The sequence below is a fragment of the Numenius arquata genome, chromosome 3, assembly GCF_964106895.1.
Source record: "Numenius arquata chromosome 3, bNumArq3.hap1.1, whole genome shotgun sequence".
NCBI classification, from domain to species: Eukaryota; Metazoa; Chordata; class Aves; order Charadriiformes; family Scolopacidae; genus Numenius; species Numenius arquata.
The window spans coordinates 14376163-14437110 of record NC_133578.1 but is presented as its reverse complement, the minus strand read 5'-3'; the positions used below and the strand labels follow the sequence as shown (position 1 = coordinate 14437110).

The 60948-nt window shown below is 42.1% G+C and overlaps 1 protein-coding gene across 1 annotated transcript; it reads left to right on the top strand.

The window, feature by feature from the left end:
* Positions 1-1849: 1849 nt before the first annotated feature.
* EPB41L5 (erythrocyte membrane protein band 4.1 like 5) lies at positions 1850-56800 on the top strand. The gene is made up of 25 exons (XM_074144917.1): positions 1850-2029; positions 13083-13187; positions 18353-18395; positions 19520-19598; positions 22123-22167; positions 22490-22542; positions 25306-25426; positions 25854-25941; positions 26576-26664; positions 28129-28198; positions 28909-29078; positions 30203-30309; positions 30995-31022; positions 33442-33484; positions 34612-34727; positions 45126-45292; positions 45828-45922; positions 51177-51305; positions 51886-51947; positions 52608-52718; positions 53284-53377; positions 54578-54655; positions 55333-55374; positions 55778-55914; positions 56743-56800. The coding sequence occupies exons 1-25, from the start codon at positions 1850-1852 to the stop codon at positions 56798-56800; spliced, it is 2310 nt and encodes a 769-aa protein (XP_074001018.1).
* The last annotated feature ends 4148 nt before the right edge of the window (positions 56801-60948 follow it).

Genomic DNA, 60948 nt, shown 5'->3' with positions numbered 1-60948 from the left:
TCCTCTAAACTCGACTGGTTTCGGAGCGCGTTTGCCCGAGGCGCCTCCTTCCCGCTGCCCAGCTGCGGGCCCAGCGCGGCAGCTGGGGCGGAACCGCTGAGGGAAACCTTCCCTCCCCGACAGCCAAAAACACAGAAATTTTGCGGAATAATTCCAAACCCGCCCCCCCCCCCCCCCCGCAAGGCGCAAATCCAAGCGCCGCTTCGTTACCGGCTTCCCCGCTCCCCCCTGTTGTTGTCCCCCCCCCCCGCCCTCGCGCCGGTCCCTTGCCGCCAGGCCCCCCGCGCTGCCCCCCCCCTCCCGAGCACGTGGGCCGCGCCGCCCCCCCGCGGCGCCCCTCCGCTGGGCGAAACCACCTGGCTCGGGGCGGGGGCGCCCCTGCTCCACCGGGTCCCGCCCCTTTAAAGGGGCGTCGTCCCCGCGCCGCGGCCCAAAGGACGGCGCTCTCTTTACCGCCCGCCCGCCGCTTCCCTTCCCTGCCGCCCTTCTCCTCTACCTCCCCGCCTACGCCCAGCGGCAGAGAGCCGCGGCGGAAGCCGCCAGGTGAGTGAGGGAGGACGGGAGGAAACGGACGTCGGGCCGTTGCCCGTTTAAGGGCCTCCCACATCGCTCCGCCATGTTCGCAGGCCCGCCCCCTCCCGGGGGGCTCCCTTACCGCCCAGGGCCTTGAGGAGCCGCCGCGGGGACGCGCTCCCGCCGCCCCCGGCTCCGCCGCTACCGCCGCCGCTCGGCCCGCGGGGCCGCCCCTCAGGTGAGCGGCGCAGGGGAGCCCGCGGCCACTGCCGAGGGTCGGGGGAGGGGGGTGGGGAGGCGGGAGGCGGCACGGCGCGACCCCTGAGGTGAGGTGAGGCGGGGCGGGAGCGGGGCCGCGGCTGAGGCGGACACCGGGAGCGGGGCCTTATGTAAGGGCCGGGGCATCCCGGGAAGGGGGGGACTGGAGCGGGGCGGGGGCCGTTCCTTGCCCGGCAAGGAACGGCCCCCGCCCCGCTCCAGTCCCCCCCGGTGAGTCGCTCCGGGTTGCGATCCGAGGCTACCGGGGCTGGGACTCGTCGCCCCGGCTCCCGGAGGCCTCCTTCCCCTGCCGGGCCGTGGTGGCGGAGAGAGGGGAACCGGCGTGCCCCAAAAGCGCTCTCTGCTTTTCTGCGCAAAGCCTGTCCCCGAGAGGTACCCGGGTGTGTCGGGGGAGGTCTGGGGCGGGAAGGGCCCCTCGTAAGTGAATTTCTGGGTCGGATATAAGGATGTCGGTGGATATAAGGAATTTCTTGGGTCAGCCGAGAAAGCAGCCGGTGGTTGGTAGTTCTTAGTCGCTTTCCAGCTTCGAGAGAACATCACCCTCTCGCTGAGGCGTGCTGTAGCTTTTGTGTTACTGAAAGATTGCAGTGAGTTGAATGAGTTCTGCACAGCCGCTGTTTTTTTTTCTTTCCTAACGTACTTTCAGGTTGTCCCAAAAATCACCCTAGCTACCATCGAAGACTTGAGCTAAGATTTTTTTTTTTAAGTAGTCTAAGAGTCTGGGTATTTAAATCCAAAGAAGCGAAGCAGCTTCTTGAATCTCTAACAGTTCTTTATCAAAGTGTGGCATTTTCTAAGAGCTTTTTTTCCGTGAAAAACTAGAATCATAGAATGGTTGGGAGGGACCTTAAAGATCATCTAGTTCCGACCTCCCTGTCTTCCACTAGAATCATAGTATGGTTTGGGTTGGAAGGCACCTTAAAGACCATCTGGTTCCAACCCTCCCAGCCACGGGCAGGGACACCTCCCACTCGACCCGGTTACTCATCCAGCCCCATCCAACCTTGGCTTTGATAACTGACATGGTTTTTTTTCTGTCTTGGATTTTGTAGCAAAGATGCTGAGCTTTTTCCGTCGAACCCTCGGCCGGCGGTCTATGCGTAAGCATGCAGAGAAGGAACGGCTAAGAGAGGCCCAAAGAGCTGCAACCCACATCCCTGCAGCTGGGGACGCAAAATCCATCATTACTTGCCGAGTAGCGCTGCTGGATGGAACAGATGTCAGCGTGGACTTACCGGTACGAGTGATGCAACTTTGTTTTTTAAATCCCGTTGGCTCGTGTCAATCTGTTTGTGTCCTTGGCTGTTTACAAGTTAGGTGAAGGCGTATCTATTTGTCGTAGCAACTGACCCCGTGATATGGCATATACTAAGTTACTGGTCATAAAAAGGCACTGAAAGAATAGTTAACTTTGTTATTTACTGAAACTAGAGGTTGTTTTGTTAGATGTCATTGCGCCTTATACATTGAACGCTTTCTAGCATGTTAATGTAATTGTTGTGCTAAAGCTTGACTTAGGGTAATGTTTTGGATGAATTGGGTTTTCTTTTCAGTGAGCTATGTCTGCATCTTGGAAAGAAAGAAGGTAAATCTCTTGGTGTAACTTTGTTGAAGAGGAAGGATGAGCGGAAGCACTACCAGTAATTTCTGTGTGGGTGTTGTTTGTTTTGATTTTGTGTCAGAGATGCATGCAGTTTTTAACACTAACGTGAAGAGAGGAAGGAAAAAGAATTCTACTTCCTTCCCTTCCTCAGGGCAGATTATGTAGCAGGGATTGTCTCATAAGAGTGCTTTATTGGGAGTGAGGTGTTAGCCACTGTTTTACATTTCTAAAGCTCCCTTAATATACACGTGTCTGTTCTGCTCTGCTTAATTATATACCTGTTTTTCGCCAACAGGATGCACAGTAGTAATAGAAGTGATGTGCTCTGTTTTTCCATTACCATGTGTTATAGTTGTTACTGACATACTGTTTTCAGCTCACACAGCTGAGTTAGGAAGCTGTGGGTCTGCGAGAGCTTCTGACTAGTTCCATAGGATTTTGGCTGCAGTAACAGTTGTGCTGACATGGGAACTGCTGGCTAGAAAGAGTGTGTGGAGCAGCCATTCTTGAAATGGCTTTTCTCTCTTTCTTATTGTAGGCACAGTTCTAGAGTGTTTGTAGTGTTAGGTCATCTGAGGAAAGCTCAACCTGTTGGGGTATTGAGCGGTGTTGTTGTTGACATAGCGAGCGGAAATAACTCCTGCGATATCCAGAACCCAAAGTAATCTAGAGTTAAAGAAACAGTTTGGCATCTTTTTTTTGGTGAAATGGCTATACAGACAGACATTTACAGAGGGCAGTAAAATTAGTTTGTACATCTCTGAAACAATGTAGTGAACGTGTCCAGTGCTGCTTAGTGCCTAGGATGTTTGATTTGCGGCCAGGAATGCCCACAAACACTTTATAGGAAGAGTTACACTTAAAAAGTACTCAAGTTTAAATTGTTGTCTCCATGTAACCAGAGCAGTAATCTTTGACGCTAGAGTTGGCTCTGTAGGCAAATTCCTGGCGCCTCTAACAACATTTCTAAGGCTTTGAGGAGCATAAATCGAACCTAAAGAGGTGTCATGACCTGCCATCTGGACTATAAAACTTATATCAGGGTGCAGTAGTAACTACTTATTTCTACAGGAAACTTTTTTCACTCATGCTCTTTTTATAAGCCAACATAAAGCCTTGTCTATGGACATCTAAGTTATGAGTAACAGTAAACGAATATGCTAAATCTACATAGCTATATGCAGTAATTACAGTGCCTCATCAGTGGCTGATATGTACCTGTTCCTTTGGTGATTAAAATGCAATAAATTAAAAGTAGATTAAATGTTGCATTTCAGATTCCTTAGTGTGTTTGTTCTTGTGTCTCCACTTGCATCATTCATATTTTAGGGTTGACTCTTAAAGAGGAAAGAAAAAAGGAGAGGGAGACAGGGGATGAAGTGGAGTGTACAAAATCCTGGCAAAACAACAGTGCTTTCTAAAATCTAATGCTAAGTTAAAAATACATATGTGTGTATACAGAGAGAGAGATGGTTTTTTCTTTTACAAAAATCTTTCCTTGAGAATCATCGTCCTCTTTGAGCTAACGCCTTTTCCAAGGCTGGTTTTGTTACTTTGTTGGCAGTAGATTTGGTTTAAAATGAACGGTTGTTATCTCAAAGAGGTGCCCTCAAGTCTGCCAGTTCGGTTGTGCATAGTCCCATTGTCTGCCTAAGTTCTGTGAAATTGTTTTGTTAAAAAAAATAATTAACAGAAAGTGTTTCTTAAGACTGAATCACTTAGCAAACAGGTTAGTTCACAGCCAGAGAAAGAGTTGTCTTGGCAGGAATGAATGCCGTACCTTTTTTAATCCACAGCTACATAAATACTTTACTGTGGCATAAGTTGTTGCTGCCACAGGAAGAAAAGATGTTGCTTTCATTACTGCATTTGTCCTTGTTTTCACATATCCCTTGGCAGAAGAAACATTTTTTTGGCAGTAAGCTAAGTCAAGAAAATGCTGTGGCTGAAAATAATCAGTGTAATTTTGTTATGTTAGTTTCCAGCTGGAGCGATTCTCCAATCTGGTTCCCCATGTGCCTCCCCAAATGTGGTGAAGAAGCATTCAGAGGTGATATCAGGCTTGTGTTTGCTTAAATGCTTGTTGAGCTGTACCCTTACAGTGAATTTGCTACTGAAAGAAGAGTATTCTGGAGTTACGGTCCTTCATATAATCGAATCTGAGATAGCTGAATTTCTGTTTAAATTGAAAAAAAAAAAAGAAAAAGAAAAAAAAAACCCAACCAACCACAGGGAACATTATCATGTAAGTCAAACATGTTTCAGAGTCTTTTTAAGCAGCAAAGACTGTTTTTTTTTAACAAATACTGACAAGGAGACAGAAGGGACATGTTGTAAATGATGTGGCTGAGATTAATTTATTAAACACAGAGCCAGGGTTTGAGCAGTAACTCTGCTTTTTGTCCACTGATCTTATCTATGGTGTCTGTCAAGCCACTTAATCTGTCTGCTCTTCTATTTCTTCTGTTGTTTTTAATTACAAAATTGCCTGACTCGAACTGTTCATCAGAGCTACAAGTCCTAGATAGTACACAGAATGTGTTCTTTTTAAGAATCTACTTGTTCAGTAGCCACGTCAATGACTGAAGAATATCAGTGTTATTTATACGATTTACTGTCTCTTTCTTATGTCCAAAATGGGAGGCATGAACTTCGTGCGAGTTAGCAGGGTTCTTTTGGGGCAGATCAAAAGGTGTGGGGTTTTTTCCCCACCTTCATTTCAGATTCTAACGTTGCGTTTCGACCTGGTAGTTTTCCTCATCTGTTACTCTTTTTTTGAAGCTTTGTATTTGTCCAGATGCATTCAGTGATTTTGACAGGCTTATGTGCTTAGTGTAACACTGAGAGGCTTATTATTTTTTTTCATCTATGAAAATTTTTCATAAAATATATGGTGTCTGTTAACTGTGCCGCTGTTGGTGTTGTTTCTCATACATGCTGTTTTACTGTTAACTCGGGTACAACTTTGGACAAAAGCTGGGTCGTGCTTTTTCTTCTAAGTGTTTAAGATCCATAGGTGGAATGTTTGCTTAGTGCTATGAGTGGTGAGAGGACAAGAACTCTGGTTTGCTGACGTGCCCCACCTTACTTTTAATCCTGTTCCCATGCAAAACTAAACTCCATCTTCCCCCAGTGCACCTCTGGAATTCTCAAAAGCCGTGAACAGCCTTGGTTTAGTACCTGAAGACACCATCAGCTTAGGAGTAGCAATCTGGGCTCCTGAGGGAACCCCTCAACAGCTGGAACGCTGGCTTTTCTGGTGGTCGTGGGGAAATACAGGTTGGGGAGGAGGAGGGTGTAGTAGCAGTGTTTTTCCTTGAAAGCTGTTTTTAATTGAATCACCAACAGCTTATGAAATACTTGTGAGCAAAAATGTTTGTCAAGAATTTCAAATAAAGTGCCATTTTGAGTACTGGAGGGCTCCAGAGGATTTTTAAATCAAAAGATCTAAAAATTGAATGTTTGTTGTAGAGATAGTCAATTGCGTGCTATTCGTAGTAATAATTGGGAGAGGGAAAAGATAACTTAGACCAAGGGGAAAAATGATAAGATAAATAATGTAAATTAAACTACAGGGTTACACTTGGAATATGCACCTTTTTTAAAATTTGTGGATAGTTTTTGGGGAAGAGGGGGAACAAGGTCAGTCTTACATAAGCAACTGATAGTAAGTACGGGTGGGGTCTTATGGAAGCAGCACTGTACTTTGTGGAAGCCAGAGGTGTTTCAGTTAAAAAAACCTGACCCTACGTAACCCACAATTTACATAATCCTCTCATGAATAATAGAGCATTAATTGTATTCCAGTTTCTGTACGTGCAACCTAAATTTTAGGCAAAAGCTTCCTAGTGGTATAAGGTGAAAGACACAAATTACGAGAATGGATGCTCTCTGAGTGGTTTTTCGTCTTAAAATATTCCTTACTTATGCATGCATGAAATTTAATATGGAGATTGCAAAATGAGATGGTTTTGTCCTTATTATGATGAAGTATCATTAAAATAAGGTCTTATATAAACCAACTCAAGAGCTCTGTGGAATAGCAGGAATTAGCTACGCTGTTTACAGTTTTGGAGTAATGCTTACAAAATAAGATTAAAAGGACTGTATTTGTAGTGATTATTTAATATGAAATCAAGACATTTATCTGGAATGCCAAAAACATTGCCAGCAAACTGTTAACGAGTGCTGATGGCTTTTTGTGTGGAGGGAGATGATCTGGGTTGATCCGACTACAAGATCAGAGATATATCGTGATAGTTGTTTTTACTCCGTAATCCACTCTGTACTTTTGAAAAGCTTGTAGAATATTTGTGGCTAGTTGCTGAACATCTGTAGCTGTAAATATGAAATACAGAATGCTGTCTGTGGCACAGATGCTGATTAAAAAGAAAATTCAGTGATGCTAAAAATTTTGTAAAATCAGTCTTTGAATAAAATGAGTAATCTCAGAGTTCAAAGCTGGCCCTTACATATTCAAAATAAATCTCAGCTGACAAAAGGAATGAGTAAAGAAACATTTGCTTGTGTGTGCGTTAAGGCTATAAAGTTTTGGATTAAAACTTTTTTTCCCATGTGTTCTTCGTCTTAAACTATTGAGATGCTTTTGACTATTTGCGTAAACTACTGAAGGACCTTTAGGGGACTGAAAGTGGAAAAATCAATCCTGAGCTGAGCCTTACAGAGCCAGAGGTGCTGTCTGTGTGGTGTCAGGGGGCCCAAGCCCTAGTGCGGGCTGATCCAGTGCTTCCAGGGGTGCCAGATTTAAATGCATATTGAGACTTAATGTAAGACATATAGGAGTGTACGTGCTGGGTCGTTTCAGCACTTCTGAGCAGCAGGCTGCCCATACCGGGCCGTGCCGGGAGTCCAGTGGTTTTGGGTTGGCAGCAGGAGAGTGTTTCAGGCTCCTCACGATGCCCCATGCCCGGGCTGGGTTGGAAAGGGAGGAAGGGAGCAGCTGGAAGCGAGCTCTGGCTGCTGAGTAATTTGTTTGGCCCACAGTGTTTCTGGGGATGGTGCTTCAGGCTGGTGTAGTTGCCCGAAGGTTTAGCATTCCTAACTCGCAGCACAACAGCAAATTGTGTCTGAAGCCCTGCTTTCCCGCTGGACTGCCCCTGTGAGGAGCACGGAGACTGAGGCTCTTGTGTGTTCATAACCAGAGGGCTCCTGAGAAACCTGCAGGTGGAACACCAAATAAAACTGAGATGTTTGAGAACGTTCTGGGGGGAGGTATTTAGTCGCTAAGCTGGACAATTTGGATATATTCTGTATCAGAAAGAATATTAGGACATAGACTCAGACATTAATTAAATGGTGTAACCGGAAGATATAAACTTTCTGGGAGAGGAAAATAAGAGACTTTTGGCAAAATGAACTGACAAGTATGAATGTTTTGAATCTTTATCTTTTTATGTATAGGGTCAACAAGCCTGAGTACAGTACATTAAAATCCTTCTATATAGTATTCTATTAAACATACAGTTATGATGGGTATTGAAGTCAATTCTTTATGAAGATTTTTGGGAGATGGCTTTTTCTTTCTCCAGAGAATAACAGAACAAAATGTTTAGTCCCAAATGCATATCTTCCTATATTTGGGAGAGATTGAGTAAATAGAAGAATTGATAAGCTGTGTCTCTGAAGGTAGAAGTTATTCTCTGCGGCCTTCCAGCCTGCAGGGCTTTTTACTCAGTACAAGAATTTATGGTGCTTGTTGTCAGAGGCTGGGGATGAACCAGAGAGAGAAGCAGACCTGATGTTTTGAGGGAGAAAATTGAGGAGTTGGGAAAGGTTATTTGAAAGATTGATGCTTGGAGTTTGAGGAGAAGAGTAACTCCCATTTATAGGTCAGTGCTTAAAGCCATAAGAAGATCAGGGTGATACAAATAATGTGTACTTCTAACAATGCCTTTGTAAAGATGAGGGGGTTTAACCCTCCAATTCTCCAGCAAACCTTAATGGTGTTAACTACAGATACTGTTTTGATGATATTGAGATGAAGCCTTTTTCCTTTAAAGCTCAATGTTGGAGGTTTCTCATGCCTTATTTTTTTTTTTTTGAAATGTGTCATTTGGGAGAAGGGGGATTAATTTAATAAAAAAATGGACAGGCTCATCTGCTGCAGCTGCGCTGCCATGATTTGCAAACATGCATAGGTGACCTCCTGGCAGCTGGGTAGCTGTAAATCCTCAATAGGGGCCCCTAACTTCTTCGGGGAGTACGTGGGGTCTTTCTGAGGAAACTGGTATGAATATGAATGGTAACCCTCCTCATGAGTTGACAAAAACCAGGAAGGGAAGTTTTTGCCCTTTAGTAGCTACTGAAAGCAATAGCTACTGTTAATTATTGTTAATAAGCAATATTAACATCATCTTTTGAAGAAATCTGACAGAAAAGTACAGCTGCAGAGACACAAGGGATATTAAGTCCCATGAAGGTAAAAGCCTATTCCTCTTATTTTTTCAGAGCTCTTAAACCTCCCTCTTTTCACAAAGAAAAGAGAGGAGAAAAATCCTTTTCTGATAAGCATTTGAGTTAGTAAATTCATTAGGTGGGCTTTTTGGTGTTTTTTTGTTTGGGTTTTTTTTTTGTTTGTTTGTTGTTGTTCAACTTTTGGAAGTCTGAAGTACTTTGCTGTGATTAAAAACCTTACAAAGTGAGCCATTCAGCCTGTGCCTGCCCGGCACCAGGGCCGCATCCCCAGCTGGGTAAGCCTGTGTTGCTTCACCAGCGCTGGTCTGTGCTGGCTGCTGCTGGAACTGACAATGGCTTTTACACCAGACAGGCGAGGCGTGGAGCACCCAGTTGCTGGTTTGTGTTCTTGAATTGCCTGTCCTTGAAATAACCTTTACCTCTGAGACGGTGAGAAGAGGGTATAAAGGCTGCCTCTCTAGTTTTAGGCAGTGATTGTGAGATGCCCAGGTCAAGGTGAGTGTTTCTGTGTCTCCTTATCCTGGACGATGAAACCAGCCTTGCCGAGGTGAACGCCGGAGTTGGCTTTAACGCATTCTTGCTGCTGAGCTACTGGGGTTAAGTCCAGCCTTTGTAACACCCACTCAGCCAGCAATTGCAGTTATTAAGAGTGGCGTGAGATGTCATTAGGACACAGTTGGGAGCATCCCTTCCATTTGGGGGCAGAGGGGAGACATGATTCATACCAAAGCCATCAAAAGATGCTTTTATCTCATTCCAAAATGTGACAAAACCACTAGATGCCCTGCCCTATGTGATATATTTTATTTAAGTTTCCCAGTTCAGTTGTTGATTCTCCTGCTGTGAGATGCTTGCTCTTGCTTCCTAGAGAGTATAGTAAATTGTATAAACCAAGTAGTCAGGTTTTACAGAATTACAAACCCATGAGGGGTTTAATTTGTGCCCTGAAGGGAAGGCCAGCCGCTGGCTGAGCTGCTTGTGAGTGGAGTCATTAATAGTTCATCGGTAACCATTAAACAGCTTGAAAATATTTGTCCTTTGAGAGGAACCTGAGCTCTGCTGCAAGGAAAAAAGGAAAAAAAAAAAAAAAAAAAAACCAAACCACAAAGGAAAAATAAAAGCACAGGGTAGCAGCAGGATAAAAATGTCATTTGAATTGAATGTTGCCACTACAGATTTAGGGCCAAATTCTCACCAGCAAGTGTGATAGAATATGTCTTGTGAAAACGCTTGAGATCAGAGTTTTATTGAATACAGATAAATTAACTTTGATTCCTAAAAACTGACCTGCTACAAAGCAATGCAATTTTTGGCAGCTGTTTGTTTTGGTGTAAGGAGGAAGGACTATAGTAAGGTTTTAAGAAAGAATTTGAACTTAACATTAAAGCAGGTGTGACACTTTTGCTGACTCGCACCAAAAGCAGCAACTGATGATTTAAGTCATATGCAAAGTATTGCATAATTAATTCCATGTTGACAGCCCTGGTGATTTAAGTCAGAAAACAACCAGCAGCCCTGCAAACCTTTCCACAGCTGCTCCAGTGCTGTTCTTCAGGGCCTTTCTCCCACATTAGTCATTCTGGGTCCACTTGATCTTTGAGTTCTTTGAGATTTGAATGTGCTCCAAAACTAATTTGACGCTGCAGAATTTTGAACAATGGTAAGTTTTGGTTGTTGGTAGTCTGAGATAGTACGTGTAGTAATTCCAGGCTCCAATTAAAGTGCTCCATTGCTTGTCCCTGGGAGGGGATTTGACTGAGATAACTGGTTAATTACAGTTTTAAGAGATGACTTACTGAGGAATTTGGAAGGATGTAAAATGTTCTGTCAAAAAAGGGGGGATGTTCCTTTTGCTTTAGACCAGGTCCACAAAGGTTCATGCAAAACAAAACATTTTTCTTTTTTTGCTGTTGCAAACGCTGAATTGATTTCACTTGTATTAGTATATCTTACTGTTTAAGCAGAAGAAGCATGGCCAGCAGGTCGAGGGAGGTGATTCTACCCCTCTACTCTGCTCTTATGAGACCCTGCCTGGAGTACTGCATCCAACTCTGGAGTCCTCAACACAGGAAGGACATGGACCTGTCGGAACAGGTCCAGTGGAGGGCCATGAAGATGATCAGAGGGCTGGAGTACCTCTCCTATGAAGACAGGCTGAGGGAGTTGGGGTTGTTCAGCCTGGAGAAGAGAAGGCTCCGGGGAGACCTTATAATGACCTTCCGATACCTAAAGGAGGCCTACAGGAGAGCTGGAGAAGGGACTCTGTTGGGGAGTGTGGTGATAGGATGAGGGGTAATGGTTTTAAATGGAAAGAGGGGAGATTTAGATTAGATACTAGAAAGAAGTTCTTTATTGGGAGAGTGGTGAGTCACTGGAACAGGTTGCCCAGGGAAGTTGTAGATGCCCCATCCCTGGAAGTGTTCAAGGCCAGGCTGGATGGGGCTTTGAGCAACCTGCTCTAGTGGGAGGTGTCCCTGCCCATGGCAGGAGGTTTGAAACTCAGTGATCTTTAAGGTCCCTTCCAACTCTAACCATTCTATGATTCTATGATATCCTGTGCTGAGAGAAAACATTCGGAGTTCAATATCTTGCTATTTGAAGAAAGAGGCTACAGACTCAAATAGAAATGTGTGGGTTTATATGTAGGTGATTTGCCTTGGGTTTTCTCTTAGGAGAGTGTTGCTGGTGTTTAATAAATCTGCTATTTCCTGAGAAATACTTTTTCTTGAAGTCAACAGAAGAAAGTTGCTCTGAACGAGTTTGATGAGGTCTACATCTCGGCGTTTTCATTACAATGTTTTGTAGGTGCTGTGTGCATGTGAAGTTGCCTGCTGGTCTAATTGCCTTCCGTTCCCCCTACCTCCACAATGCTTGGATGTAAATAACTGTAGGAGAGCTAGCTTAGGCAGGTTCAGTGTACAGACTTTTCTGAGATTTTACTTTGGACTGCAAAATGTCATGTTGGATTCAACTAAAGCATAGAGTAAAACAATGATTATGATTGCGAAGTTGAATATAAAATATTTGAAGATCAGGGTAGAGGAAGCTGTCAAAAGTTACGCACACTGCTTTTCTTACATGGATATGACTCTGTGGTTAAACAAGATTATTTCTGAGAATAGAAATTCTGGCTGGCCCAAAGGTTTAGGGGGTGGACTAAATGTGCTAATTAGTAGCTTACTATAAAATATGCTTAGAAAATTAGCTCATTTCTCAGGTTGTGAATGTATAACTATTAAAATAAAAGATTGCAAGGTGGTAGCATTATGGAAATAGAGAAATCCTTAAATTGCTTGCAGAGTAAGCATAAATCCTTCCTGCATTTCTTTGCATTTAAAATTATTTCTTTTCAACATTGTGACTTGTATTCTGACCTACTAATTTATTAATGCATTTTATTACATTTAGTCACCTCAGGTATTACAGCTAAGCTTTTTTTTCCAGTGTATTACTATAAAGGACTTCATGGCATGAAAAATGTATGATGTGTAGAAACTGCCCAGTGCCATTTTACATGCCTTCTCTTTAAAAACAACTGTTTAATTTTTTAGATCATCTCTGTAAAAATGATGTTTACTTGGGGCTAAAGCTAAGTTTTTTCATAAATTATGTACAAACATATGCAGTGGCTTTTTGCACCTACATGTAAGTTTTCCAAACTCACTTTTGTAAATGCATTATCTAAGTACTATTTGTTAAGTTTCTTGCCCCAGACTATTTCCTGTCAGTTGTTAAAAGCACTTGCTAATGGAATGCTATATCCTAATTCAATTTGCTTTGCTACCTGCTTCAAAACCGGTGAATTGTCTAGATGTCAAGCAGTAGTAAATTCTTAAGCAATTTACTGTACTTTGCTCTGAAAATTTTCCAGTGCATTAAGTCATTGCAATTGTTCTAGCTGTATTTCCAGTTCTGTTGAACTTTAGTGAGTAAGGAAAGCCTAAAAGGGACAATGATAAAATGACATTTTAACATTCTTGGTCTTGTGCAAGTCAGTGTTGACGTTTTCCAAAAAAGGAGATTATGGGAGTCCTTTAAGGATATTATCTGTCCTTCTTGTGGGGCGTACATTTGCCTTTCAGAAAAACAGCCATCAAAAACATGAGGAAAAAAATAATTTCCACATCATATTTTCAGAAGCTTAATTTTGGGATTCTCTTGGTTTTGGAATTACAATATAAAGTGTGCTTAGAAGAAGGTAGATGCTGCAATAAATCTACCTGCTAAGTACTAAATTGTTTTATTTTTCCAGAAAAAAGCCAAAGGCCAGCTCCTGTTTGAACAGATCATGTATCATCTGGACCTTATAGAAAGCGACTACTTTGGATTAAGGTTTATGGATTCAGCACAAGTGGCGGTGAGTAGCAGTGGGGTTTTTTTTGTTTTCCCTTTTTTTCCAAGCAATAGTCTAAAAGTTAAATTCTGATATTGACAAAAATGCTATAAGAAAGCTGCCTTTTTTGAGTTGTGTTGTGCAGAAGCTCTGTGGTGTGTTAGTTGTGACCCCAAGTTTAATTTCACCTTGAGTACTCTGCCATACTGCAGTGCTGTTGTCTCTTCTTTTCTTGTCTTTCACTTGTTCCTGTCACGCCTTCTGCTGTCATTAGGGAGGCTGCTCCAGTAGGACCCCAGAGCCTGGCGCGTCACGTAGAAATTCTTGATGCTGCCGATGCAGAGAGGAGGGGACAAAACCAGAATGTGTGCTTGGCCCTTTGTTACTCAGGAGAGCGGAGAAAGTTTTCCTTTGCCAATGCCATCAATTTTCTTGTCAGCAGAAGTCATCTTGTTAATGTCTGCTTGGGAAGTAATCTTGGCAGGAGGGATATACCTTTGGTTTGCTCGAACTGGTTGTGACTCAGACCTGCAACTAGAAATTTTTGGGAGGATATAGGTGTGTTTGTATGTAACAGTTTGAGTAGAGGGTTCTTGCAAGCCTGAGTTTGTTTGCGAAGTTTGTTGTGCGTTTGTAAAAATGTGACTGCTTTTGAAAACAGAAGCAGGGCATTGTTTGTCAGAAGCAACCACAGTTCTTTCATTTGTGGGCTGTGCAGTTTTATATAGATACTTCTTATGGCCAACTTAATCCTGCCTGCAAGAATAGTGTCAAGTTAAGTGAGGTGTTAGACAAGGAGTGGATTTTTTGTCTCTGTCCTGCATCCCTGTAACTTAAATCTGTATTCACATATCCTAACACCCCCAGGTAGAACGAGATCTGAGTTTTCCTACTGTGTATGTCAGTGTTCTTTGTTAGGTGTATGACCTAATTGTTTCTGTGTCTCAAGTCCACTTCAGAATTATTTCACGATTAGGATGGCAGAGTGGAGGCACAGGCAGTTGCTGCTGAGTTTAAACACCTGAATTGTTTGAGGTCAGTATACAAAATGGAGGTTATGACTTTAATTCCTTTAATTCTGTGAGGGTCTGTGTCCAGAGCAATTTGAAGGTCACATCTTAATTGTTACAGCTTTGTACAGCAAAAAACTACCCAAGCTTGAATCTGCAGGACAGAGATATTTAACGCTAAGGGGGAAAAGACCATTACACGAACGGAGGGATGTCATTCGGAACCACGCATACCTCCTACCAACAGAAATTAGAAAACAGCCCTTTGCATACCATTTTTTATATTTATAAATGTCATGTTCTCTGTGTTAAGCATGTGCACTCTAGGATGTTGGGTATTGAATGACTCCACTGCATTTATTTTTTTGCTTCAAGAAAAATAAATCTGTATGTTTTAGGTATCCTAACTCAATTTCTGCCATGTGGCTTCTGAAGTATGTCCACGTCCCTCTAGGATCTCACAGGAGTTGACAGTGGATTAGTTATAACTGGTGAAACTATCTGTATGGTGAAGCTTTTTTATCCTACTGTTCTGTTAGCAAATGACAACATTTCATCTTGAAATGGGGAAATAAGAATGTTTTATGCCTCAGCGATGGCTCATGGCTTGCTTTTGTCCAGCAAATTGTTACTTCCAGTTTGGGCTGCACCTGATTATTTGATACTGAACAATCTAGGTACAAGCGATTACGATTTCAAACTTAGTTTGCTTCCTTTTCTTAACTATGTGTGACTGAAAAGAGGCAGATAGAACGATCTGTTTAAACTGGACTTTAATGATGCACTTTGTACGAAGAAGAAGAAGAAAAGATTGCATTTTGCCACAAGAGCTGAACATAACAGCCAGAGATAATTGCTTTAAGAACTGAAGAACTGTTGTGATGGCAGCCCTTCTTGCAAAGAGGAGCTGGCGCATCCTAGCAGAAACACAATCTGCAGCTGGCAACAGAGACACGGACTACTCAAGTGACTTGCCAAAGATTATTCAGGAGGCCTGTTTATTTAAACAGGGTTAGAATCCAGTCCGTTGCTGTGGACAGAATTATACGCTGGCTCTGAAGGAGATAATCTTTCCGCTACCCAATTTGAATCTAAGTATGTTGCCTTACTAGCTAGTTGCACCTGATGATAGAAAAACTGGCAAACTAGCAACATGCAGGTAAATAAAAAATTGATAAATCCCCCACTTGTTTTAATTACAAATGAGTTTTCAAAAATGAATTTTGTACAACTGTCGGGTAGCTTTTCTTCTTTTGAGCTGCTGAAGTGATTGGTATGATACACTGGGGAGTGGGGCTACCCAGATAATACAAACTTTCTGACGTTTTGGATTTTAGGATTCAAGTGCTGGCTTCTTTAAAGAAGTTATTGAAACAATTTGTGAAGTGGAAGAATTGTTGTTTTCCTGTGATTTCTGTGTTCATTGCTAGTCTGATTGCTAGGAATAGACTTTCCTCCCTCCCCCTGCCCAAGTAGGGGGCAAGAGATGGCAAAATGGATGGCAAGATTGTCCACAGTGTATCAGGCTTGGTCTGGCAGCCAAGGGAACAGGCTATTGTTAATTTGAGTAAATTTGATTCAGGCTGACAATGAACAGCACGGCTTGTCCAGTGACACAAAAGCTAAAGATTGCTGTTTGCTTGTTGGGCTTTTTGGCTTTCTCTCTAGCAATGCTGGTCACATGTCTCTAGTAAGGAGGCATCGAACACTTAACACGTGGCAAATTTCTAATTCTAACAGGTTGCAAACATCGAATACTTTCTTAATGGAAATGTACAACACATCAGTTTGTTACTCTGGCAGTTTTATCTGATGTAGTGCTTGATGCTGAAAATTATTTGTATAGCATTGCACTAAGTATGCACCCGTTAATTCCATAGCGTGGGGCCAGTTTTAGCCTCACTGTCCTGCTAAAACCACCTTGTTTACCTTACCTTCTTGAAACGTTGCTGGGGTTTTGTGGGGTGTTTTTGTGGTTTGGTTTGTATTTTTTTATTTAATTTCTGAAGCAGCAAACTGTTTTAGTAAGGACTTCCAGTTCTTTATGCAGTCTGTTCTTCACATTGCTTTTTGTTTAGCAAACTTTATCTCTGGATTTCAGCAGTAGACTGTGCTGAGCAAACTCTCATCAAAATGTAAACTTCTTGCCAGGTCCACTTGAATTCCATTTTAATCACTTGGACTATATCTTCAGTTTCCTGATGTCTGTCTGCGTCCTTGCATGTGTTGGTTCCGGGGTTTTTTGGGGGGTTGTTTTCCCCCCCCCCCTCTCCATTTAAAAGCGGTTCTGTTTCCCTTCTTCCACACACACCCTCACCGTTCAGAGGGAGCTCCTGCAGGCAGCGGTGGTAAGAGCCGAGCAGAGTAAAATGCTATCAATGCCTGTTGCGGGGCCTCTCGGTTGCCTTCCCATGGAATGTGGAGGAGATGAGAGAAAACAGGAGGGAGATGAAACAGGCGCGTACAGCCAGTCCTGGAGTCTAGAAATGGCTCTCTTTGCCATTCCTGTGTTTAAATCACCTGCAAGCCTCCAAGTAGGTAGTTTATATATTTATATGGTGGGGGAAGGAGTAAGTAGATTGTCTCTTCCAGCAAGTCAGTTTATGGAATAGGAAGAGAGATTACATCATTTTCTTAAAGAAGAAAAAAAAAAAAAAAAAAATATAATTGCTCAACTGCATTTTGCCTGTAGTGCAATCAAAGTTGACAAAAATATTTGCTTCATTCTTCCTTAAGCTTCCTGCTTTATTTTAAAAAATGTTAGATACATTTCAAATAGCTTTCTGTAGCTACTTTGTTTTAGCAGGTAATGACAGCATTTTCCGCTGTGTGCGTGTGTGCACAGCAGCAGTAGGTGGTTTGGTTGTTCTGATCTACAGCCGATGTATCAATCACTGCGTGTTCTGGCTGTGTTAGAGGCTGACTTCCCATACTCTCTGCAGAAGGCAGGGCTGCTCTGAAGACAGGAATGTGTTTGCACTTGGCATTGCAACCTGAAAATACCGGTTCTTTCTCATACCCCTGTTGCTTTTCTGCCTCCCGTGGGGCCCACTGTGAACTTTGTGGCAGGTAGTTTAACGAAAGGAGTGTTGCTAAGGATATAATTTCTGTGTTAGTTGTGAGGTGACACTTGGGATTGATGGAGTGAGGTGGTGTTACCTGGGTGTTGTGAACCACGCAGGACACGGAATGCTTGGTAGTTTGCTCTGGCTGTTGAGTCAATGCAATTACGTTGAATAGGGCACCGTGTTTACTGTTTAACTGAGTCACCACCTCCTGTGGAGGAGGGATCTGTTCGCCCTGCACAGTGCTTGGAAGTAGGTCTCTACCGCTACCTGCATGTTAGCTTTACAGCTTTATCTTTAATTTCTGATATAAACTCTTCAGCAGCAGGCATATATGCAATTATTTTTAGGAAGCGTAGCGTATATGTGTAGGTGTTTCTCTCAGCCTGCCATCTATAGCTTATTTTTCACGTGCTGTTGTACGTGGTGTAAGTGGAGCCATTATTTTGGCTTCATGTCTAGTATATAGCTTGTAATTAGTGTTAGTAACTTCTGTCCTTCCATGTGACATTTGCTAAAATGTCACCTGTGAATAGATTTTGGAGAATTAGGTAGAGCTGAGCCTTATGTTCAGACATAGACAACGTTGCTGTTACTACGCTTGAGTCATCTAAATAAAATGCCTGGAAGCCAACAATATTTATTTTGTCTCTCCCCTCCACCCCAAGTAAACATCACAAGCAGCTGAGTGCCAGAGTCTCCAGCGATGATTTGTGCCTCTCTGGCTTGTTGTCATGGGCTGACCTACTAATGTGTGAATTAAGTATGTTTGTTTAGACAGGATGAAAATTTTAGTAATTGAAGTGGTTTGTCAGTACATTTGGGTTTTTTAAAGTAGGTAATGCTTTTTTGAAGATTGGCTTTAAATAAGGTACTAGAGGATGTTTCAGTTGTTCAAAACTGACATTTTTGCATTACAAACTTTGAGTGAAAGGCTCTTCAATGAGCACCCATAGCTGTGTATTGTAAAAGGTTTGGATTAGTTTGTTTTAACGAACTACTTGTTATTCCAAGATGGTCTTCACTAATGAATAGGGTTGGGGTTTTTTTCCTTTTTTGTTCTTTCTGTGAGATTTCTTTATTGATAATTCAATGAAAGTAATTTATTTTTCAGCATTGGCTGGACAACACAAAAAGCATTAAAAAGCAAGTTAAAAGTAAGTGTCTTTTCTGATTTCTCTTGGGATCTTGTATTGAACATACAGGAGGCACAGAGAGTTGAAATGGGAGGTGGGTGGCAGTGTCCTGGAAGGGGTGACAAGACCTGGTGACAAAAACCTGGCATGGTGCTGCTGATTGTTTAATGACCATTTCCCTCTGTAGCTCAAATTACTTTAGTCTAATGTCCTTAATTAAACATGTTAGAGGCTCATTAATTATTGTTTAAATGGAGTCAAGGCTGCTGAAGATGCTTTAGTATTATAGGTTGTTATCCTGACTATAGAAAAACTAGTCTTGGATGCTCCTTCCCTTGGGGGAATTGTCCTGATTGCCCAAATCTGTGTTTGGACCACCGAGTCCTTACCTGCTGCACAAGGGTTTAGTGTGGCCTGGTTGTTTCAGTGGTGCGTCCATGGGTAAGCTGGGACAGCAGCTGATTTTTGTTCAGCAGCTTCCTTGCTCTCCGCCGTGGGAAGTCTTCAGGGATTTGTGGTGCTGTGTTAATACAACAGAGGTTTTGGAAGCACTGAGAGAGAGAAAATTCCTCCTGTCAGATGCAGTAATCAGCAGAGCGCTGCACATTTTTAAAGAACTGTTAATCCATCCTTTTGCTGAATTAACTCCTTGGCTTCCAGAAAAGATGATTCTTCCACAGAAGGGTCTGTTAAATCCCCCTAAAATATGTCTAAACTTCTGTGGAATTAAAGGGGCCCGAGTTGGCAGCAGTGGGTATTGTCCAGAGCCCTGGAAATGCATTACAGAGACCAACAGAAGACTGTCTGGGGGTTTGGTCAACTGCAGAGCCAAGATGCACAACTTTCTTGGTGATGGATAGAGTCCTTAAATATAGGAATTAACCTAGATTTGTGTGCTCTTGGCAAGACAAATCAACTTAATGTGATACGAGTGTTGGATTGAGTTGTAACATATAAAACTATTTTGTGCATATATTTAAGTGTCCTTTCACCCTGATGTTTTTCGTGCCTTTCCTGTCACAGAGGAAGTCCTTGTGGTAGGAAAGAGCCAATTTCAGTCAAGTTTTGTGTTGTGGTTCTGTGTAATAAAAAAATGTCTCATCCAGTAACTGTTACTGTTGTCTTGAATGAATTCTACTTTGCAGTTGGCCCACCATATTGTCTGCATTTTCGTGTAAAGTTTTACTCATCAGAGCCCAACAATCTACGTGAAGAGCTGACAAGGTAAGAGGGATTTTGTGAGACAATTGAGATCTCCAAATAAGGCCAGGAAAATGTTTTTATGGTCTTTATTTAATAAACAGTTGCGTGATGTTTTGGGGAATTCCTTAGAGCTGCTTGCTTACTTGGCTTTTTGTAAATGTTTCTAATGTAGCTCTCATGAATCAAATGAGCTCTTTTATAGAGATCTATATATTTTCTATATTACTTGACACACCATTTTTCATCAGGCAGTTCTGGCAACTGATCTGAGTCTCTTGTACACAATGGACAGAGGTTTTTACTGAAGAAAACAGACATCATTCCTCTTTCTTTATTCTTCTTAAGCTGCATTTATTTTCATCTGTATGCAGTCATCCTGTCTCTTTAGGCAGAAAACCGTTCAATTGCAAGTTAGAGCTTCTCTTTGGCAAAAATAAGTTCAGTGAACATTTTATTCCTTCTGCGGTCTCTGCAGAGCTTATGTGAAGGGAAAATAGTATTTAGAGATGGGAGTTGACAGTTCTGTATGTGTAGGATTGTAGTATCAGGTGAGGAGCAGTTTTTCTTGATTAAAGCATTTCACAAATCCGTTCATAATGCTGCGTTACGTGTTGGACTGAGACATACTTGAGGTGCTTTGAAAGAGAACAAAACCTACCATCTGTCAGTAGTATAAATCTCTTGTAAAAAGCAAAGTTTCTTTGCGTTGTCACCTCTGCTGATGGCACGTTTTGGAGAGAAAACAAAGTCATGGTGTTTTCTTGATAACTGTAGGTGCTTCATACCGTCATCCATTTGTAAGAGGGTGAAGTGCATTTGTTTGTTGTTCAGGTTTATGTCTGTGTGGATCTTCGATCTGCACTTTAGCCAAATCCCTGGGAGTGCTACCAGGAAGATTACAGTAGCATTACTCCTTACAGCCATATGTACCCTGTGCAGCTCATACTTACATGTGTTAACATGTTATACCTGCTCTTCCTTAATGCTATCCTGCCCATCTGGGAAGAATCTTTTGCCTTCCCATTCATGTTCCTGAATAAATATTTAACTGTCTTTAAAAATAGTAACCATAAGTAAAATTCAGACCTACATCTGCATCTACCACAATGAAACATTTTCATCCATCCTGACTGAGTTCTGCCAGTCAGACCTTGATATACAGGTTTTAGGGTGGCAGACCCGAAACCTGAGGGCTTTTAAACCCTGTCTGTCTGCTTAGCTAATCCCCCAGAACAGGAGAGCAGCAAGTCTTTCTCCTCTCTTGAGACAATTTTATGCCTTAAGGAAGCAGTGGGAAGGGGAGCTCTGCTATGGGTTATAGGCATCACTGGCAGGGGCTTTCTGAGGTTCCACCTTTTCTTTGTGCAGCAGGAACACCGGGTGAAGCCTCTTTCCAGCTTCCACAGGTGCAGCTTGCTCACATTTTCTGCCAGTTTCCCATCAGATGCCACCAGTCAGAGGTCACATAACACAGCCCGAGCACGGGAAGTATGCTTGAATTCTTTGCAAGTGTTGTGTGGCCGATAAGCGTGGGCTGGTCACACCCACTATACACTGGAGGCCTGTGCTCATTCTTTTGATATCTAGGGTCAGTACCAAACAAATTTATTCCCCATGTAGGGGCCAGTGTTCAAAAGGCTTTGGATAATAAATGGTTTGGCAAAGTATTTGAAGGGATTTCCAAGGGACCTGTAGGACAAATGCCTGCATCTGTTTTGTGTCTATGTATGTGAGTATGAGGAGACATAGGCACATGTTAAAACAGAAGCATCATCTTTGGCTTTGTGCATAAGGTTTCTGTTCATCCATAGTAGGATTCAAACTGGATGCCATCACAGATGCCAGTGTTTTAGTTGATGAGATGACTTCCTTTCTTGTTAAAGGAAAGCTGTGTAGCATAATGGAGCAAGAGTGCTACTCTTTATGGGTATTGGATCAGAAGGATTGATGTTGTGCACCAAAGAGATAGGAGCTTTGTGTTCAATATTTTCCCAATTTCCAAGCACGAAGAGTACTGAATAAGCAAGGCAGTGAAGGAAAGCTGGCTCTGAAAACAAGTTGAAAAGGCTGCAGGCTACTGTTCATTCCTTTGTCACTTTGCAGTCAGCTTTCTGGGTTAGATTTTAACTATGCAATCCATGTTAGGAACATTTATTTTTGAGGGACTTTAAAATATTCATTGTCTTATGAGATCAATGTGTCTATGAATAATGAATAAAATGCAGAAGATGCAAGTTGTTCTTTGCCCAAGTAGGATCAGAAGAGAATAAATGAGACTTAGGTATCCTGTTTCTTTTTCCGTGCAGCATAGTAGTTCAGATTGTCACAACTTCCAGTTTTGGGTTTACTTCATTTGAAATGTGTGCAAAGCATACAAACCCAACTGACAAAGCCTTCAAAGATCACAGTGCAGTTTCTTCGTCTTGAAAACCCATGTAAAAAGCAGAAAACATTTTTGTTTGTCAGGCTCTAACTTCCTCCTCTTGTCTGAATGACGCATTACAGTTATTAATCAATTACTTTTCTTTCTTGTTTAATCCTACAGGTATTTATTTGTTCTGCAGCTAAAACTGGATATTCTTAGTGGAAAGTAAGTATTCCCAATAAACAGTCTTTTAAACAATCACAGTGTGTTTAGCACAGGATTTATTAGACTTACATTTGGATAATTAATAAGTTTCACTAAGTGACGTAATGTTATTTTTTTCTCTAAAATATTACTTTAGTATGCATGAGTAGCAGCAGAGGAATGCTTAAATAATGTAGTGCTTATCTCTTGTTAATTTGCTGAAAATCTACTAATCCTTTTCACTTCTTGTTGCAAACATTTGCGGTTTCTCACTGTTGGGTATATGAGCTGTCTCCTAAATAGTGTCAGCTAAGGTTTTAACAAGGTGTTTCTCTTCTGGCAGACTGGAATGTCCTTTTGACACAGCCGTCCAGTTGGCAGCTTATAACATGCAAGGTGAGTAGGTGGGGAGGGATGAAGTTGCGTGAACAGCTTTGTGTAGGCTCTTATTACCTCTTTTAGTTTGTCCTTGTTATGTTCACAAAACAGGTCCTGCCCAGACATTAGTGATCCGGTGTGAAACACAACTCTTTCTGACTGTAATTTTGCTGAAAGCGTATGTAGAAAATTACTTGATTCCTCAGGAAACTGAACAATGAGGTTCTGAACCTAAACAGCTTTGCCGTGAACTTGTTTTCTCAGGTGCTGCTGTGCAAACCTGTCCACTTTCACACGAGATCTGCAGTCTTCCAGAATTGCTTTGATGTAGTAACACGGTTCACTTGTTTTCATCACGCCGTGTCTGCCATATGTTTTCTTCACTGTACAAATCGGATACAAAATTACTTTGGTTCTGCACTCAATTGAAAAGTCCTGTGTATAAAAGCCACCCAGCTTTTGCCTTCAGCTTATTTGTAGAAACATGTTAGTGCTCCATGTCTCATGGTTGTGCTTGAGCATTTATGGCTGAACTGCACTTGTTGCTATTTCAGATCCCTTTTCAACCAGAAGAATTGACATACTACTTTTTTTTCTCGGCTATACAGTGCTATGCTTGAGTCATCTGATACTCTTATTCATGAGTCATCTTCGATTTGTGCTTCCAGCTGAGACTCCAGCACCCACAGCTCCTCTGAGAACTGTGGTCTGACCTTCGGTTGCTTGCGTAGGTTGTGTATCACTGCTCTTCATGGCCGACGTCTTCTGTTGTTTGGATGAGGGTGTGATCTTAACAAATGTGAAGTTTGCTGTGGTTTCAAGCAAGGGAACTCCCAGAAGAAAGAGGAAAGGCTTGAAGTTCTAGAAATGTCTGCTAGAGGAGGCTTCTGGCTCCTTTTCGGAGGATATAGCTATGTGGCCTCATTCAACCCAGTTCGAGTCTACAAAAAAATCCCAGAACCTCTGCTGTAAAGCTGTTGTACAGCCCTCTTTGATGAAGCGGGAATTTGGAGATGTACCATGCACTTGTGCTGCATGGTACAACATTTGTCTTATCATTCAATGTGTTGTTGTACTTACTTTGCAGGAGTTAGGTAACAGGACTAAGTCACTGAAATTCTTATACAGATATTTTCCAAAACACATTTTGGTCTTCAGGCAGGAATTACTGATGGTCCTGATGATGTGTAGGTGTAGAGAGTTGGGATTAAACTGTAAAGGTACCTGCCTTTTTAACCTGCTCTTTTGTGCGGAAGGAAAACAGTTAGAATACATTCCGTAGTTAAAAATATTAGCATTGTTAGAGCCTTAAGATATGGGTTCAGTGGATAAGTTTCTGGAAGAACAAAGTGATCTAATTAGGCCATATATCCTCTGCTTTTTGTGCTGGTCTTTTCTTTCCTCTCTCCACAATGAGGCCTGTAGCAGGGCTTTAATCTTACTGTCTGACAGCTGTGTACTTTTATTTAAATCAGCTGGAACCTAAGCGGGCTTTGACAGCATTCCTTTCAACAGAGGCAGGCGTTTTAGTGGGAGTAAATTATTATAAAACTACAGACTTCCTCAGTCAGCATTAAAAAAAAAAAAGAGGGAAAGAAAAAAGAGGAGGAGGTGAAAAGACTATTATTATGCTTGCAGTGTTCAGAATTCCAAGAAACAGTTTTTTAGATTCTAAATAGTTTTTGTACTTGGGGAATATTGTGTGTATCTGTTTGACTTTTCCAGGTCTTCCCAAAGATGTCACTATTTTTTTCCTCCATAAACACCTGTAGTTTCTTTTGTTCAGACAGTAGTTATTGGCCTGTATCAGACACTCAAGGTTCAAGTTATAGAATTATTCCTTATTTTTTGCATATGAGCTGAACATTAAGAAGCCACTTGAAATTAGTGGGAGGAGCAAATGCTTAGTGACTCTGAAAGTCAGGACATTTTTATAGAAGTTTCTAATTGTGAGTTTCAGCATTTTAGGCATACATCAGTCTCTAAAAGCTGGGCTTGTAGAGCATCTTTGGGAAAAGGAGGTTGTGCTTGTGATGTGGCACACCCGTTGACGAGTATGTCCCAGTATGCTCTCTAAAGAGCATCTCTTATTGCCCCTGTTGAGCGTGCAGCCCTGGACTAGGTGAGCCATTTGACCATCCCACTAGGGCATTTATTATGTTCTCAGATGAAAGAGGGGGAGCCAAATAACAGCTGCATGATTGTGCCCTGACACAGAGCAATTTTAGCAGGACCAGGGGGATTTATAGTCATAAAACCAGAAACTGATTTTTAGAATGGACAAATATTTTCATGAAAATTGTCAGAACTGTTTTTCCTTTTTACAAAACTCCAGAGATTTTGTTTTAATCATTTAGGGCAAAATTCCATTGTAACTTTAGCTGTTGTCTCAGTAGAGACTTCAGTGATAAAAATGTTGAAAACTTCCTGCAAGAGAAAATGCGAGTTTCAAGGATGTTAGCTTCCATTTATAGGAAGCTTGTTAACGAATGTATCAATAGCACTTTGTAAAAATTAATGCAAACCTTTTGTGCAGACCGCACAACTATTCGGTGTACATAATTTCCCTATCAAAAAAGGTGACGCTTCAAATATTGGAAGGACTGGAGAAGGGGTATTTTGGAGGAGAAGGTATACTATTTTAACTTAGTTAACTAAGTTAACTATACTATTTTAACTCTAGTTAACTTAGTTGAGAAGTTAACTAGAAAAGTATGCAAAAGTTCCTGTTAATATCCACTGTGTTTGAGAACATTACTTGACAATGCTGTTCTTTTGTAGCTGAACTTGGAGACTATGATCCTGCCGAACACGTCCCTGAGCTAGTGTCTGAGTTCAGGTTTGTTCCCACTCAGACTGAAGAGATGGAACTCACCATTTTCGAGAAGTGGAAGGAGTGCAGGTACTAGGTCTTCCAGTGCACACTAACCAGCTCTTTGCACTGATTTTTTTCTGTGAAGAGAATGTATTAAAAAGATGCTGCTGACATCGCTTCTGTGGTCTTGTTCAGAAACATAATTCTAATATGGTTTTGTCGTATTTTGTAAAAGTATTTAATGTGAAAAATGAAGCTTTCCAAAGGTCTGAGTAAAATAATGAGACTGTAGCATCTTGAAATGCAGTAATCTTTGCAGCAGCGATTTCGGATTAAAACTTACAAAAAGTGACCTTGATGAAAGTGAACAAGCCTCAGCAGTGTTTAGGCTTTTCACAAACTCTCAGGAATTTCTTTTTGTCTTCCCTCATGCACCAGTTTTTCCTTTGTGTGCTTTTTCAGGCAAAAAACGTTTGGTTTTTTTTTCTACCTAACAGCAAAACATTTATTTCAGGGGGCAAACACCAGCACAGGCTGAAACTAACTACTTAAACAAAGCGAAGTGGCTGGAAATGTATGGTGTAGACATGCACATAGTCAAGGTATGTTTAACCACAGCACGGTGACCTTTAGAAATGATAATGTTAGCTTTGTCCCAGTTTTCAACACTGTTTTTGCTTTGAAGGGGGAGGGCGGGAAAGGAATATTGTACTAATCTAAACTGTGTAACAAGTGACCTGGCTTTTCATCAACGTTCCACTTTATACTATAATGTTTCTAGAAGGTATAACTTTAGTCCAAATGTATCTGCTCTGTGTTAAATATATGATTGGTGTGTCAGTATGCACTATGGTTTGTGTTTAGACTAAGAGCTATGTGAAAATCATAGTAATTAAATTAAAATTGGCTGGGGTCCAGTCAGCTACCAGCTGAAAAACTACGAGTCAAAATAGATCTCCTGTGGAGAAGGAAGTGTAGAGAACTCCACAAGGAGGTCCTTATTACACACACAAATCAAGAAACTTTAATTTTCTGCTTTAGTCAGCCTTTTTGGAAGGTTGTAAACTGGAAAAATCCATTGCATTAGATCATTGAAAATGAGAGTTTTGTTGTATAAAATAAGCAGATATGTGTTAAATTGTAACTCTGAGAAAATCAGCTACATTAATCAGTGGAGTAATTTGGATAAAGGGTTGAACGCCAAAATGAACATAATCTTTATTTTGTGGCAATTAGGCAAGAGACGGCAATGATTACAGCCTGGGACTAACACCTACAGGAGTGCTTGTGTTTGAAGGAGACACAAAGATTGGTTTGTTTTTCTGGTAAGCTCTGATTGTACATTAAAACATATTTTACTCTTGTTTCTTTTGCACTAGCCAAAAAAAAATAATATTTGTTTGGGATATGAGAGCACTGTGAATACTCTGTGTGTGCAGAAATATTCTGTAGCCTGTGAGTGTTTTCAAGGTGTCAAAAAATATTCTTCTTTTTGACAGTCTTGGCTGATACGATAATAGGCTGTATATGTGTAAAATGCTAGAGGCAAGTAAGAGATGGAATAACTTTGGGATGTTTTCATTTTTTTTATTGTGTGTTTGTTGTTGTATTTTGCACTAGATTGCTTTGAAAATAGAGTATGCAGCCAGTCAGTGAAATGAAGCTTCTTCAGGCAGTATAGCTAAATGTTACACCTTACTGTTGAAAAAGAGGCAGAAGCAAGAGCACTACTGCAGTTTTTACTTGTAATGTCGTCTGGGGCAGGCTTTTCATTAAGAAGATCTCTCTCTGTGCCCAGTAAAAGGCAGAAATGTTCCTTTCTACCCATCAATAAGGGCCAATTAGAAACAAACAAAATCACCCAAATATCCTGCTCCAAACAAGACATATATATAGTCAGGGGATATAGAGCTTCCTTTAGTTTTTATGAACGTGGTTCTTTATCTGTCAAATACCTGAATAACCCCCCAAGGTTTCTCAGTGGCATTCCGGTGAAATTTTGCGGGGCTTTACACCGCATAAAACACAAGGTGTTTTGGGTCTGGGTACACAGGCGTTTATGGATTTTTTTCAGTACTTTATTCTGTAATTCCCGTCCAGTCTTTCAAAACGGTGTACAAAGGACGAGAAGACAGATGATGAGGTGAAATTTCATCATGTGAATAGTTAGATGTGGGTTAGCCCAGTTCAATTTTATAAACTTCCCAGGAAAACACTCACTTTGTAGCAGAAATGTTGTCTTGTGTGTCATGTCCCTCTGCCATCAATTCTGGGTATTTTTTTTGTCGGGCGGGTGGGGTAAAGTAGTTGCATTTTTGTGTCATGTCGTGTTTGTGTTCTCTTTGGCTGGGATTTTTCTGAAACAGAGTCATCATAGGAATTGATCTGTGATGTACTATACAGTGATTTACATTTCTTTAATAAAGCAGAATTAATTTAGCCTGCCTTTGTGTCTTTCTGAGTTCAGTTTTGCGGGTTTGTGGAAGAGTAGGCGAGCAGGAGTATTTGGGTGGAGTTTGATTTCAGTTTAAGTAATTATTATTTTAAGTTCTGATTGAATTATCTCTTTAGAAGTTACTGACTTCTTATCTGTAAGGTTTCTAATTAAGTGTTAAATTTTGAAGTAATACATTGGTATCCACAGTATAATTAAGCCCTACTGCATGAACTTAAAACACCCACAAAAAAACGAGAAAAAAAATGCTCAGTAGAGAGGCTTGGACCAGCACGTCGAACATGATCTCAGTGAGTTACTAAGATGTAACCTCCTTTTTCTGTTCATCTTGCAGGCCAAAGATAACAAGGCTTGACTTCAAGAAGAACAAACTCACTCTAGTTGTTGTTGAAGATGATGAACAGGTAGATAACTATCTGTTTAGTTGCATCTTGGTCTTGATTATACAGTACTAGTTTACATACTCCTGATCTTTTTCTTTATATTTGTTTTGAAAATTAACGTGGATGCCTTGCAAGATTTTTGATTGTAACTTTGGGGGAGAAGGGGAATGAAGGGACTTAGGTATAAGATAAATAGGCTCAATTACTTCTTTTTCTCCTCCTGTTTTTAAAAGGGTAATACCTTGTGAAACTAGCCTAAGCCAGATAATTTGGAAACAGTGTGCTTGTTTTGCAAGAAAGTTTAAAAAAAGGCCAGGTAGCACATTTAGTGGAGTTAGCTCCTTAAGCAGGTGCCAGATTTGTTCCCATGGGAAGAAATCTCACAGCTGATATTGCCAATGCTCACATATTTTTACAATTGGAGGAAATCAGGTTTGCAAGCAAGACCAAGTTCACCTCATTGAGCAGTACCTTCCTATTATAATGATGTCTTTAATTTGTAGTTATTCAGAGGATTGACTTGTTAAGTGTATGGGCTCTAGCCCTTTCCAGCTCCAGACAATGGACCAGTTGTTCATTAAAGCTTCTGAAAAGGTTGGGTTTTCTGCCTCAAATTTTTTTTTTTAAAACATACATTTCAGTATTCATAAAAAAAAAAAATTATTTGCCTTGCATTATATTGTAACCTTGACTTATTCAAGCCCCTTATAAATCGCCTGTGTGCCTTTAAGGGAAAGGAGCAGGAGCACACTTTTGTCTTTAGACTGGATCATCCCAAAGCCTGCAAACACTTGTGGAAATGTGCGGTGGAACATCATGCCTTCTTCCGTCTCCGAGGTCCTGTCCAAAAAAGCTCAAGTCGCTCAGGCTTCATTCGGTTAGGGTCCCGGTTCCGATACAGGTCAGTGACATCTGTCATCTAGCATGCACCTTCTGTCATTTCTTGGATTATGTGTGTAAACAGGAGAGAACTTGGACATATAGAGCAGTGTAACTTGCAAGCTGAGTGACTTGCATTGTTGATTTTATTAAATCATATGTATTTTTCCCCTGCATTTTCTGATTTATCTTTAGGCAATTCTGGTCTCTGCAGTAGGAAACCAAAGGTTTCTCAAGATTTCTGTTCCTTACATAGCATATATTGTACATTGTGGTTTATAGATCACTTCACCTTGAAAGCTCACCCTTTTCTAAATGAACCATAGAGGATGGAAGATTGACTCGCGATTGGGGACATTGTGTGTCTTTTGACCCCTGAGTTATGACTCTTTGAGTGATGGTGGTGCTTCAGAAGCCTGAGATAATGTCTGTTCCATGTTAGGCACTACCAGTGCATGTAACAGACTTCTGAATGGCTCGTGGTCCCAGACCAGTCTGCAGGATGCTCTCAGTTGCCCCACCAGAGCTGGTGAGAACATATGGAAGGAGGTGGGGCGTGACCCCAGGCAGGACGCATATGCTTTGTTTCCCTTTCTGGCAACTGTAGCTGGAATACCATTTAATTCTGCTTCAGAAAGGATCAGTGGTGCCAAGGAGTCAGCAGAACATGAGGCTGCTACTGCTCTGGGGGCAGGGTCTGGCCAAACTTAGGGGAAAAAAGACTTGCCTGGGAACAAGAGCATCTAGACGCTGGTTTTTAGTCCTGTTTACCATCTTTCTCTGTGACCTCTGGCAACATACCTTAAGCTTTACTTTCCACTAGAATTTTCAATCCCTCCCAAACATCGTGACCACAGAAATACACAAAGGGCAAATGTGCTTTTTCAGCAACTTAACGTTTAAGCTTCAGCTTTTTGTCTTGGGAAAATTGGGTGAAGATTAGGATGTTTGTGAAACTCCATCCCTTTTTTGTGAAAGGCCTTCTGAAGTGTTAAGATTGGAATTTTTTTTTAATAGAACTAGGTCAGATTATTAAACTATGAATTTAAAATAGAAATGTGATGTTCTGATGAGCAGTGTCAGTACTGCGTCGTTAAAAATAAGTGATTTATTTTATTATTTTGTACTTTTACATGGCATTGTTAGTGGGAAAACAGAATATCAAACCACTAAGACGAACAAAGCCAGGAGATCAGCATCCTTTGAAAGGAGGCCCAGCAAGAGATACTCAAGACGAACACTACAAATGAAAGGTATACTAGTTGCCTTCCATTTTGAGAAACATAATCCACTGTGAGAATCAAGTAATCATATCCTTTAAAGGTACTGTGTAAGAATTCTTCTGTAACTGTTTGGCCCCCTCTTGAATTTTCAAAATTAGGTTTTCTTTGACTTATTTGGGAGACCATGTATATTTATCAGAAAAAGCTTGTGTCCAAAGCATGTCATTCTAGCTTGCATAGCAGGTAAAACACCCATAAATATCTCATAGTAGGTCTCTGTATGAAGGTGGAAAGCTTGGATCCAGGAAACAGTGTTATATTCATGATAATACTTGAAATTTATTAATCAAGTTTGAAATTTTTGTCACTGAGATTTTTTCATTGTTCTTAGGAGTTGCACTCAGTTGTTACAACCCAACAGCATGCGATATTCAGCTTGTCTCTTATTCCCGCTCTTGCATTGGTCAAGTGTGACCCCCATGCATGCTTTCAGATACTTGCTTAAATCCAACTCTTTGATTTGCTCTTCAGATTTTTTTATTTTATTTTTCCAATTTAGAATTTTGTTTTTCACACGTTGTACATGGGATATGTGCAACTTTTGCTCTTTTAGCTGCCTACTTTTAGGCAGTGCTAAACTATTAACGGTATACTTAATATTTAGTGATAACCTAATTACAAATTTATTTTTAATTAACACTTTCTGTTTTTGCAGCACATTCTCCTAAACTTGAAGAAACGAGGTAAGATGCATTCCAGTATTTAAATTTCTCTTTGAAGTTTGACACCTGTACTTGAGCACGTGTCTGCAGAAGGGGGCTATAAGTTTAGTTAAATGTAGAGCACGTTAACCTTTTAACTATGTTTTTGCTGTGGGTTTTGTGTGTGTTTGCTTTACGTAAAACCTACTGTTCAGAGTGAAGCTCCTGTGTTGCTGTCACACTGTAGATTTTGCCAGACTTGTTTCCGGGCGGGCAAGGATGTTTTGTTTATGACTAACTGTGATTCTTGCTGGATACGAGCTGCTGCTCTGGGTGCTGCCATGGAAAGAGATCAGGTAAAAGCAGGTGAGGATCTCTTCGTTCTGAGATCTGCCTGCTCCTGCCATGTGACTGAAAAATGTAATCACTTGAAGTTCAGAGACAGCGAAAATATGGTAAAAAAGATGTTTGAAGTATTTGGGTGATTTTGTATTCTGTACTATACTTGCGTGGTTTTTTTTTATATATCTAAGTATTAATTTTTCTGTATTTATGCGGAATTATTCATGACCAACATCGAGAGGGGGGCCTGTTGGTTCTTTATTTCTATACCTAGAGTCTTTCTGCATGTGTAGGTTTGTATTTGCTGTTGCAGTGTAAAATGCTCGTATGAATCTGAATCATACACTCTTCATACCCTTCCTCTAGGGAAGAGAGGAAACCAGGCTAAAAAGAATTACCTGGTGGCAAAGGAATATTGTCACTCAGTTCTGCTTTCTGTCCACTGCCCTAATAACTTGTGAACGTTGCAGTCGTCAATTGCAACCAAAATATTTTTTAAAAGTAGATACTTGTAGATGTTAAGAACCATGACAGTCAGGAGCTGGGTAGGGAATGTCAAAATAACGTTTCAGAACAACCGGGTTAATACAACCATATGTGTTCTGTTTGTAGCAGCAGGGTCTTGTGTGAGAGGGGGAGAAGTCTAGCAAGTGTGGGGACAAGACTGCAATTACTTTAGTGGAGGTCTCTCTGCCACCTTCTGTACTGTTTTCTTTTTATGAAATAGGAAAGTACTCTTCCACGCCGGCTGCCGTTAAAGTGCTTAAAGAACCTCTGCATGCAAAAAGTGACTGTCTGATTAATTAGTACTCTCGTCATGCCGTGTTGTCATGCCCTTCTCCGAGTTTCATGCTGCTGAGGTCATTCTGAGAGTGGGAAGAGAAACTTCGTAGGCAGTTTCTCCTTCTGATAAGACAGTGGCCTCCTGATCCACACCTGGGTGCGGCACTGGGGTGGTAGGCTCCAGAGCAAGCTATGCCGTTCCTGAAACTCTACACTCGAGCACTGCTAATTGAAATGCATCATGAAAGATGTATGTTGTTCCATCCCTTTGTGTTAACTCAGTACAGGGGAATGCGCGAGCCAGAAGGCGGCATCCCTTCGTATTTCTGTTAAAGGTGCTCTGTTCTGTGGTAACCTCCACATTCTCTCAACAGAGAAGGTGCGAAGATGGGAAGTAGGCAAGAAACAGCTTGTTTGGTCTTGACTTAATGATATTTAAATAAAATAATTCTAAAGAATCGCTGAAGTAGATACAGGAATCTATTTGAATTCAGTCATCTTGCCAGGTTAGACAGCTATTGACTGTAAAACAACAGATTAATGGGTTGTTGGAGATGGGAACCATTTTTTTTTAAAAGATTAGAAGTCTGGAAAAAAAGTTTGCTTTGCATGACATTTCTAATGCGTAATCATTATGCACGGTGTTAATGCTTTCAAGTCTCTCAAAAATGTGAAATGGCTCTTGCTGATTCAGAAGTCATCAGGAATATGGGATATGGGTCTTATTTAATTTATTAAAAAACTAAATATTTAGTAATATAAAATTATTATTAATGCTGTGCTGAGCTGCTGTGCGTATAATTTTGAATGGCTGCTTTTAAGACTCTGAAGCAGTAATTCAGTCCATGAGAGGCTGTGTGCAGAAAGAAACTCATGAATTTTTCTGATGAACTTCATGAGACTTCAAATCAGAAGAGTCCTAGCTATGGAACAAATGTAGTGTCAACAGCACATAGGTGAGGTTTTGACAATGTCACGTCTTGCCGGGTGTTTAACTAACACTATATAATTTTTCCTTTAAAAGCACCCCACCTTACTGCTGAACCAGGCAGAGTTTTTAAACCGAACTGGTTTGGGAAAGGAAGAGGAAAAACTAGATGAATTACAGATAAACTACAGCTTGAACGAATAAAAATTAATGTGATACCCTTAGTTATGTAGAGTGAGACAGCTGACCTAAAACACAAGTTTTTAAGTTTTCTTTTGAGAACAGTTGAGTACTTGGGAAAGATCTTTGTTAGACTTTGTGTTTCTTTCTGAAAATCCTTGCAGTTCTGCCAGCCTGCAAATATAGTTTTTTGATCTGATTCTGATGTAAATTCTTTCTGTCTTTCAGTACTGCAAACAATGCTGTTATCAACCAAACTAACGGATCACAAGTAAGGACAGTCTCATTCTTTTTAAAGGCAGTTTTCATGTATTTCAACACATTCGACAATTTTGTTATTCATTCTTAAAATCCAGTGATTGACCAATTGAAAGTTACAAATGGTTAACTGCTAAATTGCATGCCAAGAAATTACTATTAATTTACAAACTAGCTCATTGGTTAATTTACCTGGAGTAAGGAAGTTACCGCATGCCCCAGTACTATAGAAATTATGCTATTTATAGCTACAGATTTTCATAGGTACACAAAGTACCTTTGTGTGAGAGTTGTTATTATCCAAAGCACGTTAATTCTATATGCTAAGTAACATTTAGAAAAAAAGCTGGGGGGGGGGGGGGGGAAGGAGGGGGCAGAATTCATCAGCATCTGTGTTGATTCCTGGTTACAGTATTTTCTTCTCTGAAAGAGGGAAATGCACTTCCAAATTAAAGAATATGTTGTTAGCAAAAATTCAGTGTTTTCTGAGTTTGAGAAGGAAACCAGACACACCTGTCCCCTCAGTACTTGCACACAGAATACCTTGTGTCGCTGAAAAGGAACATTAGTGTAAAGTAACTCTCCTTCCAAGTATGAAAAAACAGGACTTGGAGTTTGGCAAGACCCTGGCTTGCTTTCTGGAGTGTTTCAGATGCAGAGTGCAATAGAAAGGGTCACATATTGGTGGAAATGGGATGATGGTTTGTTTTAACGTTAAAATACTCAGTCTCCGCTGATAGATTGCTGCTCTACCCAGCCTTCTGCCTTCTGTGCAAAAGGAGTTGGTTTTTTTCAGGAGCAGTTAACGTTTCAAATGGCAGTCCAAAGGCCTGCAACCCAAAGGTGCCAATCATTACTGCAGGGTTACCTATAGAAGGAAAGCGTTACTGCAGGAATTTAAAAAGGAAACAGCCGGCCATAACTTTTTACTGAAATCTTCGAGCAGCCTTGGATTCTTTACCATCCCAGTACTGTGTGAAGTACTGGAAAGACTGGGCATCCAGTGCTGTGGAAGTAATGGAGAACAGCAGCCTTGCTTTAGCTTTGTGCTTGAGGAGGAGTGGTGATGCGTTTTGCCATGTGTCATCGCTGCATTAATGTGTGTAAAGTAACTTACTTGTTTGTATTCTGTCTCCAAAGCGCTGGAGCGCAAACCCAAGCCTCCCTGTTGTAACAGCGGTTCCTTCTGCCCCAGTCTTAGTGGAAATAGAAAACCTCCCGAGGAGCCCTGGAGCCAGCCAGCAAGACAAGAAGTGGTATGTTCTGCTTTGCTGGGAAATGAATGTTGCTTGCTTATGCATGATTCAAGGGTCTGTTGCTTTATCTGCACTTACCTAAGCTGCCATCCTTGTATCTTTAACGTAAGTTGACAGTCAAGTTAGTGATGATGCAGCTGATTTGTTGCTATGAATGTAGTGTGGGGAGGTGACGACAGCAGCATTAGTCACTGCCAACCAAAAGAAAATTTCTTCAGGGGCTGAGGAAATGATTAAATCAGGAACAGCATTTTCAAGTCTTGGAGAGAGCTGGGTCTTTCTTACTTGCCATAAAGCTCCTTGTAACCCTTTGCTTGGTATCGTGGGGCCCAAGGGCTTACCTTCATCCTTAACAAAATGCAGAATCTTGTAAACCAATATCCTTGTGAATCACCTTTTGTACCTTCTGAAATGGGCAAGCTGATTTTTTTCATTATCTTGGGTAGAATGGGAGCTTGAGGAAATGACATAAGCTGAAGATAAGAGCTGTGATTTCATGTAATCAGAGTATTTGTTTTATGGATTGGATGCATCTCAAAACGAGAATGATCTGTTTGAAGATAAATGAACATATCATTTATCCTTTCTTCAAGTAATTCTGTATTGCAAAGCTATTTCAAAGCAAAAACTGAAATGTATCAATCCAGTACTTGTGCACACGTCGTCTTAACTTTTTCAGCTTCTTGTGCATTCAAAGACACTGTGGCTTATCCTGGAATGGTAATTCTGGTTTCTGAGGGACTCTCCAGGAGCAGCAGTGATGGAATGGAGCGACACAAAAGCTCTTATCCTGAGCAGTTTCAGCCCTCAAGAGAAAAGGTCCTTCTCCCACTGTTGGGCACATGAACCTTCAGTACCTCTTTAAAAGTAGATGATATCGGTTTCTAACAGTGCAATGACAAAAGTACTTTAATTTCGTAAATTGTTGATTAAAGACTTTTAATTCTATGAATTTTGGATTATAAGGGGGATGGTAATTCTGCTTTATGCGTTGCATTATTGAAGTTTCAATCAGAACGTGATCAATGCTGTTTTTCTTTCTTTTGCCCTCAATTTATCTAGTATCTGAAATCTGTGCTTGTCTGTGGTGAGATCCTGTTGGTCGCTCGAATCCTTCCATGGTGGTGGGTGAAAGGTGGTGGTTTCTTTATTCTTCAGCATTCTCAACATGGTTTTATTTTTATTCTTTTGGTTTGATTGCAAGATGTGTGCTAAAAACTGGTATTTCCTTTGGTGGAAATGTTTGACTCTTGCTCCAAACAGCTCTTCTTGGGGGTCTGATTCGTGCTGGCCTTCTTGCTAGTATTTGCAAGGCTTCTGTTGCTTATTGGAATCCCGCTGCTTTTGTTCAGACACAGAGAGGACTCTGTCTCCAATCTGTTTCAGTTTTGGTCTTGGTACGCTTGTTTTAGGATTAAGAACTTGAGCCTGTCTCTCTTAACATTGTCAAGGAATCTAAGCTTCCGTGCCAGCTGCCGCAGTGTGTAGCCTTCCTATAGAGAAGAGTGGGAGTGAATATGAAATGTACCTGCCCGTAACGCAAAGCAGTGTGCCATAAAGAAATCAACCTTCTTGGCAATTGATGCGCTTTAATCCAGAGTGTGATGCTCATACTGCGTATGTGTTATGTTTCTGAAAGCCATGTCATTATTATTGAAGGCAGTTGTCTTCTGGCAAAGAGGTTTTAATGTGTTCTTTGGAAACAGTACTGCCTGTAACAAAGGGCAAATCCAGCTGTAGGAAGACAACAACAGTTTGGAGCTGAGTCGGCAACTGAGCTACGTTCTGGTTTCCTAGATGGGAAGTGGGGTTAGGTTAATATAATTGCCAGAACATACATATTTATTGTGGGGGCTGTGACTTGGCTATTGCGCCTTCAAGTCTTGGTGTCTGGATGCTGCTAACAAGATCCCTTTTCAACTGCTACTGTCTTTAATTGGCCTGTTTCTGCATGAATTATCTTTGCTTTCTGTCAGAAAAATAGTCTTCTTTTAGAGAGATTTTGCCAAGGGTTGTTGAGAACACCAAAATCTTTTGGATTGGGGATTTTGTAGGTGGTTGGATTGAAGGGGTTTAGAAGTAAGGTCCCGACCTCATGAGTTTCTGTACTCTGCTTGGCAGATGCCTGCATTGGCTGCCTTGCAGCTTAGAGCCCTTCCTAATGGCAATGTTTCCTTTAATTTAAAATGTTAATGCTGCAGCTGCCAACAGCAGTTGGGCCAGATTGTAGAAAGCACTTTGCCAGACAGGAAGGATTTTAGTGTTTTTATTTTTTTTATTTTGCTCCCTTCCTGTAAAATTGTCAGTACTGGAAAACTGTACTGCTCTGCGTGGTCTGAAAATGGCCTGGAATATTATCTGCAATGCTGGGAAGCCTAGAACGCGGTATCTTTCTAGCTTTAGTTTTTTCTCAAGAAGCTGTTTCTAAGCTAAGATAGGACAGGAGACAAAAGTTTAATAATTTTTTCCTTATTGTGGAATAAGTAGAGAATTTTAGGGTTTGGGGTTTTTTTGGTTTTGTGGGTGTTTTTATTTTGGTTTTTTTTTTTTCCTTGCTGGTGGATGTAGCTTTCACATAACTGCTTAAATTAGAGAAATGGGAAAATAATGTAATGAACTGTTGAGGATTGGAGCCTTCAGTGTTCGCGGGTCGCTTTCTCAGCATGTTTCACAAAAACAAACTTATGAATTTACCCATGGGCGACCTTTATATAAATCCTCTCTCTCTTCTAAAGGAGGACTATCTCTGAACGTTAATCATTGACCGCTGTGGTGAATCCGGCATGCTTTTCTGCTTCCCTGCCTTAACACGGGTGATCTTCCCACCCCTGCGCTGCTGCTGGGCTCTTCTGGCAGGGCTGGGGGCGTTAAACCAGGAACAGGCTTTCTGGAACAGGAGAAGGTGGAATTTGAGCTGGGGATGTCCAAGACCCCCTCTAGATGAACAGCAACAATGTTTCTGCTTTGTTTAGATTTGGGTCATTAAATAGAGAATTTTACATTAAACTGAAGGAGTACGTTTGTTTTAGGAATTTCCTTGCTTGAGTAGTTTTATGAGAGAGTGCTTTTTTCCAAGCACTTTTTTGATACCTGACTGTCCCTTGCATCAGCCTCTCCTAAAACATACATCCTCGGTATGTGAGATCTCAGTACAACACAGGCAACAGTTAACAGATGATTTTTTAAAAGTCTTTTAAAATTCAACCTTTCCAGTACATTGCTTATCCCTGCTGCTTTTGAGATGCTTGTGCCTGAAGCCTTGCCGTTTTCTGGCTAAGCGCTCCTGCATAAACTTATTTTTCAAAACACCATTTAAAGTGGTGAATGTTCTCCCCTGCTCCTCTTTCTGGCTTTTGGAGGGCTTTATTCCAGCTGTGGTGTAGACTGTCCAGAACTGCGCACGGCATTTCTCGGGTTTTGATTTTAAGAATTCAAAATGAAAAATTTGCCAACTGTTATACCTTCATATGCAAAGTTAGAAAGCAGGGTATTAATTTGTGTTGTGACCTTTTTAAAAATGGTTCTTTTTTCCAACTAAGTTTTTTATGTTAATGAAGTATAGCTACAGTCAGCTTTCTCAGTAGTATTTAGTCCCTTAGTCAACTAAAATTGTGAATGATTTGTGTGTGCTCTACTTTTTGCTCCTGCATAGTAATGCTTGTTTTTCCGAGTTTCTGTTTTCTTCTTTTTTTTTTCTTTTTTTTTTTTTTAACTTGCATTAGAATCTGCATTTTCCAGTGACTTTGGAAACTACTGTTGCTTGTAGATGCTTGTTTCGGGTGTACATGTAGAGCTGCCACTTAAACCCTTTCAGCTTCCTGCACATAAGGTGCCCTGTGTACTTGGGGGGTCTCTGCCTCCATCACGTTATTTCCTCTGTAAAACGCACATGGTTCTTGCCCAGTTTTGTTGAAGTGCTTTGAAATACCAAGTTCTGTTCATTTGGTAAGTGGAGACAACGTATACATGAGTTAGCTTAACTTCTCATTTCAGACTTCTGCAAAAATGTGTGTGATACTGAGCAGAAATGGGGTTTATTTGACAGTGTCGCCATGTACACGTATACTTGCATGCCTCTTTCCTTCAGTATTTACCCTCCAGCAATGCCCTTTTTCCTTGCCTTTTTGCATCAATCTTCTTGTCTTTACCTCTGCTTTACTTCCTCACCCTCTTCCCCATCCGTACCTGTGTACTAATTGTGCCCCCTCCCGCTCCTCAATAATCCAGGCCCTTTGACGCTGCCGACAGCCGTCACCGTGGTGGAATCCCGTGGGATGCGTGGGCCCCGCCGAGGACCCGCGCTGCGGAGGGACAGTTCACCGCTTTTGTCCATGAGCGCAATGTGAAGAACGCGGGAATGCGTGGCGGTGCTGGGACCTATGCTGTCCAAACCACCATGACCAGCCTCTGAGACCGGGGCCTTTCTGGAGCTGGAGGCTGCTTTCCAGCAGAGGCTGGAAAATTACCTTTCGAGCTGTCTCTGAGATAAGGACAACGGACCCAAAGCTGACTGTAGAGGGGGGGAAAAAGCTTTTATTACAAAGGCTCTGCATATCGTGCTGCTGATATTTAGTCTTTAAAGAAAAAATAACATGTAGACCAATAGAACGGAAGCCACCCATTGCTCTTGCATCGAAAAGAGTATATAAATTTCTTTTTAATTGCGTTAAGATTTTTTTCTTAATGATTGAAAACAATTTTTTTAACTGGGCTTAATTTTGAGAGCCAGGCAGGGAATCACATTTGTAATAAAACTGCACGTGCAACCACTGGGTTATAAGGTGGTTTCAAAAATCTTACATAGAGGATGTAACTGCCCCTCCTTTTGAACCATGATTATTTAAAAATATCTAAGATGGTTGATCTGAAAACTAACTTTTTTTTTTTTAAACAAATCCTCTTCTGAAAACTACTGTTTGGAAATGGAATAGAATTATTTTAATTTTTTAAGAATAAAATTATCAGTACTACTGAAAAGGCAAAGAGTAACTTATGGTTTTTTGCTTTCTAGAAAATTTTATTTCTTTTTTGCCGCCGTGCTCCAGTTGAAACAAAACAGAAATACTTCCTGACAAACACCAGTCCTACCATATGATTCACAAGGTTAATTGTTAAGTCAGAGGTTAAGACTCCAGCTTCATGGCTCACTGGTGTTCTTGAGGGCCTTTAACAACGGGAGGAACTACCTTTACCCTTGAATACTGTGTTTTCATCTGTTTTCTGAAGTTTGCTGCTTTTAAATTGCAATGTTCTTTTCCTATTTACAAAAAAAAAAAAGGGGGAAAATTTGTGGTAGAGCGCTTTTAAAATTCACTTATATTTAGGTTTTAGGATAAAGAAGGTGTTTGAATAATTTTCAAATTGTTTGAGCCAGTTTCAAATTACCACAGAGCCCAGAAATAGAAAAACATTGGTTTCAGGTGTCCAGCCCCAAAAAAACAAGAAAGTAAGTCTCAGCTAGGACATAACTTAATATTGCCTGAGATATTTTGACCTCCTCACCCTCACATCTGACTGGGAAAGAGATTGCTAATGAAATGAGAGTCTCTATTTTGCAACTCTGCGAACTACATATTCCAGAACCGTGGGATCTACAGAGGTGATTAGAGAATCTGTTGTGCTATTTTTAGTTTTAGATTTTGCAAAGTGGGTGTTGTAAACTTGTGGAGCAAAGCAGACCTATTTGTTTATTATTTATAAAGCTGCATAAGAATATGCAAGTGAGAACAGGTGTTCTATCTTTAAAATATCGTATAATTTCTGTGTAGGTGAGGGAGAAGCAGCCACTAATTTGAGTAGAGGAATTTGGGAGAGTTTGTATTTAAAATGCAAGAACGTTGTTGCAATAACAAGTCGCTGTTCTATTGCAGAGTTTTAAGTTTGGATGTGTTAATGGTAGTGGTCAGGCAGCTGCAAGAGTGGCTGGCTCCTCGGGTACCGGAGAAGTTTTGCGTAGCTGTCACAGAAGTAAAGAATAGTTGAGGTTGGAAGATGCCTCTAGAGATCATGTAGTCCACCCCCGTGCTAAAAGCAGGGTCGAGTAGAGCAGGTTGCTCAGGACCCTGCCAGCCAGGTTTTGTGTAACTCCCAAGGATGGAGACTTCACACCCTCTCCAAGCAACCCCTTCTGGTGATTGACCAACCTCACAGCAAAAACGGGTTGTTTTCTTTTCTTGTATTCAGGTGGAATCTCCTGTATTTCAGTTTGTGCCCATTGCTTCATGTCCTGTCTCTGGGGTCCCTTGAGAAGAGTCTGGCTGTTGTCTTTACTACCCCCATCGGGTTTTTATACACATTGATAAGGTCCTCCTGAGCTTTCTCTTCTCCAGGCTGAACAGTCCCAGCTCTCCCAGCCTCTCCTCCTACGTCAGGTGCTCCAGACCATTTACCATCTTGGTGGCCCTTTGCTGCACTCCTTCCAGTGTGTCTCTCTTGTCTTGGGGAGCCCGGGGCTGGGGGGAGCACTCCCAGGGTGTCTCACCAGTTCTGGGGGTCCCAGCCGCCAGCAGTGCTGTCTGTCACCGACTGCCTGGGTGTTAACTGCAAGTTTGGTAATTAAAGCTGTGGCTAAAGTTTTCCTAGTATATGTTTCTTGCCTGACAGCAGAACTAGTTCAGATTCAGGATAGGGGAAGGAACCCTGGTTGCCTGAAATCCATCTGCCTCTAGGATGGATTTGGTTTAGGATGGTGTACGTTGCCTGCTTTTGCCACGTGGCTTGGAATCTTGCATACATCCCGAGGGTCGGTTTTACTCTGTGCTGGGCTTATTTTAGTCTGACTTCATTGACTTAGGGAGAATTATTATCCTGTTTTCCACTAGAGTGAGTGTCAGGTCTCAATAGCAGATGGAGAAATTGTACCACACTTGTACCAACACCACCGAGCTGCATTTTTACAGGGACAGGTCACATGATGTAGGAATAGCACTGAGGAAACACATGGATGTCTGTCTGAGCAGTATGGTGGTGACAGATCTTTGCTCAATATCCACAAAGGTTCTGCAGCCAGCACCTTTTCCTAAGGGTGTTTTCTTTCCTTTCCTGTAGTTGTTGGCCTGTGTGTTTTACCCTAGTTCCATATTTGGAATTATCTTCAAACAAATCAGGGAGACAGCAGAAGTCTTGGAATGTGGGACTCAGCCTGCTTGATTAGAAACTGAGTGCACTTGAACAGTCTCCATTTGTGGGATCATATGTCCCCGGGATTTTTTCTTTTACTTTCATCACTTTAAAAGGAAAAGGAAGATTTATTTTTTTTTCTGAATATTTTGCTTTTTGTTTAGGGAAAGGCAACAAATCTGAGAAGTTGACAGGTTTAGATTTAATTCTTTTCTTACCTTCAGGAACAGCACCGAATGCCCCAAAATGAAGGAAATGAACAAAGAATTTCATACTACTGTACTACCTTGCAGAGTCAGTGTAAGAAACTGTGTCACTACCAGTTTGAAAAAATAAATTAGCTTGCGTGGTGCTCCGTGCTCTTTCAAATTAGATTACTTGGAAAAGAATTCTCTCTTTTGCAGCGGACTCGGATAGTTACTGTATTTTGCAGATTGCATTTCACAAACTACAATGAAATATTGTTTTGCTTTTCAACTAGGAAATTTAAAAGAAAAATCATACCCTTGGTAACTGATGGCTTTCTCAGTCATGTTATGCATTGTATGGTATATGGTACATACTAATATCAATATATTTGTCAGGCAAAAAGAAGAAATAATGCAGTAGGTAACTCCCATAACTGTGGGAGTTCTTTGAGCATGTAACGACTTCTCTGTGATTAATTAGTGGATTGACAAACCTTTCCATGCACTAAAACCCTTTGAGTCCTATATTCATAATTATTTGTGTGGCTTGAACTCCTGATATCGCTTGTCAGTTTTTCCTCTCAAAATATTTCTTAACATATGCTGATAGAAGTTGATTTTGAAGACACAAAGTCTGGCACTTTGATGTAAAGTTCAAATATCCCTTTGTGTGATGCAGGAACGTGGAAAACTAATGCCCGTTTCATTCTTGAGTCCTGCACACTGACTGTCGTAGAAGTCCTACTTTTCCTGGGAAGCCTTTTATTATTTCCCTTATGATTGGTGTGACAGTTCAAAAGTGTTTTTTGTAAGAGAAGTCAGAAATTCTGTGAAGTGATGAAAATAGTGTCTCATGCTTTTTACTTCCGTAGTCTGACCATTCATGAAGGCTGCAGGGTAGACCTCCCGCTGATGCTCTGAAGAGGATGAAGAGTCTGGGTGGCCTCGAACAATTTAATGCTCTTTGGGGAGCTCATCTTTTGTGCCTGCAAATTCCAGTGGCTGAGGGTCTCCCTAGTACGACTTTCCTCTTGTGACTGCTTATCTCAGGGTGGCCAAATAGGTGTTCCAGTGGGTCTGAAGGCAAAATGGGATCAATTCCTGCTTGACTCTTGCCTTAGGAGACTTCTCTTGTCTGCCTAAAATTGGTTTAGTTTCCCTGAGGCCCCACCGTGATGCAGAGGTGAAGCTGCAGGGACCCAGCCCAGTTATGCTTGCTATCTCAGCGAGTCCTCCATCCCGTGGCACAAATAGCAATAAGGTTTTCTACAAACTTTCATCACCTTGATGTAAGCAGCACGCTGCTTTTGGAGCAACACTAGACTTTGGGCGTGCCATTTGAATATGCCACCAGATTTCAAGAGCGCCCTTATCTCTAGAGGGCAGGTTTTTGATTCAACTCTTGTCTGTCTAGTAAATGTTACTGCAGTTGTTATGGGGGGGGAAAAGGCTAGTGTAATTATCCTAGCAATTTTCTAATGAAGATAAATTTAATTTTTCATTCATTTTCTCTCCACTGTGCTGCAATGCTAAGAAAAGCGTTAGAAGATTACAGCACAAAGTGTCACTGATGCTCGATGTCACCTCTCTTATGTGGAGTTCATAGGAGCTTATACCTGGTTCCTTCAACGTGTCGTGGCATCAGCACCTCTCTGTTCTGCAGGCAAAATCTGAACTTCCTGTGCTCATTGTGATATTAAACATTTGGGACGCTATTTGTAGAAAACTGCCAGAAAATAGGAAGGAAAGTGTTGGCTTTATGTGAAGATTATAAAACATTTTCCCTCTTGTGCATAGGCATCCACCGATAGTAAGGTACGGGATTCACTCTCACTTTCTTTGTTCCCTTAATTGGAAGAGCATCTATTCCTGCCTGTTACTTGTTAAAGTTCTCTGTATCCATCATTGCCCCTTTGTAAGACGATCTGCTGCTTGCCGTTTCCCATTAGTGGTGCACAGAGAGGCTATGCAGCAGATTGAGAAGTTTCCTGTTATTTGCTTTGCTCGTAGCTTCTTATTCCACTGCTTAAGAGAGTCGAGCAAGTGACCTCAGTTTGCCTCACGGCAATTAATTGTCTTAAGATGATTCGTACATTATTGGCACTGAAACGGTGATATCCTGTAATCTGTTTCAGAGGTATGTATTTAACATTGGAAGGACTCTTTTGGGTGCTTGAGCGGGAGGGAGGAGCTTTTTCTTGGAGCCTCTAGTGACAACAGGGGACTGCTTCCGAATTCCGGGGGCTGGAGGGAGGCGTGGGGCATTAACCCGGTAGCAATAGGGGAGAAGCTGGTCTGAAGCATCTCTGTAGGTGGATAAGGGTAAGTTCTGTTGTGGTGGGTACTTGCTTTTGGTATCATTGTTCTCATATTTGGGACAGGACTTCCAGAAGGGATAGATTTTTCTTCTTAAACCAATATTGCAACCGATCTGTATAAGTCTCCGCATTTGTTAGTTTGCTGTTAGGGTAGCTTTAGCTGTTCCTGAACTTTGAAGAGAGGGATGAGGTTCCTGACTGTTTGCACAACATCAACATCATAATATAACTTGTGTTATTGTACTTGTTTTTCTATTTTCATTGTGAATACAGATGGTAGGACAAAATAAAAAGGAGACATTTCCATTAAAAAGCAAAGGAGGTGAAACAAGTGATCGTGACAGGGCATAGAGTACATGCTGTGGTTCACCTGAAATATTGTGACTGCTAAGGTTTCATTCCTGTCTCTGCCCAAGTTAATAAAGCTGAAACTAGTTCTAGGTGTGCCTGACCATCACAGTGTCAGCGCAGACCTGTGCAGCGCACCCGTCTGCCCTCTGATCTGCTTATGACCATTGGGTGAAATGCTGTACAAATAGCTTTTTGTGAACAGTATCAACCTCCCTCTCCCTAATTTTTCTTTTTTCTTGTGTAAAAATCCTTTGTAAAAAGCCAATGTCTATTAGTTACCTGAAACGGTTTTTACAGAATGCGTCTGGTTACCAGAAGACAGCTTGAAAATAGAGATTTTGTGTGTGTTAAAGCTTTTTCTTATTACAGAAGGAACCATAGCATGATTCTGTGTATCTCTGCCCATCTTTCTGCCTTTGCAGCGTGCCTCTTGTTGATTTGCTGGACAGCACAGAGTTGCCAGAAACTTGTGTTGATGATGCCGTAGGCCGTCCAGTTGTTGGCTTGGCAACAGGGGATTCAGAAGAGGCTGTTAATTTCCCTCATCCTGGCACAAAGGAAACTGCTGCTGAAAAAGCAGACTCTGATCGTAAGCAAACTTACAGGTTTTTCCCTGTTATCATGATGTGTGGGGACAAGGTTGTTCTAAGGTTTTTTCCTTCCAAAAATCCAGAGGTGTTTTAAAAAGCTCCCTTAGATTATATGCGTAAGGACAGTTTTACCCACCACTGGGACAAGAAGGTTGGTCAGCTCTCCCATTTCACCTGGAAGCAGCTTATTTCCAAGGACAAAGGGAAAAGTCACAGTTCTTCAGGGGATCCGGCTTCAGCCACAAATACAGTGAAATGAAGTGCACCCGTCTGAGCAATTAACTCTTGCTCGCCCGCTCGCTGTGAGGATGGCTGGGTAAATGAACTTGCAGGAGTGCAGAGGGCTGGGACTAGGTACATACAGTCCATAGGCTTGAAAGTTGCATGGAAGGTTGAGCAAGTAGCTTCCCCCATCCGGGTGCTTTTCCCCACACCTTTAAAACCGTATAATTTGCATTTGGGAAGAATGCATGTTAAAAGTCAAATAACTCCATGGTGACATTAGCAAGGTGATATCTTTTCTGTCCTTTTCAGCGTTTGAAGACACATTCCTAAAGCTGAAACAGCTGGAGACAGAATGCAGCAGCCCCGTGCCGCCGGAGCGTCCCAACGTGAACATAAACGTACAGGTACTTGGGCTTCTTTCCTCCTGGCAGTCGCTGAGTTTTGTTCAGATGGTTCTGAAAAGGCTTTCGCTTACCTTGGTCTGTTTGCAAGATTTTTAAGAATATGAGTGAGTAATATTGGGGGATAGTAAAGGAAATACAGATGCTTTGTTATACATAAACCTGTGCTTGACAGGGCAGTGAGATAAAGACGGGGGACAGAGGTACACGTATGTGGACTGCAGCCTGGTGAAATTTTCTAAAATCAGTGGGAATAAGAGGCAAAAATGCTTGAAATGTTCCTCAGTTGCCTTTATCTGTAGGTTACTAACTGTACGGTGTTGTACAGCTCACCCTCTTTTTTGAGGGGATGAGCTGCTTTCCTGGTGTTTTTCAGTTGCCTTTGGTAACCCTCCCAGAACATTGCTTTGACGTTTTGTTTTGAGTGAAGTTTGGTGGTGATCCGTCCCTCCTGTTGAGTAACCAGTTTTTACCTGTTCTCTGAAGTAGGTGTTAGTGCTGTCTGTGTGTTTACATAGAGAGGAGTGATGTGGTTTGATTTAGTGCCCTCATAAATCCTTTCGAGCAAGTCAGGCTGCGTTTCCACGGGCAGCTGAGCCAAAGTATGAGCTTCAATGCCCTGAACAGGGTGAGGGCTCTCTTCCCCCTCGCTCTTCTTTGCTCTTTATTCCCAGGCTTCCCTTTCTATCACCTCCAGGAATCATTATATGGTTTGGTGAACCAATGTAGCCTACAAAATGGGAAACAACAATTTTTTTACCTTTTATTTTGGATTTTTTGTTAAGGTGTTGGGGTTTTTCTTTGGTTTGGTTTAGTTTTTTAAGTTGTTAAGTAGTGAGTTAAACAGGTTCATGGAAGGAGTTAAAGAAATATTAGAGCCCCAGTGAAAATAAAAGTAGTGTTGCTAGAAGGGATGGAGGGGACAGGATCTTACAAGAGCAGTGAACTTCCATAGATTCACTGGTTATCAGACAACTAAACCCAGGCAGGGTATTCTTTTTTTTGTAATGAGCTTTAAAAAATTTGGAATTTAGGTTTTCTGCCAGGTATGCCTGTAAATAAATCATACATTTGGGGAGGCAGGGAGAATACAACTTACTCTACTTCCCCTGTGTTAAAGCTTTAGGTGCTTGATTGCATTTTGAACAAGCAGAGAGGGTGAAACACCTGGCAGTGTCATCTCTGTTGGCGCTGCCCTCCCTTGCAAGGAGGCCCCGGGATTTATCCAACTTTGGGTGAAGCAGCTGTGATTTCTCCTGCTCCCTCACTAGTAAACGAGCCAGGTGCCAAGAGAAGTGTATAGCAGTGCGTGCTTGGACTCAGCCCGTTCCTGAGCGTTTGTTCCCCAACTCCTACGAGCCCAGGCTGCTGCTTCGCTGTGCTTGGGGCTGCAGGCTCTTTTGCTCGTGTCCCCTTTAAGGCCTGGAGTCAGGGGTGCCTTGTGCATCTCTGCCTGGTAAGTGCATCACAAAGATTACCAGGTCTCTAAGAAGATTAGTCAGTCGCCCATAGGTCCTGCCGTGCCCAAACACTGCCTCCACGGAAACTACAGCAGAGGAACACAGCTTGTTTCAGAATGTTTTTCCCTGTTGAGCTCCGTTTTAGTTCAGGAGAGGGGAAAAAACATTTAGTTGGTTAAATGGAGAGAATGGAGCAGAAGTGTCGTCTTAGTATTTTTTAAAATCATAGCTGATAAAATGTAAGCAAGGTAAGAGTCCTGTAACGGGCTGATCTGACACACAGCTGCCGATAGGTACAGTCACAGTTATCCAGCTGCTGCCGTGTGAGGTGCCGTGAGAGTGACTCTGCATCTTAGAGGTTACAGATACTGGGGTGATCAGAACCTGATTAGGGAGCAAGAACATTTGCATAACTGAGAAATACATGATGTATGGATAGACGTTATGCCACTATGATTCTTTCTTTGGGTGAAAGAGAATTCAGCTTTCAAGAAGGAAGTGCAAATTGTATTATGAAAGCATAAGCGTAGATCATCAGTGGTTTTCCTCAGGTAGAAAAGATTGACTAAAGCTTTTCAGCCTATGATGTAGCTTACCAGGAGGTCACTCGAGAGTGACCTTAAAAAGGCAGAGAAAGATTAGAGGCTGTCTCTGTATACTTGAAATTCTGTATGCTTCAAATTACAAAGACGTGTAGGTTACAGTAGCCCCAAACGAGCACCCCCAGTTCTGATTAGCAACGAAGGTTAATACTTTGGACATGAGTCCTGAAAACGGCGACATAAGAATAACTATTAAAAATACTGTTTCCTGCTTTTGAAGGCTGCTTTAGAAAAAAATATAAATTTCCATTTAAGATGTTTGTTAGAAAATTGTCTCTCCTCCTGCACCTAATTCTGCTCTTAATCTTTGCATAAAAGAGGTGTTTATGGCGTCTTCTTCTGACTCCACTGAATGGGACTGCGATATATCCACTGAAACCTTGCAACGAACTTAGATCCTGGAACTTGCTGTTGCTTCAGATGAACACAGTGTTCTCTCTGAAAGTGTGCTAATACAAATTTCAGCGTGTCTCATCTCCCTTAAGTTTTACCAGCGTATGAGATACCGACCTATGTAGAAACAGGTACAGCACATAAAAAGGTCTGGTAGAACGCATCAAGGGGGAAAGCATTAGTTTTCTGCTTATGAAGGCAGAGCTGCATCCTGAACTTCCTAAGTGACACCATCAAATGCCAATGTCTGTTCACTTCAGCTTTGTTAATTAAAAATCTTTAACTATTTTCCGTCAGGGTCAGAGATGGCCAGCCAGCATCATCTTTACATAATTCTGTACTTGCAATCAATCGCTCTTGATTGATTTCTTTGGTAGGGAAATATTTATCTAGCGATCTGTGTTCTTTTAGAGAAAAAGTGAAATCTTTTTAGAATAAGAACTGGGAAGGGGGAATGAATGGCTTCATTCTTCACTGCTGCTCCCTGCCAAAATCTGTTGGGATGGAAGAATGCGACTTTGTCCTTTCCCAGCTTTCACTGGGGCAGTGACCAGACCTGACAAAAGAGAGCAAATAGCTCTTAAATACACCGACTTTCATCAGTTCCACTTTCATCAGCTTCTGAAGTGAAATGAACAATAAAAAGTTCGCCCTGTTTCGCTTGTGTTCAAAGTCTGCTCCGGAGTCAGAAATGCAAGGACGTGAGGGTTTTCTTTTTCTGAATTCGTTGTCATCTGTAAACATGTGGGAGTTGCTCCAAAATGTGATTTTCAGTGGCACCAGGAATGCTGCTCAAAAGCACAGAATTTTGGGATCGCGCACCCTGCTCCTGCCTTTAATCTTTCCTTCCCTTTTTACGTTGCGGCTTAGCTCTGTGTTTGGATTGAAGAATAAAGTACAAATACAGCTTGTCTAGTGCATGGGAACAATAAAAATTCGTATTCAGAATATTGACAAACCCCACCAGCTTTATTGTTTTATGTGAACAACTAAATGTCTTGTAAATTTGACATTTTGTGGTGCCAAATGCTTCCCCCTCTAGCGACATGCTCTGTCCATCAAAAAACCCAATAAAACACCAATGCTTTTTTCAAGCACAAGATAGAGATACATTTTTCCGCAATCCTTTCTAATATTGATGGAAATATTTCCTCGGTGGTATAGAATTTATACTTGATTACATTAAAATATTTATTAATAGCACTAAACTTTTCAAAAGTTGTGAATCTAATCGCTAATAGACTAGAGTGACCTAATTAAACTGCTTGTTCAGGTGGAGGAAGCTGAGAGGAAGTTAAACCCCGAAAGGTCCTTAAAGCGTCAGTGTACTGATGTGCTTGGTGAAAATAATCAAACTTACTGTATCACTGGTACTGGAATAACGCATTAGACATTCTGCGCAGGGACTGTTATATCCGGTTCAGCGAGGTCCAGTGTAAGGATTTAAGGATTATCACAGTTGGGTACCCCGACTGTACAAATAATAATAATTCAGTCTTAATTGTTCCAGACTTTTGGCAATTCCGGCAGTTTCTCTAAAATATAAACACTTTTAAATATTTAATAACTATTTGTTTTGTTAGTCTTCATGAATTATGTGAATGTGCTTCTCTTACTATCTGCTGACAACAGCCATTAGCAACAATGGTCGTTGGTCCTGGTAACATTTTATGCAGACAGGGATCCTTGAAGATTCTGCAAATGTCTGTATCCAGTGCTGACTGGGGTCAGAATTTTTGAACGGGTTCTCCCTTAGATAGTCTCGTGAGTTCCTATTTGGATACCCTGAAAAGTGATTTAGAGGGAGACAAGAAAATGAAACGTTTTTCCTCTCTCTAAAGACCAAATACCTAGAGGTTCTCCCAGGCCTTTCCAGTGAACAAAAAAAGAGAGAAGTGGATGGAGACCCGGGGTGGGGGGGACACACAGGTATTCACCTCTTCTTAACTTCTCCCCCTATGATCTCTCTGTGTGCTGGGCTTCATTCCTTCTGGACACGCTGCAGTTCCCGCAGGCAGAAGTGAAGCAGGGTTGGGGATTGTGCCTGCTCCGGGGCTGTTGCAGGAGGAAAGGGCCAGCCTTAGCCAGGGACAGTGGCATATGGCGAGGAAAGCGGGACTCTGTCTCCCCCTGCTGAGTCATACCCCCAGAAGAGAGGTCGCAAGGTTTAGTTTCCACTCAGTTAATTAACTTCTGTCGCTAATCAAATAGCAATTAGTAGATTGAATGCTTAATTAACATTTTATAATTAAGAAATGCAATTCACATAATGAAATATAGTGTAGTGAAAGGTATCTCATTTTTAATTGTCGTCTTATGTAGCTGGCTGCCAGTTTGCTCTGATATAATCAGTGAGGAGAGACATAGCGAATAGCACATTAAACTTTTTCTAATTTATAAGTGAATTTTAAAGTAACAATCTTCCAAACTTTCAAATGAGAGTAAATTATCAACCTCTAGTTAAGCTATACTTGATATGATATAATATGATGGCTGCTATATTGATCTATCAGTAAACTAGGCTGCAAATTTAGGGTCCACATCAGTTCTTGCACGCTGTATTTTTAGCACAGCACTTTGCATCTCCACTTCTAAGCATTGTGCGTTTTTTACATTATGTTTTGCTATGACTTTATAACTGAGTTCCAAAATAAAGGAAAAACATTGATTTTTCATTTCGGTGTAAACCTGCTGACTTTCCTCTCACTCAGAGCCTTGGTGTTATTTAGAGGTGTTAATAAACTTCAGGCCAGACTTTTCCACGTGGGAACTGCTTCTAATAAAGATTTTTTTCATGTCTAGGATGAAGTGGTGAAGTTGACAGATAAATGTCTTAACAATGCAATTGAGAGCCCCATCGCAGCAGCGACGTGGCTTCCAGCAGATATCAAAAGCAATATCCTGAAGGCCCAGGCAGAAGCAGGGCACAAGGTAAATACTCAACCGATCGGAACTGTGATGTTCTCAAACGTTTCATTTCTCTTCAGTTGCCTGGGGTTGGAGAAGGTGCTTTGCAGATACGGGTGCTCCAAGAGCCAAAGTGCAAGGTAGAGAAAGAGCCCTTCAGCCTTCCTTCACAGTAATAGTGGTCCAGTACTGGAACGGCTGCCCAGGGAGGAATCTCCATCCTTGATGCTACTCAATGTGTAACTGGACAAGGCCCTGAACAAGCCCTGGTTTGAGTGGTGGTTGAGCCAGGTAACCTCCAAAGGGTGCCTTCTAACCAAGAAATTATTGTATGATTCTGTGACTCAGACCATGCTTCTAGCATGTTCTAGTAAATTCTGTAGCAAATAATGGTGTTTTATTTGACTACGTTGGTGAATTATTTTTACCTCTGCACTGAAGTTTTTACATAGAATTGATGTTGAATTGAAGTCCCCGAGCAGCAGATGAACAGCACACTTCTGTGCTGGGAGGGTGGCGTTCGGCTCTTCTGTGAATCTCAGAACTGACACAAGATGGAAACAGGTATCAGAAATTTATATCTTTGTTCATGTTTTCCTCTCAGGTGGTCAGAGAAGACAACCTGACAGCTGTCAAGAATTCCAATGTTCAGGATGCTGCTGCCAGGTACTGAACAGATTTGGCAGAAACGCGTGGTTTAGTTACCCGAGTACAGCACTGGGAACCTGCAGTTCCTTCTGGGCTTCCAGTGGCTCGGTGATCATTGCATTTTACCTTGCGTAGTGCAGTTTAGCCTGGTGAGTGTGAAGTGGTCTTAAAATGAGAACCAGCAAGCAATATAGTTGCTAAGTCTTATTATATACAAGGTAATCCAGATGCTCTGTGTTCTCCCATACTTTAATTTGATAAACGTGGTTGAAACAGCAGCTTCGATCACTATCGTTATTTCTCACCTGGGAACAACTTCAGTGTGGGGAGAGGGGATGGGGCTGTTTGCAGGGGCTGTTTGCAGTAGCTGTTTTCTAGTGGAGAAAAAAAATTGTGTACAAAAACCTGATACTTGCGGTTGATTTCCTGAGAATTACTGAATCTCAAATGATTGCTAGTTCCAGCGGGATTTCAGGCATTGAAAGACTTAGAGGGTTACACCATGTAACTTCTTGACCATTTGTGAAGATGAGCCACGTGTCAGGCCTCAGAGAGCACGTGGGAATATTGAATAAAATGGGCATCAGCGATCTCAAAAATAGGCTGTAACAAGTGATCCCTGAAGAGTTGTCGGTGGAAGGCTGTACCTGTTTTTTGTTTTGTTTTGTTTTCTGCTAGGAACATTCTCCCATCGGGCAAAACACGGAGTAGTCCCCCAGCAACCAGTCCGGTATTTCAAGACCCGAGAGAGCTGCTGAAAGCAGCCCCTGCCCCAAACACCTTTGTTCCGTAAGTGATTCTGGAGAAACGTGTTTCTGGGGTAAGGGAACCACCTGGAGATTACCATGAACCGGTCTGAAAAGACGAGGAGCAGTTTCTGAGCATTTAGGCTCAATCTAACTAAGCAGGTTTACCGATGCATCTTTAATTACTGTTGCAACAGTTAAGGAGCATAGGCCAGGCCTCGGGGTGAGCATCCTAGCAAGCAGTAAGCAAATCTCTCTCATCTTCTGAAAGGACTGAAATCTCTGACATCCTGCTGCCCCTGGCTGTAAAGAGGAAGATAAGAGGATGGCAGGGACAGTTTCGGGCGAATTAGAAACAAGGGCTGAAGAAGCTCCTTTGAGGTAGAGGATGTTGATACTGTTGGGTTTATACACAGCTGTAGCTGAAACTGTGAGAGAGAGCAGTAATCTGAGCAGTTGGGAGGCGTTTACTTCAACATACTCACAAACATCAGCCTTTTGTCTGCCTCTCATGGCACTGCTGTTTGTGAGTTGTTGAGCTGTCAGGGGAGCAGCCCTGTTCCGTGCTGTCCCGGCACTGTGCTGATGGGAATGTTTTCTCCTTTCAGTAATGCGTTAAATGAGGACAGTGCTGCCTCTAACCACGAGGACCTGCTGATTCCAGCTAATCTGGCTCCAGCTGAGGAGGCGGCTGTTTCGAAGGTATCACCACCTGCCAGCCTGGAAGGTTTCTGTGTGTCACGTTCTGAGCTACTGATGCCTCCAGGCAAGCAGAGCAGACCTTGCTGCGTGCCTCTCATAGCTCAGTGAATACCAGCCGTTGGGGAATGCCAGAGAGTGCTTTCTGGAGCAGACAGGGACACTGTGCAGATCTCACCAAAGGCCATTTCTGAGTGTCCTTTCGGCTTCTTTGCCTGAGACTTATTTTTCTGGTCGTTTTCCTGACGCTGGTGGGGAGCCCCTTATATCCCAGTGATTTGATGTTCCAGGAAAGAGACTGCAGGGATGAAATTCTGACATAGGCAATTCCTGCCAAAGTAACCACAGAGAGAAGAGTTTAAATTGAAATGTTTAATTGTTGTATTCTGATTACCTTAAGGATAAGGTAATTTTTAACTGGACTCCATGAAATGCAGATAGTAATTCAGGGGTCAACTTTCCTTTGTCTCTTTCCAAAAGAAAAGAGGAGTCCAACATTGGACTCTGCTGTTAGGTCAGCAGGCTGAGGGGTTATTCTGGATCACTAAGGCCCCGTGCCCTCTAGCTGTTCTCCCTCCAAACCAGTATTGTGTAGTTGACCCCACTGTGTGATTATCAGTCTCATACTTCTGAGTTCAAATACTCAGCTCGCAGACCTCGCTGACCTTGTCGGGTGGCACGGTACCCCATCTTCAGGTCGAAGAATGGGACAGTTTCACAGCTTATGCAGCAGTGACTGTTTCCAGTACATTGATGAGAATAAGTGAAATGAAAAGGCTATTAAAAAAGACCTTATGGAAAGATTTGAGAAAACAGACCTGATAAACAGCGGTGTTCATTAAGGGCAAGAGGAAATGGGCACAAGCTTGAACATAAGAAGTTCCATCTAAACATGAGGAGGAACTCCTTTACTTTGAGGGTGGCAGAGCCCTGGAACAGGCTGCCCAGAGAGGTGGTGGAGTCTCCATCTCTGGAGACATTCCAAACCTGCCTGGACACGTTCCTGTGCAACCTGCTCTAGGTGAACCTGCTTTGGCAGGGGGGTTGGACTGGATGATCTCCAGAGGTCCCTTCCAACCCCGTATCATTCTGCGATTCTATGATTCTGTGACACTGGTCTATAACTTGGGAAGCCACTAGAGTATTCATCAGACCTATCTGGTTACTACTGGGAATTCAATTCAAAACTGATTTATTCCATAGAGCACTCCAGATGACCAGGACGTTTCCTTAACATCATTGAAAGAGAATCTAATTGACTTTACAGAAGCCACACCTCGGGTAAATGTATTTCAAAACCGAACTTCTTCCTTCACACATACAGTGGTTTTCACTCAGAAACTCTCCTCTGGCTTTAGTACCTGCTCACGGGGCTGGATCTGCTGCAGCAGAATGAAGCGGTGATTGACCTGGAGCGCTGTGTGTGTGTCCCCAGCTTCAGGGGACTGGCTGAGGGGTGACACCTACAGCTTTGTTACAGAAGTGGAGGAACCTGAAGATTAACTTGTATCTCTGCCCCAAGAGCCTGTAGCCTTATTTTAGTGCGCCTGCAAGGGCCAGCCTGCTTCTCGGGCTTTTGGGAATATGTAAATAATACTTCAGAAATTATATGTAAATGTATATATATACACACAGACATATATATGTGTGTGTATACATATATAAATACTTGAAAAATAAACTTTCAGTTGCCTTTTGGAAGGGAGCGCTGTGCTGGAACTGCTGTGAGGTTCTGTGGGTGAGCGGGCGTTAGCTGTAGGCTGCGTGGGTGCCGCTTACCTCTCGGTATGAAGTCACACCATCTGCAGCCCATCGCTAACACGGTTCAAAGACGGGCGATGGACAAACACCCGAGGTGGTTTGGGGAGGCAGTACTGGTTTGGGAGGAGATATTGTTTTGAGAATGTTCTCGGCTACTTCCAACCTTTTTCTAATGAGCGTTTGTTTGCTTTTTGTAGGTGTCTTCCCAGCCCACAATAATGCCGAGGTGGATAGTGCCAGTGAGTTACTTGACTATTCCTTAACAACAAAAAAGAAAAAAGAAAAAAAAGAAAAAAGAAAGCTTTTGTCATGATTAAGAAACAGAAGCTCAAGTAAAATAGTAAAATACAATAATTTTTAATAATTTGTAAGCCCATACCAGACCGAAACTAAAGCAAAGTAATTCAGCTGGAGTAAATCAAACAACATGCATATCCTGTTAATATTTAAACTTCATTTTTGCTGTGTTACATTCGGGTAAATGCTATAAAATTTCTTTTAAGAACTTGCATTTATTGCAGCCCACCCTGGAACTCGATGAATCTCAGTTTTTACTGTTATAAATAAACCATATTGAAAAATGAGCTTGTCTTGTCCTGGCAGGTTTTAGTTCAGTTTCCCGTTTCATTCTCCCCAATTCAGACGGGACTGATTCCCAATGGGCCTTTGGGAAGTGACGTTGCCTTAGCTATGAAGGCAGTGAAAGGCAGCGGGGAGACCCTGTTGTTGTCGTCGGCTGGATTGCCACCGTCCCAGCAGACACCCGACGTCCTTCCGAGGTAAGGTCTCCTCAGCTCCCACTTCAGAAGTGTGTGTAGGGTGGAAAAGGAAGTACGTGCTCTGACTACTGCCACTGAAATGGTTACAGCGGTCATTTAGACACAGTGCCTTGTTTTGCTGTGCTTATAAACTATAGTTTGTCTCGCAGCGTTTGCAATCTTACAAATAAATAGAGCAGCTCACGTGTGTATATTTTTATGTCACATTGTTTGAAGGGTAAGAAAACATCTTTTTTAATTCAAGTAAATAAAGGAACCAAGCATACACATTTAGCTGGAGTTGGAGGTAAACCTGTTGTCATAAGTGCTATAAAATCGATTAATTCTTTTTAATTATCATTTCACTTCAGTTTCTTTCCTTACCTGCTAACACCTCTTCGTTCTGGACTAAAATTACGGTACAGATTAATTTTCTGAGAAATCGCTTTACAGTGTTTTAACATCTGCCAGAGGACTGGGAGGGGGGGAAATGTCCCCCAGGTATTTCCAAGCTGTAAGGAAGTCTGAGAAGAGAATCTGTAGAAACTTTTCCCCTTCCTATTCCGTTCTGCCGCGCTGGCGAGGCAGAGTGATGGCAGCGATGATCAGGTCTTTCAGTGAACCTCTTACGGTGCGGATGGCAATGACGCTACTGCTGCACTCTGTGAAGCTGATTCAGTTTGCTCTTCTGCGGGTTGTCCATTGGTCTCATTAAATTACGAGGGGAACAGCTGTTAACATTCTTTGGAATAATACTCGCCTTTTCCGTTTTACTCCATCATGGCAGATTTTTTTGGAGGAGTGTATTTACAGGACCTCTTTTTTTTTTTTTCTTTTTTTTCCTTTTAGCCCAGTCACTGAAGATGCTACAATAAGAACGAAATGTTTACTCACCACTGAACTCTAGAAGAAGGAGTTTCTGCACTTCCCACCTTGTAAAAACTCTAATCTTCTAACACATCCCTAAGGCACCCTTCTGAGAGACTTCCTTGGGACCAAACTCTTGCTGAACAGGAGTCAGACAGCCAGCTGGTTTGCTAGGATCCAGGAAGAGACTTCTACATTTATTGCAATCTAACTGGAATTACAGTCAAAACCGGGATATAAAACCACATGCACGTTTGATCTTCTGCCTCAGGAGAGGTGAAGTACCACACTGGAGCTAATTCTGACCGTGAGGAACAGAATCTGGTTGTGTTCTGCTCACACTAGGTTTAGTCTGTCGTACCCTGTGCTGCCTCGCAAGCGTCACTGGAAAGCGTTCACTGTGATGTGGGTGTGTAGCGTGCGAGCACGGCGTCCCTCAGCTCTTAGTCATACTGGAAGGATTAGGAGAACTTGTGGGGCCACCTTGTGGTCATTCCGTGCACGGTGGCTCACAGTAGCAATGACTCATGCCAAGGACACTTTCTTCTGTGTGATTACTCCCTCTCCTTCCTTTGTTTTCCAAACACATACTCTCCTTTTTGGCCTTAAACCCCTTAATGTTCCTTGCACCTCTTGTTAAAGTACCTGGGAAGAATGAAAATCTAGTCCGTCGGTCACCAACTACGTTGACTGGATTTGAGCTGCTCGTTGCAACCAGGGAAAGGAAAATTAACCTGCCAAACAGCTTATATCATTAGCAGACCACAGCGGAGCTCCCACATTTTGACACTGATTGTTTCATTTCCTGTACGACTCAAATACACGCATTTTAGGCTGGAGATAGGTGTGTTTTCAATGCTGAAGGTAGTGAAGGTATGAGTACAGCTTGCTGCCGGAGCTGCGTGTTGGTTAGTTTTGTTGTCATACAGGGCTAAGAAGAAAAACTATTTTCTTGTTTCTATTCCTACTGTTTCTGGGTGTTGTTTCCAGAGGCTGTGCTTTGGGAATACTTACCAGGTAGATTAGCGGCACGAGGGCACAACTAGATCAGTTCTTAACACCACCTCAGATCCTGTTCCAAGTGTCATCTAATAGTTGTATGGGGAACAAAGAATAGAAAGAATAAGGGGAAAACAGGAAAAAAAGATGAAATGTTATTGTAAGCAGCTCAGTTCTTTGTGGAAGGAAGGTAGGAGCGCTTGCAAGAGCACACTCCACAGAGCTGGTGAAGGCCTTTAGGTGCTCAGGTGAAGTTCAGGATATGCCAGAGATCATTTGAGTCCCGGGCAGCAGGATCCTCAGGTGGCCATGCAGAGGTGAGGACGTGGACCCCGGGGATACAGCCTGCAAAAAAGGTCAGTGTGCAGTCAGAGGGAGGAGAAATACAGAAGCTGATGATGAATTCCACATCTCCTAGCGGGGAAGCACAGATGAAACAGCTGGGATCATTCTTTCTTAGGGAGAGGTTTGTCCATACGACTGGGGTTGGAGGATGCTTTCTGTATGGTGCTGCTGTTTATAAATATTTATGTACGTGTGGTTCCTAGAAACGATTTTAAATGTGAAAGTTGGTTCTGAAACCTGTATGCACAACTCCGTGTCTGCCCACCGGCTGCCTGCACGTCCCTCAGTGTAGACAAAGGTTTGGACCAAGGCGCTGTGGGTCGTGCAGGGGAGCTGGTGCCCAGCTGGGCGGCTTCTGTCGGACTTGGGCGTTCTTACTGCTGCTCTGGTGCTCCTGCTCGCAAGATGCTGAACGAGAGTGTCCAGGAAGAAGCCACATGGCATTTACGTGGCCCAGTGCCACCCCCCAAAACCCCTGAGGCCTTAATAGAGAAACACAGGAACCGTGGGGAGCTCTTAGGATGCGGGTACCACAGCGACTCTCTGCAGACGATGACGTGCAGCCATTGCCTCCAGAACCAGGAGTCAAAACTGGTGGCAGGCGCTTCAGGTGCCCCCTCCAGCCAGTGCTGACAGGGTCCCCCGCCTCGCTCTGTCCCCTGCAGGGGACCTGCTGCTCTGGACCAGCTCTCTCGTCGTTACTTCCAGTTACGTATTGGCTTTTTTTTTTTTTATATATACTTTTAGGTCTGAGCCTTATTGCGTATTAAAATGTAGAAGGTTCCCCATTCAACTATTGAATGTCTTAGCCTGGGTCAGTAATGCAGTTGCCAGCAAAGTTCCTGCAGGAAGAGGGGAGCCGGGGCTGCAGCAGTCTGCTTCCTGCACGGAGCCAGGGCCGGGAGGGAAACCTGGCACTCGCTGTGGATGTGTTTGCTCAGCAGCTGAGCGGGCGCTCGCCAGCTGCACGTGCCGGGATTGTGAACAGACGGAACACAGCGGCGGCGGCTTCTCTGAGGCGTGTTTGAGATGTGACTCTTCCCATTGGGCTCGGGAGCTCTGTGAACCCTCAGCTTGAATCTCTCCCAAAAACAGAGTAACAGGAGTTGACATTTTTACGGCATTGCGTGCTGGACACCATCCGTAGATTCCTCCCGAGCGATCACGTAATGCGAACAACAAGTAAATAACACGTGTGGTGAGCGCGTCCCCCCCCAAATCTAAATGGTTCCAAGTAGCCAAGGGTTATTTCAGCGCGGTCGGGATAGGGGTGATCGGAGGGGAACGTTGTATTTACACACGTGCACACACAAAAATTTCAGAGGGGCAAGGTTTTCCTCAACCTTCCTCAACCTACTCCTTTTCAGAGGACCAATACTTGAAGATTTCTCTAAAATTTCAAAGTTTTCAACTGTTACGTTGGGGACTTGCAATTTCCAGTCGATTTGGGGCTGCAAACCCAACCCTTGCCCGTGACATTTAATTCTTGGAGCAAATACTCACTCCGTTCAACTCAAGGTAGCTTATTTAGCTAATCCAAGTAATTGCTCATCCAGGGAGCCTGGCGAGACTGCGGCGCCGGAGTTACGTGCTCTGAACAGACACACGGGCGGGTGTCTGAGCATCCTGTAGTTTGGCATCACTGTTTTGCTTTAAAACTACAGGTATCGTGTCATATCGTGACTGGCAAACAGCGGAGCGTTACTCGTCACCTGCGTTTTATCAAACACAAGTAGGTTTAATAGTTCCTACAGTTAGGTGTTATAAAGTATTAATTAATGCCTGTGTGACACGGAGAAAAAGGGATTTTCTTACCGTTGCTGTGCTAGTGATTGATTGGCTACACCGTCCAATCATCCCCTAAAAGGGTTTTTTTATATTTATTTAAAAAGATTTATAAATAAAACTTCTGTATGAATCTGGCGTTGGGGTGTTGGCTGCTCTGCCAGCCACCCGAGAGCTTTAAGAGGTGACAGGGATGAGTAAGTGCATCTTCTGTTGCAGTGGTTTGGAAAAAGCCAACTCCCTGGTCTAAACCAACCAAACAAGTAAGTCTTTTTTTTTTTTCCCCCCAACAAAGCTATCCCCTATTGATTTACCAATGCCTGTCCCAGCCTGTTCTCATTAACTGGCCTTGGACCTTTTTGCTGTGTGCGCAGGTAGTGCTGATCAGAGATGGATACTTTTTTTTAACTCTATAATTAATAGCTTAAACTAAAAACATAACTGATTTGATCTAAAAGTGATTTTATTCCAGTCACGCTCCGTAAGTGGAGTAAAAGATTTTATAGAAATCTTAACGTTTATAATAACGGGAAAAATCAAACCCGTATCTCCAAGTGATTGATTTTAGGGAGATGCTGGATCTCAGAACTGGGTTTCGGTCTCGCCCGTGGAGTCCAACAGGAAGAGCCCGGAGGCTGCGCGTGCCGAGTGCCGGTAGAAGGATTTAGGAGGTTTTGAACAGGCTTTAAAATGTGGGAGTTCGGGCTCTCTTGCGCTTGAATTGAGGGAATCTCTTCTGTAGGTCAGTGGCAATGGTGTTTAGTGTTAGGCAAGTCATATGACATAAAAAGACCGCTTACCTGGTGATCAGTCCCGGTTAATGAATTAGCTTGAATGTATTCAATTTCAAACTTATCCCACCTATGCTTTGGGAAGGCCAGACAGCGTAAAAGCTGGACACAACTTTGGCAAGAAAACTTGCAGCACCAGAAGAGGAGCTCGGGTGAACAGTCCGGTTGCGTTTGGGTCTCTCCCCACACACTGTTTCAGCCGTCGCCTGTTACCCCCCGTGTCCGCACCTCGCTCCTTCTCATTTCCTGAAGCAAAGGTGCGCTGCTG

What these genes read in the sequence shown, in the direction of transcription:
- EPB41L5 (XM_074144917.1), top strand. Translation starts at nt 1,850, where the DNA reads ATGCTGAGCTTTTTCCGTCGAACCCTCGGCCGGCGGTCTATGCGTAAG. An exon ending in GAGAAGTGGAAGGAGTGCAG is followed by an intron (nt 25,427 to 25,853) that starts GTACTAGGTCTT and finishes CATTTATTTCAG; the next exon opens with GGGGCAAACACCAGCACAGG. An exon ending in ACGAACACTACAAATGAAAG is followed by an intron (nt 30,310 to 30,994) that starts GTATACTAGTTG and finishes CTGTTTTTGCAG; the next exon opens with CACATTCTCCTAAACTTGAA.